The following is a 72,089-nucleotide window of genomic DNA, read 5'->3' as shown; positions in this document are numbered from 1 at the left end:
CTGGATGTGGTGTGTATCCGGATAGGACCGGCCAAGTTGCTCCTGGTCTACCTAGTGGACCGAGCCTGGTTATGTGATTATTATGTTTTAGGGCGCCATTAAACCAGAGCATGTGCTCTTGGTATTTGAGTGGTATTTCCACCTCCTCGAAAGGAGTGTACTCATTAGGAGGTTCCTCTGTTTTGTAATAGTGGAAGTCCTTTGTTACAGCGTTTGCTGCTGGAAAGTTTATCCATGAATAGAATACCTCTGTCTGCCGATATTCGTGTGCCTCGATTACGAATATGACTGTACCACCTCTCGGTGTCAGCCCATTTTCTATAAGTTTTAAAGTTATAGATTTTCTTATGTTGACCGGGATGAATATTGCATCTGGGTCTGTTTGCAGCAGAGTATTGTCAGCTGCTAGGAGTTCAGCTGCTATTCTAACTGTCTCCCTTTCTTCTTCTTCTAGTGACATTTTAATGTCAAGAAGGTTATTTTATTTATTTGCAGATCAGGTTTCTATGGAAACAAAGATTAGATGCACAATATTTTGGAACAGTGTATCCTTCAACGTTGAATAAACCAAGAACCATACATAGGAGTCTCCTCCTACTAAGTTTGGCGGATTTAACCTTTTACCCACTCCAGACGTCTTTGGAGTATTATGGGGAAAAGGGGTCTGTGTGAAAAAGCACGACTGAGTTACTCTAATGTCTTACGTTAGATTTATCGCCCATCCAAACACGTTGGGCGCCATGTAGTGTAGTTCCTATTATCCCAATAGGCTCTGCGCATTGGAATAATATCTTCAATAGTATAGACGTAGGACAGAGGTTAACTAGGTCTTCTACTGACGATATTAGACTTAAAGTTTAGTGTTTGCCAGCTAGCTCAGAGTTCACTAGAAACTTTCTCGAACAGACAAGGAGGAGTTTAACCTCCCTGGATAGACAAGAAGGGATTTAGTTTCTGACAACCATAGAACATGACAACTTTGCTCTCCCCTAATCAAGAGTGTATCTCTAGAGTCGTGTGAAAACAAAAGACAACTTATTTTACTCAGTCAGTTCAGTGCATTCTTAGTTTCACCAGATTGTAGAGAAAAGGAAGAGACGGGCGTGTTCAATAAAAAGATGTTATTTATTGATCAGTCTCTTTTCTCATACAAGAGAAATGAATCGCTATTATTGCAATACTTAGATTTAAGTAAAGTGCATACAGTAATAACAGAATTATAAAATAATACTGTAAAAGCATTGATATGGTTTCTTAGCCATATGATACTTAAAATGGATAAAATAGATACATACATATATACATTGACTAATCGTACTCAACTGGTGCTTCTAACTACGCCTACCCCAATGTACCTGACCTAAGCCTAATACGTGGCGGGAGTAGATAAGTAGCAGTTTAAGTAAAGTTTGTTTTACCAAGAGTCTGCTTCAAGAATTCTCTACAAAGGATGATTTAGTTCAGTACCTGGGAGTTTAGAAGGCTGGAGGGCTGGTATCTCTATCTCAGGTCTTGGTATTCCAGCTGCCTGCGAGGGCTGCTTGGAAGCGCCGGAGCTGGATTTCTCGGCAGGAGAAAAGGCAGCGTCTCTCTCTCTCAGCGCGTCAGAAAGGAGGGGCAGCGTCTGTGGGCTTTGCTGTCAGCTGGGCTCCTCGGCAAGTCTCGCTGCTCCAATCTTGTCACCACCTCGTGTGTTTGCTTAAGGCAATGTCGGTATTATTTATACCTGAAAGGTGCCGGGATTGACGTAAGGATGGACATAAATACGTCAATAAGGATGTCATACGAACTGGTCGTTCGCACATTCTTTACTGAAGTTCTCGGCTAAATCAAAACAATGGCTGTGGGGATTTCCCAGGTCGTGGTAGGTTTGATTTGTTTTGAGAACACCGTATGCCTATTAGGGGGCTGGAGGAATAGTGCTTGCCTAATGAGATGGCATGCGCTATGACCTAATCAGATAACGGGCTTCTGTGCCGTTGTGTGGCTAATCAGATAACGGATTTCTGTGCAGTTGAATGGCTGCTAGTTAATTATTAACCAGACAAGGGTCAGAAACAGGGGGATCGATACAGTACCCATAATAAATACACCACAAGGAGGCGAGGAGGCGTTGGTCCAGGTTTCCTGCAAAGAAGGCGACATTGGGTGAGAGGGTGTCCAGAGGGTTCCAGATCTCTACGTTGTGTCTGTTCATGGAATGCACATTGAGGAGGATGCATCTTAGGGCGTTGGTAGTGTTGTCTGCTGTAGCGGCAGGAGAACTGGCAGTGGGTTGTGTCTGGCGTGGACTGCTGGCAGCTGATGTTTATCCCAGGGTTGAGTGTGAGGAGGGTGGCTGAGTCAGAGTGTTGGATGGTTGGAGATACAGGGTCCCTGGCACTGGTCGCAGTCGGGTCGTGGACGGTTGCAGATGGGCTTGCCTTTGGCACACCTTCTGCGCACCAGTGGTGCGAGCTGCACAGCAGCCACCATGAAATAGGGGAGGGGGAGAGAGGTGCAACTGGGAGGCGGGAGCGGGAACCGGCAGGGGAGAGAGGCCACAGGGGAAGGAGCGGCAGGCTGAAACAGGCTAAAGTGCAAAAGAAACAAAAAAAGCAAAATACAGTAGGCAGTAAGTTGAGAATAACACAAGAAACAACCACAAAAAAAATCAGGAGAAAAGCAGAACAGGTACAGCAGGAGGAGCAGACGTGGCATGGAGTGGGCAGAAGCCGGACCTGGGCAGCCTCGAACACCTCCCAGGAGGAGGTGAGCGGGGTTGGCGGTGAACATGCAGACAGTGGAGGCGCAGGGAGAAGAGCAGTTCTAAGACCAGGAGGTCAGAGGAAACATTATATCAATCAAGCAATCAATCCATCAGGGTACTGAAAAGTGCGCTAGTCACCTGTGAGGGTCTCAAGGTGCTGGGGGAGTAAATGGGGGAGTTCCGCTGGACTGTTTAGCTGAAGAGCCAGGTCTTGAGGGTCTTCTTGAAGGTGCTCGGGGTGGGGGCGCGTCTGATGCCTGCCTGTAGCTCTTTCCAGGTCTTGGCTGCATTGTGAGAGAAGGATCTTCCACCTGCTCTGGCTCTGTGAATGTGGAGGGTCAATCAAGCAATCAATCCATCAGGGTACTGAAAAGTGCGCTACTCACCTGTGAGGGTCTCAAGGTGCTGGGGTAGTGGATGGGGGGAGTTCTCCTGGACTGTTTAGCTGAAGAGCCAGGTCTTGAGGGTCTTCTTGAAGGTGCTCGGGGTGGGGGCGCGTCTGATGTCTGCCTGTAGCTTGTTCCAGATCTTGGCTGCAATGTGAGAGAAGGATCGTCCACCTGTTCTGGCTCTGTGAATGTGGGGGGTTTCAGCCAGTGGGAGGTTGGCAGATCAGACGTTTCTTCTGGGTGCGTGGAAGTTGATTCTGTCATTGAGGTATTTGGGTCCACTGTTGTGTAGGCATTTGTAGGTGTGAGTGAGGATTTTGAAGGTGACTCTTTCCTCCATGGGGAGCCAGTGGAGACTTTGCAGGTAGTGGCTGATGTGCTCATGCCGGGGGATGCCTAGGATGAGTCTGGCGATGGTGTTCTTTATTGTCTGGAGTTTGCAGAGTAGGGACTTGTTGATGCCGGCGTAAAGTGTGTTTCTGTTGTCCAGTTTGCTGGTGATGAGTGCTTGGGTGACTGTCTTTCTTGACTCTGGGGGGATCCATTTGAAGGTCTTGCTGAAGATGCGGAGGGTGTTGAAGCAGCTGGAGGTGACGGCATTGACCTGACTGTTCATGGTAAGTGCTGAGTCGAGTATGATGCTGAGGTTTTTGGAGTGGTCTGCGGGTGTGGGTGGGCTTCCGAGGGTGGTTGGCCACCGGGTGTTGTCCCATGCTGAAATGGTGATTCCGAGGATGAGGATTTCTGTTTTCTCTGCATTGAGCTTCAGGCAGCTGTTGGTCATCCAGACGGTGATGTCTTGCATACCTTTCTGGAAGCTGAGTTTGGTATTGGTGGGTTCTTTGGTTAGGGAGAGGATGAGCTGGGTGTCGTCAGTGTTGTATATGATGTTGAGGCCGTGTTGTCGGACGATGGCTGTGAGGGAGGTCATGTAGATATTGAAGAGGGTTGGGCTCAGTGATGACCTTATAGTAGTCTTGTTCCAAATATTTTAGTCTAGACTCACAATGCAATTCAGACATATCAGCTTTGCAAACGCTTATTTTCACACTCTGTCCACCACACTATATTCTTTTTCCTGCAAACTTTCCTTCAGGTAACGAAAGGCATATCTACTAAGTGACAACTACCAAAAACTCCCAAACAGCCAACACCGCTCCCTGAATTGAGTTTGCCAGTAACTCACTTTCAAAGAAATAATTCCTACACCATTTTATAAATAGTACCTCACACACATTTCAGCGACGACAGTGCTGCATAATACAGGAAGACAATAGTTGTCATCAAACTGACTTTAGATCACAACCACTCCTCCGGTCAAGAACGTCTGTCTCCATTGCCCGTGAAGGATACAGCCCATATTTTTGACTTTCGATAGCCCTGCTGCCAAGGAGACAGTTTACATTGTATTTACTTTAAATGCCTTAGCATAACAGGGCTTGAACATACATACTGACGTCAAGTAGGATAGATGCACTCCTCCAAGGAACATCACTGAGGATCAGAGAGAAGTCTCCCACTCACTCGTGGCTGTCAGATAAACAGGTTCTAAAGTGCAGAGTGATGCTTGTGGGTAGAAGCAGAGATATAATCATTAATATCCAAATAGATCGTCTATATATTTATTTGATGTATTAGTGTAGTCGAAGGGTATTCTTTCATTTTTGGTGAATAGCATTTCTACTTTTTCTTTCAATTTGAACGCGTTCTTTTCTTGTGTTGGCCAATGGCCGACACAGCCACTGTGTCAAACGCCCTCACTGCGTCGGAATGTCCGCCGTGGTAAATGGGTTAATAATTGATAAAAATGACAACATATAACATACACACTTCTGATCTATATGCACATTGAGTTAGGTTAAGCAAAGTAAACTAATAAAAGTATCAGAAGAAATTAGAAGAAGCTAACCCCCAGATTCATCATGCTTCTCTTTTGCGTGTCCTTAATAGCGATTATTAAGGAATCGCTATTAAAGACTCGCAAAACGGGATGCATGTAGAAATCGCAAAATTAATAGCGATTTCTACATCTTCCTTATTTGCGATTCGCTAATTGCGAATCGCAAATAAGGAATGACTCCCCATTCATTCCTATGGGCCAAAGGCCCATAAAAATGAATGGGGAGTCAATCCTTATTTGCGATTCGCAATTAGCGAATTGCAAATAAGGAAGCGATTTCAAGGGTGCCAGGGTGTCCAAAGGACACCCTGTAGCACCCCTGAAATGGTGATTTACACTGGTGTTGCGCACACACATGTCCAAAGGACATGTGTGTGTGTAACATCCAACATAGAAAAAGTTTTCGTTATTTACCACGAAGTCAGACTTCGCGGTAAATAGCGGCCAAAAATTGCGATTTCGCAATTCTAAAATGGTTCATGAATTGCATTTAAGGAATCTAAAATAGATTGCAATTCCTCGCAATTTAGCGATTTCAAAATCTCCGATTTTTGCATTTGGGATGATGAATCCCAAATGCAAAAAAAGCGCTCGCAAAGGGCCAGATTCGTAAAATCTGGCCCTTTGCGAGCCGATTTTCCGTTGATGAATCTGGCTGCTAGAGCCTAAGCCATGCACATAAATTGTACCCATGTGCATGGAAATATTTAAAAAATATAAAAATAAGCTCATTCAATAGATAATCATCTCGGCAAACCTTTAATAATAACATTCTAAACATTTGGTGCAAATCTTACTCAAAACGTTTCTGCGAGAGCAAGTGCCAATGTGCCATTATTTCTAATGAGGCTAATTTTGATAACTAAATCGTTGTTCCTGTTGTTTTGCTTTTTTTTTTGCTTTCTTCTTTTTTACGTTAATTTGCTTTTTTATACGTTATAGTTCTTTTTTTAAGCTTGGTGTGTCACGTCTATCAGGTGCTGAGCAGTTTGAAAGGCAATTAAATACGACGGTGCTTGGCTGGAATTCAGTTTCCCTGACAAATTATTTCATGTGAGTGATCTTGTCCCACCTCTCTGAAAAACGATTTTACAATAGAGGAATGTGTAAATACGAGTTGTTTGCTTTCATGCATTCCTAATGAGGATTGAGCTCTTAAATGCTGCCTTTAGGCATGGCTTCTTATAATTTCACCCATTGTTACGCATACCACTGCAAGAAGCCACAAATAGGGACATAAAAAAGATATCAACTTCAGACTATCGAATGCCACAATATTTCCAAGATAAGTATATATAGGCAAACATAGGTGCTCTATACTTAACTCCATTTCTACATACCTAGAAAAAAATATATATTTATATTGACACAATAGAAGGCAACATTGCTGAAATAGGTTAGTCGTCTGTACGCTACCTTAATATGATGGAATAAAACCTTCTTGATTTTTATTTTTCAATGTAGTGCAAACTCATTCTTCATTAAGCAATATATATTATATATACATGTATATTTATATATTTTTATATATATAGATACATATATATATATACACACGTTTATTTATTTTTTTCATTACAAAAAAACAAAGGTTACAGGTACGTTAAGTAGACTTATAAATTCACTGTAAATACCAAAGGTTACATGGATGTTGTAGATAGGCTCAGGTTTCACTTATACAGAACCAGTGAAATTCAGCAGTTATAGTTACCTGAGCTAACTATAACTTAAGCCACCGCAGTGCACTGCTTATGACCTTGCATATTACATCACTGATAACATCATCAAGTGACTGTAAATGTTTTTTAGAGTTTATGGGTGTTAAACATATATACTAACCTACTACAAAAGTTTAATTAGTATATTACGTGCACAACTACTGAGTGATAGTACTTCTAACATATTATGTGAGTGGCTGTGTGACTGTATGTATCGCTGGGTGTATGGGTATGTGAGTTGCTGTATGGGTGTATAACTGAGTCTGTGAAAAGCTGTCTGGGTTAATGAGATGCTATGTTTGTGGCTGTATTGGTGAGTCAGTGGCTGTGTCAGCGGCTGTATGGGTGAGTAAGTGGCACTGTGAGTAGCTCTAAGGGTGGGTAACTAGGTGTGTAATGACTGCATGGTTGACTTAGTGGGTGTCTGAATGGCTGTATGAGTGAGTGACTGAGTGTGTGAGTAGCTGCATGGGTGAGTGAGTGGCAGTTTGAGTGGGTGTTTGGTTAAGTGAGTCAGTGTGTGAGTAGCTGTATAGAAGAGAGAGTAGCTGTGACTGGCTGTATGAGTGAGTGAGTGGACGTGTGAGTGCTTGTATTGATTTGTGAATGGGTATGTAAGTGATTGTGTAGTTGGGTGAGTGAGTGCCTGTACGGGTGAGTAAGAGGCTGTGTTGAGAGGCCTTATGGGTGAGTGAGTGGGTGTGTTTGTGGCTGTGTAGGTGAATAAGTGGATGTGTAAGTAGCTGTATGCGTGAGTTTGTGGCTCTGAGAGTCACTGTATGGGTGAGTGATTGGTTGTTATTTGAACCTTTATGGCTGAGTAAATAGTTGTGTGATTGACTGTATAAGTGAGTGAGTGGGTGTGTGAGTGGCTCTATGGAGAAGTGAGTGAGTACTGAGTACTGGTATGGCCCGTAAATTGTTATGTGAGTGGTTGTGTGGCTGTGTGAATGGGCATACGAGAGGCTCTATGGGATATGAGTGTTTCTGTGGCTAATGGCATCAGTGATATCAGCTGTGATGTCATTTGGGATGTCATCAGTGATAACACTGACCATGTCATGAGAGATGTAATGTGTGAGGTCATAGACAGTCCATTGCAGTGGCTTAAGCTATTGTTAGCTGAGGTAATTGTAGCTGCTGAATTTCACTGGTTTTGTAAGAGTGAAATCTGTGCCTAACTATAATATCCATGTAAACTTTGTTTGTTTACTGAATTTTTAAAGGTTTTTTTAAATTCTATTTCCTAACTATAACGTGCCTGTAAACTTATGTTTTTCAAGTGCATTTCTATTGTTTTTTAACTGGCAGTTGCGTTAGCAGAGTGGTGAAGTAAGGAGGCGGGTCCTCCAACCAGCTTTTAGGAATACTGATTTTTTGGACATTCTGGAGGTAACAGGAGGATTTATGGGCCCCAAGAACCCTCAGCATCCACAAGGACTTTATCCCCAACCAGCAGTGAACCATGAGGCGCATTTTCAGAGTGATGGAGAAAATGGGCATGTCCTCTGAAGATCTCTCAGTAATTCCAATGTGTAGGATTTACTGGAGGTTACAGGAGTGCTAGTTTGCCCCCAAAGTCACTCTAGAGCCAAGGGGACTTCATCCCCCAACCATTACTGTGCCAGGAGGTGCGTTTGCAGAGTGGAGGAGAAAGGGGTCATGGCCTCCAAAGTCCTCTCAGCAATTGCGCTCTGTGGGACTTACTGTAGGTAACCGGAGGGCTTGTTGACCCCCAAGGACCCTCTATACCCAAGGGGACTTCATCCCCAACCAGCACTGTATCAGAAGGCTCGCTTGCAGAGCGATGGAGAAAGGAGGTATGGCCTTCAAAGTCCTCTCAGCAGTCACACTGTATAGGACTTACATGAGGTAACAGGAGGGCTTATTGGCACCCAGTACCCTCAGCATATGGTGATTTCATGCCCCAACCAGCAGTGCACCAGGAGATGGTTTTGCAGAGTGATGGAGAAAGGAGGCATGGCCTTCGACGTCCTTTCAGCAATCCCGCTCTGTGGGACTTACTGGAGGCAACAGGAGGGCTCTCTATAGCCAATGGGACTTCATCCCCAACCAGCAGTACACTAGGAGGCATGTTTGCAGAGTGGTGGAGAAAGGGAGCATAGCCTCCGAAGTCCTCTCCGAAATTCCGCTGTTTGGGATTTACTAGAGGTAACAGGAGGGCTAGTTTTCCCTACAGCCAAGGAGACTTTGTCCACCAACCAGTTGTGTGCCAGGAGGAGCATTTGTAGAGTGGTTGAGAAAGGGGTGGGCATCCGGTGACTTGCTGGTCTTTTTTAAACTTTTTTTATTTGTTCCGGTGCGTAGTCGCGTGGCCCCCCTTCTCTGGGCTAATTTCCTCCCAGGGACTAATCCACCTGGCCAGTCCTATTTTGATTTGGGAGTGGGGAGTGCTTCCCCACTCCCTTGGCCGATTTCAGCCCCGGGACCTCATCCGCGACCTACTTGTAAATATTTATTTCACAAATTTATTGGATGGGGGTCCCGGGGCCAGGCCTTTTCTTTTTTTTTTAATTAATAAATAATGGGAGGGGGCCTGTGGGGAACCCCTCCTGGGCTAATTTCGGCTCAAGGGAATCCATCCCCAGGGTCCTGCCTCTAGTGTGGGTGCCCTGGCCCCAACCAGTGCACCCACTGAGCAATGATTAAGACCGCAGTCCCTGCCAGGTCCCTATCTCCTGTGGGAGCCTCCAACATGCAGCTCCCTCTGTGTCAAAGCAATTGTGTTCCGCTTTGAGCAAGCAAGAGCAAAATGCTCTTGTTTCCTCAAAGTGGAGCACAGTTTGCCATGGCTCGGCAGGAGCTGTAAATCTCCTGCTGAGCCATAGTAAATAGCTATCTCCCGGGGCATCCCGGGAGATAGCACGAGCCGGCCCTGGGGGACTGTCTAGGGGGCCCCCTCCTTTCATATAATTGGGCCCAGGAAGGTGGCAGTCTCCAGGGCTCTGGGAGGGTAAAGACCACCCCCCCACATTTAATTTGACTTAAACCCCGAGAAGATGGTGGTCCCCGGGGTTTAGGGAGTCTAAGACACCCACCCATTATTCAAGAAATAAGACCCCGCGAGGTGGTGGGCCCAGGGACAGTGGGGAGGGCCATAAAGGCCTCCCCTGCATTTTTTTGTAAAAGAAGACGTGGGAGATGTGTGTCCCCCTCCTATTTTATAATGCCCCGGGACCATGCCCACATGGGGGCCAATTAGAAAAGAAGCGTGGGAATCACCTGTTCTGAAGTTAAAAACGAAAAGAGACAAAAAGGGGCAGTGTATTGATACTTAGAAACACATAGTGGAGAGGGGCCCAAGGGGAATATGGTTTATAGACCTCAGGGTATCTTGTCCCCCAACTGAACACTAAAACACACGATAGATACCGAAGGTCTGTCGTTAATCCAAACTCCATGCAGAGCCTGTTAAGTGTTCTACACAGGTAACTGGAACCAGAAGATTCTTATACTACAGGAACACACAGAGAAAAAGTGAATATAGAAATATAGTTCAAAGTAAGAACTCAGTCCAGAAAGAGATTATGAACCCATAGAAAAGTACCCATCAGCCCACTCAATAGTGGAACTTCGTCATCTGGGATTTTTGTTTGAAAAATTGGTGTCCAATATGCCCTTCCTCAGATGCAACTTGAGGCTAGCTTAGGACCCAATGGTTGAACCCTCAACCAAAGAAGATGACAGAGTGTGTAGGCTGATAAGGCTTAGTTGCAGTGCTTAGAAAAAGTGTAAGAGAAGAAAATAGTACTCAACGTGATTAAAAATACCTATCTTCATGTCAATAAGAAAACTTTATTGTGTGTGCCCATCAAGATGGTATAGTTAAAAGCAGAGTGAAAATAGCAGTGAAAATATTTGCTATTTACCATAGATGTTTAATTGGTCAACATGTTTCAGCCTCTCCAGGCTTTCGTCAGGACCTATAATTCACTACTGCAACACTTACTTTTGTGCTGTGAAGGACAGACTATATATATTCTTTTAAATTGTGTATCATCTCCTGTAGAACAACATAAACACAGAAAAACGAAAAAACCATACAGCAATCAGTTATGGTGATTTCAACGATAATCGTTAATTAGTGTTTTACATACATGTACATTCTATTGTATGATTTATAACTTACCCCATATTATGGGATGAAAGACCCCACCTCACCTGGCAACGGCTCAGGATAAGGAGGCCACGCACTGTAGAGGATTGAAAAAATAGTATATTTTAGTTCATCTCATTATTTCTTTGAGTTCATCTCATAGTTTGGATAGGTGTATCCAAATTACGTTCTAGTGAAGGCACAAAGTGGCAAGAAAGACGGCCAAAGCTTAGATGACTTTTATAGTATGGTATTTCTATCCAAAACTCACTCCTGATCATTCCTGATCATCAGAAGTGTCAGACATGTGACTTTCTACCCCGAGTGTTATGGGCAGGTTTGTATCTTAATACGTTTCATTCCCGCTAAGACTAAGGAAAAAGCCAGTAAATCAAGCACTATTACAGCTCCAAACCGGTGCATTGCAAGTCCTCTTTCTCGATTTTCAATAATAGCATGTATTCAGCCGGTATTCTGGGCAGAGACTACAACGCATGACCCACCGCCGCCTGGAGCACACTCACCTCTCCGTCGTTACCTCGTGCTTCACCGAGCCGAGGGGGAGGTGATGGCCCAGTGCGGTGCGCTCAATTAATAGCGCGGCCTGCGGACCTTGGAGAGAGCTGCCTGTCTTTGCAATCCGATAGGCTCATACATTGAGCCAATCGGAATGTGCATATCGACAGCCCTGAATGCTCGTCATTGGTCATGGTTGCCTTCCTGTTCAGCCAGTCAAAATGTTACTTATGCGGACCGCTCTGGGGACTCAGATGGCAGAAGCTGATTGGCTCCGCGGCTTTAAACAGGAAACAAACTAAAGGGCCAATGACAATCAACTTCTACATGTGTTTTTCACTTTAAGTCTCAGCGCTCGTTTCATGAAAAGCGCGAATTGGCATGAAAGTCTATTCGGTGGCTGAATTTTGAGATTTATTAGGACGAGACCATAATTTTATAAAAACTGGGATAAGAGTTAAAATCCAGTTATGAAGAGGCAGTCCACTTCATACAGAGCTGCTGCATTTGACCGCTATGTTAACAGGGTATGCATTCTTATTGTGTTGCATTGGGTCATTCATTATTTGTTTATTTATTTCGTTTTTGTAATGCAACACACCCTAGTTATATGAAGAGCCAAAGTACAAACGAAGTGAAAAAAGCATTACCCCTTAGATGACTTTTACTGATCGCTGGGGACAGTACGTTTACAGTTGTTTCCACACACGTGTTTTGATAAGGAAGTGAGATCCCCCGCATGACTCATAAACAGAAACTGAGAGGAACAAATCCATTTCATGGCATAGTTCTGCCGGCATGTGTCTTACTTATAAGCCAGGCCATGTTGTTACTGGAGGTGTCATGGATTATGTTCTGTATACAGGGCACAATTACAACTGTATCCAAGGGATATCATCGTTCAACCCCTCTGTGTCACATTTTAATTTGTGAACCCATCTCTGTTCCTTTCGTAGTAGAAAATGGGATATATTAGTGACATGTTGAGGTATATAGGGTTGTTCCAGAACCACCCATCGTATCTCATCTGCTTGATGTTTGGCGGTGAGGAAATGGGAAGTCAGGCGAGTCGCCTGTTTGTTACGCCTGATTGTGCTCTTGTGTTCCTGTATACGTAACTTAATTTTCCTGGTCGTCATTCCTATGTATCTCAAACTACATGGACAGGTAATTAAGTAAATAACTCTCTCGCTGTTGCAATTAGTGTGACGTTTTAGCAACCATGGTCGCGTAGTGCCAATGTCTACATTCAAAGTTCTTTGCGTTTGGGGACAGACCGAACAATTCCCACAAGGGTGATGTCCCTGAACAGGAGGGAGATTCCATAAAGTGGGGATGGGTTCCTCTGTAGTGTGTCGTGGTCTTGTGTGGACCAGTTCGTCCCTTAGATTGTTTCCTCTCTTGAAAGAAAAAAGTGGTAGAGGAATAGTCTCTCCAGCACTGTTCAAAATCCTCCATCTTTGTCTTATGATTTTCTGGATCTTAGAAGATGAGGTATTGAAAGTGGTGACACATGCCAGTCTGTCCAGAGGTGGTTAGTTGACTGGGGGTGCCAAGAGCGCCTCACGGTGGTTGTTTTCTGCCCGTTTGAGAGATTTTTTGACCAGCGTTCCTGGATATCTCCTTGTTCTCAATTTCATCGAGAGATCTCGTGCTTGCGAGTGGAAGTCCACTTTATCCGAGCAGTTCCTACGGACCCTCAGGAACTGACCGAATGGCAGGTTTTCCCGAAGGGAACGAGGGTGATGGCTGTCGAATCTCAGCAAGGAGTTGCGCGCCATAGGTTTTCGGTACAGAGTGCTCGCTAAATGTCCATCTTGTGGAAAAATTAGGAGATCTAGAAACGGGAGTGCAGTCTTACTGTGATCCAAGGTAAATCTAAGATATTCATTTTGGCTATTGAGCCAACCTTGAAAAGACAGTAAAGATTGTTCATCTCCTCGCCAGACTAGGAGAATATCATCAATATACCTTCTCCACATCATCAATTGATGATGGTGAGGGTTGTTGGTATTAAGGACATGATGGGTCTCGAACTGATGAACATAAAGATTCGCCAGACTGGGAGCAAATTTACTACCCATAGAGGTACCTGATACCTGTAGGTACAGGTCATCTTCAAAGGCGAAGAAGTTTTCTGTCATGGCAATTCTTGCTAATTCCATTATAAAATGGATAGGTGTTATGCTGTCCGGGGCAGAATTCTCCAGAAGTTCTCGAACTGTTTCCAGGGTATCTGTTTGGGGTATACATGTATACAAAGATTCGACATCAAGACTAGCCAGTATGTCTGAGTCTGTGTCGAACTGTACCTCTGGAAGTAAACGGAGGACATCCTTCGTGTCTTGTAGATACGATGGCATCGTCTTAACCAATGGACTCAAAAAGACCTCCACAAATGAAGATAAGGGTTCTAATAGAGACCCTATGCCCGAGATGATAGGGCGGCCTGGCGGTGGTCTGGTTGCTTTGTGAATCTTTGGCAACGTGTAGAAGTAAGGAGTTATAGGAAATTTTGTTACTAGAAAAGTTGCCTCCTTTGTCGTAATCCAGCCTTCTGTGCTGGCCTCTTCTATTAGGTGTTTGATCTCATTGGTAAGCCTCATTGTTGGATTCTCAACCAGACGTGTATAAAACTGGGTGTTCCCTAGTTGCCTTAGACATTCAGTCCGGTATGCGGTGGTGTCCTGGACAACTATGGCACTACCCTTGTCCGCTGGTTTGATCGCGATGTTGGTGTCTTTGGACAAGGTATCAAGTGCATTTCTCTCTGATTTTGACATATTCTGATAGTCATCTTGTTTGGAGAAATCCAAGGATTTCAAATCATTCAGTACAGCTGCTTCAAACGCACCTACTTTAGGCGGTACTTGATGGAGCAGCGGCATGAAAGTGGACTTCACCCTCAAACCTGTATTCCTATCTACGGTTTGTTCCTCTGAATCTTTGTCTTTGAAAAGGTAGTGCAATCTCACGGTTCTGAAGAATTTCTCAATCTCCCCTCGAATTTGAAAAGAGTCTCCGCTGTTGGTAGGCACGAACCCGAGACCTTTATTCAGTACCTTTTGTTCATTGATGGTCAGTATCCGAGTGCTAAGATTCACTACGAGATCTTCTTCCACTTCAGGGACAGTATTTATTGGCCTCATTTGCTGCGGGCTGTGGGGAGATCTTGATCGTCCGCCCATTGGACTTGACCTTGTCCCCTCCGTCTGCCTCGATTCCAGCCTCGGCCCTGTCCTAATAAAGCTTGACTGTCAAAATATTGAGGTTGCATTGGATAGTGCGACATTGGAGGAGGGAATTGGGGATATCCCCATGGGGCTGGCGGCCACCATGGTCCTGCTTGGTACATATTGCCTCGCCCATTGTATCTGCGATTTCCTCGATTCTGGCGACCTTTCCCTCTCCATTGGTTAGTACTGTTCTTATCAGTGTCTGAAGAATCAGAGTCTGAGGAGGTAGCATAGGAAGAACCATGTGTTTGTTTCTGTTTACTAGAGTCATTAGGGTTATAATTCTCACTTGTATATGGGTATATTTTTTCATGTGAGAATTTCTCTAAATCTTTTTTGAATTTCTCTATTTTTGCAAAGAATATTGGGTCCCTATATTCTTTGTTCGCTTTGTTGGAGTCTTCCTGTTGTTTTTCAAATTTTTTTGTTGTTAACGTGGTTTTAATTTGCCCTTCAAGGACTTGGATTTCAACCAGGATGGCATCTGCAATTCTTTTAGCTGTTGTGATAATAAGAATGAGCCAATCTCTAGTGCAGCGCCAGGCTATTAGTGACCAGTCTTTGATGAAGGCTTTATCCATCAGGAAAGGTCTTGGCGCATTCGTTACTATAAGCCCTGTGGGTGCACATTTCCCATGTAGATATTCAGCCATTATTTGGCCATGTACTGTTGTACGAGAGAGACTCTTTTTCAGATTTAGTACTGTTTCCCAATCCCCTACCACTGCTGTGGTTGTGGGGGGGAGAGAGTCTAGCATGCTAGGGTTCTCGCTCAAGAAGGAAGAAAGAAATTCGTCATCAAAACCTAGGCCACCAAAGTCTGCCATTGTGTCACTAGAAAAAGAGAGATGAACTAAAAAGACAGAAAGACAAATCCGTGCACCATTGGATGGAGGAGTTGTCTTGTAGAGAAGGAAAAGAGGGGGGCCCGCAGCCGTAGCTGCTCAAAATTACTTAGAAACACATAGTGGAGAGGGGCCCAAGGGGAATATGGTTTATAGACCTCAGGGTATCTTGTCCCCCAACTGAACAATAAAACACACGGAAGATACCGAAGGTCTGTCGTTAATCCAAACTCCATGCAGAGCCTGTTAAGTGTTCTACACAGGTAACTGGAACCAGAAGATTCTTATACTACAGGAGACACACAGAGAAAAAGTGAATATAGAAATATTGTTCAAAGTAAGAACTCAGTCCAGAAAGAGATTATGAACCCATAGAAAAGTACCCATCAGCCCACTCAATAGTGGAACTTCGTCATCTGGGATTTTTGTTTGAAAAATTGGTGTCCAATATGCCCTTCCTCAGATGAAACTTGAGGCTAGCTTAGGACCCAATGGTTGAACCCTCAACCAAAGAAGATGACAGAGTGTGTAGGCTGATAAGGCTTAGTTGCAGTGCTTAGAAAAAGTGTAAGAGAAGAAAATAGTACTCAACGTGATTAAAAATACCTATCTTCATGTCAATAAGAAAACTTTATTGTGTGTGCCCATCAAGATGGTATAGTTAAAAGCAGAGTGAAAATAGCAGTGAAAATATTTGCTATTTACCATAGATGTTTAATTGGTCAACATGTTTCAGCCTCTCCAGGCTTTCGTCAGGACCTATAATTCACTACTGCAACACTTACTTTTGTGCTGTGAAGGACAGACTATATATATTCTTTTAAATTGTGTATCATCTCCTGTAGAACAACATAAACACAGAAAAAAGAAAAAACCATACAGCAATCAGTTATGGTGATTTCAACGATAATCGTTAATTAGTGTTTTACATACATGTACATTCTATTGTATGATTTATAACTTACCCCATATTATGGGATGAAAGACCCCACCTCACCTGGCAACGGCTCAGGATAAGGAGGCCACGCACTGTAGAGGATTGAAAAAATAGTATATTTTAGTTCATCTCATTATTTCTTTGAGTTCATCTCATAGTTTGGACAGGTGTATCCAAATTACGTTCTAGTGAAGGCACAAAGTGGCAAGAAAGACGGCCAAAGCTTAGATGACTTTTATAGTATGGTATTTCTATCCAAAACTCACTCCTGATCATTCCTGATCATCAGAAGTGGCAGACATGTGACTTTCTACCCCGAGTGTTATGGGCAGGTTTGTATCTTAATACGTTTCATTCCCGCTAAGACTAAGGAAAAAGCCAGTAAATCAAGCACTATTACAACTCCAAACCGGTGCATTGCAAGTCCTCTTTCTCGATTTTCAATAATAGCATGTATTCAGCCGGTATTCTGGGCAGAGACTACACCCGCACCCGGAACTTCTGTGTGGGAGCACCATCCCAGCCGTCTGCTAACCTGATTTCTGATCCCGCCGAAAAACGAGCGATTTCTCGCCTGCCACTTCCAGACCTAACACTCGGACACCCCTGCATCCTAATGTGAATGCGTGTCATTATTGTGTGGCACCACGAACTTCCTGCCTTTGGAGCACTGCCTCCGCCGTTGAGCATTTCCCTCAGCGCAGCCGTCCACGGGCTCTGGAGCCACATCCATCTACCCATCAGTAGCCTGGTCCCGAGCGAGGGCCGGGTCGGAAGTATCACCGGCTAAGCGACCTGTGATCCTTCTTCTTCTCGTCACAGCCCTGATGAGTCGTGCAAGCACTGTTACCGCTTGACGACGAAACACGTGTCGGCTGGCCCTTCATGAAATAAAAGAGGATTCACCCAACAACTATTCTCCTCTGCCTCGATCACTGTTACTTGTACCTTTATGTCCATTGAGGCATCTCCTTCTTTACTGAAATTTGGTGTGCAATTGGTATTTGTTCTTACAAAAGTAAGTGTTGCAGTAGTGAATTATAGGTCCTGACGAAAGCCTGGAGAGGCTGAAACATGTTGACCAATTAAACATCTATGGTAAATAGCAAATATTTTCACTGCTATTTTCACTCTGCTTTTAACTATACCATCTTGATGGGCACACACAATAAAGTTTTCTTATTGACATGAAGATAGGTATTTTTAATCACGTTGAGTACTATTTTCTTCTCTTACACTTTTTCTAAGCACTGCAACTAAGCCTTATCAGCCTACACACTCTGTCATCTTCTTTGGTTGAGGGTTCAACCATTGGGTCCTAAGCTAGCCTCAAGTTTCATCTGAGGAAGGGCATATTGGACACCAATTTTTCAAACAAAAATCCCAGATGACGAAGTTCCACTATTGAGTGGGCTGATGGGTACTTTTCTATGGGTTCATAATCTCTTTCTGGACTGAGTTCTTACTTTGAACTATATTTCTATATTCACTTTTTCTCTGTGTGTCTCCTGTAGTATAAGAATCTTCTGGTTCCAGTTACCTGTGTAGAACACTTAACAGGCTCTGCATGGAGTTTGGATTAACGACAGACCTTCGGTATCTTCCGTGTGTGTTATTGTTCAGTTGGGGGACAAGATACCCTGAGGTCTATAAACCATATTCCCCTTGGGCCCCTCTCCACTATGTGTTTCTAAGTAATTTTGAGCAGCTACGGCTGCGGGCCCCCCTCTTTTCCTTCTCTACAAGACAACTGCTCCATCCAATGGTGCACGGATTTGTCTTTCTGTCTTTTTAGTTCATCTCTCTTTTTCTAGTGACACAATGGCAGACTTTGGTGGCCTAGGTTTTGATGACGAATTTCTTTCTTCCATCTTGAGCGAGAACCCTAGCATGCTAGACTCTCTCCCCCCCACAACCACAGCAGTGGTAGGGGATTGGGAAACAGTACTAAATCTGAAAAAGAGTCTCTCTCGTACAACAGTACATGGCCAAATAATGGCTGAATTTCTACATGGGAAATGTGCACCCACAGGGCTTATAGTAACGAATGCGCCAAGACTTTTCCTGACGGATAAAGCCTTCATCAAAGACTGGTCACTAATAGCCTGGCGCTGCACTAGAGATTGGCTCATTCTTATTATCACAACAGCTAAAAGAATTGCAGATGCCATCCTGGTTGAAATCCAAGTCCTTGAAGGGCAAATTAAAACCACGTTAACAACAAAAAAATTTGAAAAACAACAGGAAGACTCCAACAAAGCGAACAAAGAATATAGGGACCCAATATTCTTTGCAAAAATAGAGAAATTCAAAAAAGATTTAGAGAAATTCTCACATGAAAAAATATACCCATATACAAGTGAGAATTATCACCCTAATGACTCTAGTAAACAGAAACAAACACATGGTTCTTCCTATGCTACCTCCTCAGACTCTGATTCTTCAGACACTGATAAGAACAGTACTAACCAATGGAGAGGGAAAGGTCGCCAGAATCGAGGAAATCGCAGATACAATGGGCGAGGCAATATGTACCAAGCAGGACCATGGTGGCCGCCAGCCCCATGGGGATATCCCCAATTCCCTCCTCCAATGTCGCACTATCCAATGCAACCTCAATATTTTGACAGTCAAGCTTTTTTAGGACAGGGCCGAGGCTGGAATCGAGGCAGACGGAGGGGACAAGGTCAAGTCCAATGGGCGGACGATCAAGATCTCCCCACAGCCCGCAGCAAATGAGGCCAACAAATACTGTCCCTGAAGTGGAAGAAGATCTCGTAGTGAATCTTAGCACTCGGATACTGACCATCAATGAACAAAAGGTACTGAATAAAGGTCTCGGGTTCGTGCCTACCAACAGCGGAGACTCTTTTCAAATTCGAGGGGAGATTGAGAAATTCTTCAGAACCGTGAGATTGCACTACATTTTCAAAGACAAAGATTCAGAGGAACAAACCGTAGATAGGAATACAGGTTTGAGGGTGAAGTCCACTTTCATGCCGCTGCTCCATCAAGTACCGCCTAAAGTAGGTGCGTTTGAAGCAGCTGTACTGAATGATTTGAAATCCTTGGATTTCTCCAAACAAGATGACTATCAGAATATGTCAAAATCAGAGAGAAATGCACTTGATACCTTGTCCAAAGACACCAACATCGTGATCAAACCAGCGGACAAGGGTGGTGCCATAGTTGTCCAGGACACCACCGCATACCGGACTGAATGTCTAAGGCAACTAGGGAACACCCAGTTTTATACAAGTCTGGTTGAGAATCCAACAATGAGGCTTACCAATGAGATCAAACACCTAATAGAAGAGGCCAGCACAAAAGGCTGGATTACGACACAGGAGGCAACTTTTCTAGTAACAAAATTTCCTATAACTCCTTACTTCTACACGTTGCCAAAGATTCACAAAGCAACCAGACCACCGCCAGGCCGCCCTATCATCTCGGGCATAGGGTCTCTATTAGAACCCTTATCTTCATTTGTGGAGGTCTTTTTGAGTCCATTGGTTAAGACGATGCCATCGTATCTACAAGACACGAAGGATGTCCTCCGTTTACTTCCAGAGGTACAGTTCGACACAGACTCAGACATACTGGCTAGTCTTGATGTCGAATCTTTGTATACATGTATACCCCAAACAGATACCCTGGAAACAGTTCGAGAACTTCTGGAGAATTCTGCCCCGGACAGCATAACACCTATCCATTTTATAATGGAATTAGCAAGAATTGCCATGACAGAAAACTTCTTCGCCTTTGAAGATGACCTGTACCTACAAGTATCAGGTACCTCTATGGGTAGTAAATTTGCTCCCAGTCTGGCGAATCTTTATGTTCATCAGTTCGAGACCCATCATGTCCTTAATACCAACAACCCTCACCATCATCAATTGATGATGTGGAGAAGGTATATTGATGATATTCTCCTAGTCTGGCGAGGAGATGAACAATCTTTACTGTCTTTTCAAGGTTGGCTCAATAGCCAAAATGAATATCTTAGATTTACCTTGGATCACAGTAAGACTGCACTCCCGTTTCTAGATCTCCTAATTTTTCCACAAGATGGACATTTAGCGAGCACTCTGTACCGAAAACCTATGGCGCGCAACTCCTTGCTGAGATTCGACAGCCATCACCCTCGTTCCCTTCGGGAAAACCTGCCATTCGGTCAGTTCCTGAGGGTCCGTAGGAACTGCTCGGATAAAGTGGACTTCCACTCGCAAGCACGAGATCTCTCGATGAAATTGAGAACAAGGAGATATCCAGGAACGCTGGTCAAAAAATCTCTCAAACGGGCAGAAAACAACCACCGTGAGGCGCTCTTGGCACCCCCAGTCAACAAACCACCTCTGGACAGACTGGCATGTGTCACCACTTTCAATACCTCATCTTCTAAGATCCAGAAAATCATAAGACAAAGATGGAGGATTTTGAACAGTGCTGGAGAGACTATTCCTCTACCACTTTTTTCTTTCAAGAGAGGAAACAATCTAAGGGACGAACTGGTCCACACAAGACCACGACACACTACAGAGGAACCCATCCCCACTTTATGGAATCTCCCTCCTGTTCAGGGACATCACCCTTGTGGGAATTGTTCGGTCTGTCCCCAAACGCAAAGAACTTTGAATGTAGACATTGGCACTACGCGACCATGGTTGCTAAAACGTCACACTAATTGCAACAGCGAGAGAGTTATTTACCTAATTACCTGTCCATGTAGTTTGAGATACATAGGAATGACGACCAGGAAAATTAAGTTACGTATACAGGAACACAAGAGCACAATCAGGCGTAACAAACAGGCGACTCGCCTGACTTCCCATTTCCTCACCGCCAAACATCAAGCAGATGAGATACGATGGGTGGTTCTGGAACAACCCTATATACCTCAACATGTCACTAATATATCCCATTTTCTACTACGAAAGGAACAGAGATGGGTTCACAAATTAAAATGTGACACAGAGGGGTTGAACGATGATATCCCTTGGATACAGTTGTAATTGTGCCCTGTATACAGAACATAATCCATGACACCTCCAGTAACAACATGGCCTGGCTTATAAGTAAAACACATGCCGGCAGAACTATGCCATGAAATGGATTTGTTCCTCTCAGTTTCTGTTTATGAGTCATGCGGGGGATCTCACTTCCTTATCAAAACACGTGTGTGGAAACAACTGTAAACGTACTGTCCCCAGCGATCAGTAAAAGTCATCTAAGGGGTAATGCTTTTTTCACTTCGTTTGTACTTTGGCTCTTCATATAACTAGGGTGTGTTGCATTACAAAAACGAAATAAATAAACAAATAATGAATGACCCAATGCAACACAATAAGAATGCATACCCTGTTAACATAGCGGTCAAATGCAGCAGCTCTGTATGAAGTGGACTGCCTCTTCATAACTGGATTTTAACTCTTATCCCAGTTTTTATAAAATTATGGTCTCGTCCTAATAAATCTCAAAATTCAGCCACCGAATAGACTTTCATGCCAATTCGCGCTTTTCATGAAACGAGCGCTGAGACTTAAAGTGAAAAACACATGTAGAAGTCGATTGTCATTGGCCCTTTAGTTTGTTTCCTGTTTAAAGCCGCGGAGCCAATCAGATTCTGCCATCTGAGTCCCCAGAGCGGTCCGCATAAGTAACATTTTGACTGGCTGAACAGGAAGGCAACCATGACCAATGACGAGCATTCAGGGCTGTCGATATGCACATTCCGATTGGCTCAATGTATGAGCCTATCGGATTGCAAAGACAGGCAGCTCTCTCCAAGGTCCGCAGGCCGCGCTATTAATTGAGCGCACCGCACTGGGCCATCACCTCCCCCTCGGCTCGGTGAAGCACGAGGTAACGACGGAGAGGTGAGTGTGCTCCAGGCGGCGGTGGGTCATGCGTTGTAGTCTCTGCCCAGAATACCGGCTGAATACATGCTATTATTGAAAATCGAGAAAGAGGACTTGCAATGCACCGGTTTGGAGCTGTAATAGTGCTTGATTTACTGGCTTTTTCCTTAGTCTTAGCGGGAATGAAACGTATTAAGATACAAACCTGCCCATAACACTCGGGGTAGAAAGTCACATGTCTGCCACTTCTGATGATCAGGAATGATCAGGAGTGAGTTTTGGATAGAAATACCATACTATAAAAGTCATCTAAGCTTTGGCCGTCTTTCTTGCCACTTTGTGCCTTCACTAGAACGTAATTTGGATACACCTATCCAAACTATGAGATGAACTCAAAGAAATAATGAGATGAACTAAAATATACTATTTTTTCAATCCTCTACAGTGCGTGGCCTCCTTATCCTGAGCCGTTGCCAGGTGAGGTGGGGTCTTTCATCCCATAATATGGGGTAAGTTATAAATTATACAATAGAATGTACATGTATGTAAAACACTAATTAACGATTATCGTTGAAATCACCATAACTGATTGCTGTATGGTTTTTTCGTTTTTCTGTGTTTATGTTGTTCTACACGAGATGATACACAATTTAAAAGAATATATATAGTCTGTCCTTCACAGCACAAAAGTAAGTGTTGCAGTAGTGAATTATAGGTCCTGACGAAAGCCTGGAGAGGCTGAAACATGTTGACCAATTAAACATCTATGGTAAATAGCAAATATTTTCACTGCTATTTTCACTCTGCTTTTAACTATACCATCTTGATGGGCACACACAATAAAGTTTTCTTATTGACATGAAGATAGGTATTTTTAATCACGTTGAGTACTATTTTCTTCTCTTACACTTTTTCTAAGCACTGCAACTAAGCCTTATCAGCCTACACACTCTGTCATCTTCTTTGGTTGAGGGTTCAACCATTGGGTCCTAAGCTAGCCTCAAGTTGCATCTGAGGAAGGGCATATTGGACACCAATTTTTCAAACAAAAATCCCAGATAACGAAGTTCCACTATTGAGTGGGCTGATGGGTACTTTTCTATGGGTTCATAATCTCTTTCTGGACTGAGTTCTTACTTTGAACTATATTTCTATATTCACTTTTTCTCTGTGTGTCTCCTGTAGTATAAGAATCTTCTGGTTCCAGTTACCTGTGTAGAACACTTAACAGGCTCTGCATGGAGTTTGGATTAACGACAGACCTTCGGTATCTTCCGTGTGTTTTATTGTTCAGTTGGGGGACAAGTTACCCTGAGGTCTATAAACCATATTCCCCTTGGGCCCCTCTCCACTATGTGTTTCTAAGTAATTTTGAGCAGCTACGGCTGCGGGCCCCCCTCTTTTCCTTCTCTACAAGACAACTGCTCCATCCAATGGTGCACGGATTTGTCTTTCTGTCTTTTTAGTTCATCTCTCTTTTTCTAGTGACACAATGGCAGACTTTGGTGTCCTAGGTTTTGATGACGAATTTCTTTCTTCCATCTTGAGCGAGAACCCTAGCATGCTAGACTCTCTCCCCCCCACAACCACAGCAGTGGTAGGGGATTGGGAAACAGTACTAAATCTGAAAAAGAGTCTCTCTCGTACAACAGTACATGGCCAAATAATGGCTGAATATCTACATGGGAAATGTGCACCCACAGGGCTTATAGTAACGAATGCGCCAAGACTTTTCCTGACGGATAAAGCCTTCATCAAAGACTGGTCACTAATAGCCTGGCGCTGCACTAGAGATTGGCTCATTCTTATTATCACAACAGCTAAAAGAATTGCAGATGCCATCCTGGTTGAAATCCAAGTCCTTGAAGGGCAAATTAAAACCACGTTAACAACAAAAAAATTTGAAAAACAACAGGAAGACTCCAACAAAGCGAACAAAGAATATAGGGACCCAATATTCTTTGCAAAAATAGAGAAATTCAAAAAAGATTTAGAGAAATTCTCACATGAAAAAATATACCCATATACAAGTGAGAATTATAACCCTAATGACTCTAGTAAACAGAAACAAACACATGGTTCTTCCTATGCTACCTCCTCAGACTCTGATTCTTCAGACACTGATAAGAACAGTACTAACCAATGGAGAGGGAAAGGTCGCCAGAATCGAGGAAATCGCAGATACAATGGGCGAGGCAATATGTACCAAGCAGGACCATGGTGGCCGCCAGCCCCATGGGGATATCCCCAATTCCCTCCTCCAATGTCGCACTATCCAATGCAACCTCAATATTTTGACAGTCAAGCTTTTTTAGGACAGGGCCGAGGCTGGAATCGAGGCAGACGGAGGGGACAAGGTCAAGTCCAATGGGCGGACGATCAAGATCTCCCCACAGCCCGCAGCAAATGAGGCCAACAAATACTGTCCCTGAAGTGGAAGAAGATCTCGTAGTGAATCTTAGCACTCGGATACTGACCATCAATGAACAAAAGGTACTGAATAAAGGTCTCGGGTTCGTGCCTACCAACAGCGGAGACTCTTTTCAAATTCGAGGGGAGATTGAGAAATTCTTCAGAACCGTGAGATTGCACTACCTTTTCAAAGACAAAGATTCAGAGGAACAAACCGTAGATAGGAATACAGGTTTGAGGGTGAAGTCCACTTTCATGCCGCTGCTCCATCAAGTACCGCCTAAAGTAGGTGCGTTTGAAGCAGCTGTACTGAATGATTTGAAATCCTTGGATTTCTCCAAACAAGATGACTATCAGAATATGTCAAAATCAGAGAGAAATGCACTTGATACCTTGTCCAAAGACACCAACATCGTGATCAAACCAGTGGACAAGGGTGGTGCCATAGTTGTCCAGGACACCACCGCATACCGGACTGAATGTCTAAGGCAACTAGGGAACACCCAGTTTTATACACGTCTGGTTGAGAATCCAACAATGAGGCTTACCAATGAGATCAAACACCTAATAGAAGAGGCCAGCACAGAAGGCTGGATTACGACACAGGAGGCAACTTTTCTAGTAACAAAATTTCCTATAACTCCTTACTTCTACACGTTGCCAAAGATTCACAAAGCAACCAGACCACCGCCAGGCTGCCCTATCATCTCGGGCATAGGGTCTCTATTAGAACCCTTATCTTCATTTGTGGAGGTCTTTTTGAGTCCATTGGTTAAGACAATGCCATCGTATCTACAAGACACGAAGGATGTCCTCCGTTTACTTCCAGAGGTACAGTTCGACACAGACTCAGACATACTGGCTAGTCTTGATGTCGAATCTTTGTATACATGTATACCCCAAACAGATACCCTGGAAACAGTTCGAGAACTTCTGGAGAATTCTGCCCCGGACAGCATAACACCTATCCATTTTATAATGGAATTAGCAAGAATTGCCATGACAGAAAACTTCTTCGCCTTTGAAGATGACCTGTACCTACAGGTATCAGGTACCTCTATGGGTAGTAAATTTGCTCCCAGTCTGGCGAATCTTTATGTTCATCAGTTCGAGACCCATCATGTCCTTAATACCAACAACCCTCACCATCATCAATTGATGATGTGGAGAAGGTATATTGATGATATTCTCCTAGTCTGGCGAGGAGATGAACAATCTTTACTGTCTTTTCAAGGTTGGCTCAATAGCCAAAATGAATATCTTAGATTTACCTTGGATCACAGTAAGACTGCACTCCCGTTTCTAGATCTCCTAATTTTTCCACAAGATGGACATTTAGCGAGCACTCTGTACCGAAAACCTATGGCGCGCAACTCCTTGCTGAGATTCGACAGCCATCACCCTCGTTCCCTTCGGGAAAACCTGCCATTCGGTCAGTTCCTGAGGGTCCGTAGGAACTGCTCGGATAAAGTGGACTTCCACTCGCAAGCACGAGATCTCTCGATGAAATTGAGAACAAGGAGATATCCAGGAACGCTGGTCAAAAAATCTCTCAAACGGGCAGAAAACAACCACCGTGAGGCGCTCTTGGCACCCCCAGTCAACAAACCACCTCTGGACAGACTGGCATGTGTCACCACTTTCAATACCTCATCTTCTAAGATCCAGAAAATCATAAGACAAAGATGGAGGATTTTGAACAGTGCTGGAGAGACTATTCCTCTACCACTTTTTTCTTTCAAGAGAGGAAACAATCTAAGGGACGAACTGGTCCACACAAGACCACGACACACTACAGAGGAACCCATCCCCACTTTATGGAATCTCCCTCCTGTTCAGGGACATCACCCTTGTGGGAATTGTTCGGTCTGTCCCCAAACGCAAAGAACTTTGAATGTAGACATTGGCACTACGCGACCATGGTTGCTAAAACGTCACACTAATTGCAACAGCGAGAGAGTTATTTACTTAATTACCTGTCCATGTAGTTTGAGATACATAGGAATGACGACCAGGAAAATTAAGTTACGTATTCAGGAACACAAGAGCACAATCAGGCGTAACAAACAGGCGACTCGCCTGACTTCCCATTTCCTCACCGCCAAACATCAAGCAGATGAGATACGATGGGTGGTTCTGGAACAACCCTATATACCTCAACATGTCACTAATATATCCCATTTTCTACTACGAAAGGAACAGAGATGGGTTCACAAATTAAAATGTGACACAGAGGGGTTGAACGATGATATCCCTTGGATACAGTTGTAATTGTGCCCTGTATACAGAACATAATCCATGACACCTCCAGTAACAACATGGCCTGGCTTATAAGTAAGACACATGCCGGCAGAACTATGCCATGAAATGGATTTGTTCCTCTCAGTTTCTGTTTATGAGTCATGCGGGGGATCTCACTTCCTTATCAAAACACGTGTGTGGAAACAACTGTAAACGTACTGTCCCCAGCGATCAGTAAAAGTCATCTAAGGGGTAATGCTTTTTTCACTTCGTTTGTACTTTGGCTCTTCATATAACTAGGGTGTGTTGCATTACAAAAACGAAATAAATAAACAAATAATGAATGACCCAATGCAACACAATAAGAATGCATACCCTGTTAACATAGCGGTCAAATGCAGCAGCTCTGTATGAAGTGGACTGCCTCTTCATAACTGGATTTTAACTCTTATCCCAGTTTTTATCAAATTATGGTCTTGTCCTAATAAATCTCAAAATTCAGCCACCGAATAGACTTTCATGCCAATTCGCGCTTTTCATGAAACGAGCGCTGAGACTTAAAGTGAAAAACACATGTAGAAGTCGATTGTCATTGGCCCTTTAGTTTGTTTCCTGTTTAAAGCCGCGGAGCCAATCAGATTCTGCCATCTGAGTCCCCAGAGCGGTCCGCATAAGTAACATTTTGACTGGCTGAACAGGAAGGCAACCATGACCAATGACGAGCATTCAGGGCTGTCGATATGCACATTCCGATTGGCTCAATGTATGAGCCTATCGGATTGCAAAGACAGGCAGCTCTCTCCAAGGTCCGCAGGCCGCGCTATTAATTGAGCGCACCGCACTGGGCCATCACCTCCCCCTCGGCTCGGTGAAGCACGAGGTAACGACTGAGAGGTGAGTGTGCTCCAGGCGGCGGTGGGTCATGCGTTGTAGTCTCTGCCCAGAATACCGGCTGAATACATGCTATTATTGAAAATCGAGAAAGAGGACTTGCAATGCACCGGTTTGGAGCTGTAATAGTGCTTGATTTACTGGCTTTTTCCTTAGTCTTAGCGGGAATGAAACGTATTAAGATACAAACCTGCCCATAACACTCGGGGTAGAAAGTCACATGTCTGCCACTTCTGATGATCAGGAATGATCAGGAGTGAGTTTTGGATAGAAATACCATACTATAAAAGTCATCTAAGCTTTGGCCGTCTTTCTTGCCACTTTGTGCCTTCACTAGAACGTAATTTGGATACACCTATCCAAACTATGAGATGAACTCAAAGAAATAATGAGATGAACTAAAATATACTATTTTTTCAATCCTCTACAGTGCGTGGCCTCCTTATCCTGAGCCGTTGCCAGGTGAGGTGGGGTCTTTCATCCCATAATATGGGGTAAGTTATAAATCATACAATAGAATGTACATGTATGTAAAACACTAATTAACGATTATCGTTGAAATCACCATAACTGATTGCTGTATGGTTTTTTCGTTTTTCTGTGTTTATGTTGTTCTACAGGAGATGATACACAATTTAAAAGAATATATATAGTCTGTCCTTCACAGCACAAAAGTAAGTGTTGCAGTAGTGAATTATAGGTCCTGACGAAAGCCTGGAGAGGCTGAAACATGTTGACCAATTAAACATCTATGGTAAATAGCAAATATTTTCACTGCTATTTTCACTCTGCTTTTAACTATACCATCTTGATGGGCACACACAATAAAGTTTTCTTATTGACATGAAGATAGGTATTTTTAATCACGTTGAGTACTATTTTCTTCTCTTACACTTTTTCTAAGCACTGCAACTAAGCCTTATCAGCCTACACACTCTGTCATCTTCTTTGGTTGAGGGTTCAACCATTGGGTCCTAAGCTAGCCTCAAGTTTCATCTGAGGAAGGGCATATTGGACACCAATTTTTCAAACAAAAATCCCAGATGACGAAGTTCCACTATTGAGTGGGCTGATGGGTACTTTTCTATGGGTTCATAATCTCTTTCTGGACTGAGTTCTTACTTTGAACTATATTTCTATATTCACTTTTTCTCTGTGTGTCTCCTGTAGTATAAGAATCTTCTGGTTCCAGTTACCTGTGTAGAACACTTAACAGGCTCTGCATGGAGTTTGGATTAACGACAGACCTTCGGTATCTTCCGTGTGTTTTATTGTTCAGTTGGGGGACAAGATACCCTGAGGTCTATAAACCATATTCCCCTTGGGCCCCTCTCCACTATGTGTTTCTAAGTAATTTTGAGCAGCTACGGCTGCGGGCCCCCCTCTTTTCCTTCTCTACAAGACAACTGCTCCATCCAATGGTACACAGATTTGTCTTTCTGTCTTTTTAGTTCATCTCTCTTTTTCTAGTGACACAATGGCAGACTTTGGTGTCCTAGGTTTTGATGACGAATTTCTTTCTTCCATCTTGAGCGAGAACCCTAGCATGCTAGACTCTCTCCCCCCCACAACCACAGCAGTGGTAGGGGATTGGGAAACAGTACTAAATCTGAAAAAGAGTCTCTCTCGTACAACAGTACATGGCCAAATAATGGCTGAATATCTACATGGGAAATGTGCACCCACAGGGCTTATAGTAACGAATGCGCCAAGACTTTTCCTGACGGATAAAGCCTTCATCAAAGACTGGTCACTAATAGCCTGGCGCTGCACTAGAGATTGGCTCATTCTTATTATCACAACAGCTAAAAGAATTGCAGATGCCATCCTGGTTGAAATCCAAGTCCTTGAAGGGCAAATTAAAACCACGTTAACAACAAAAAAATTTGAAAAACAACAGGAAGACTCCAACAAAGCGAACAAAGAATATAGGGACCCAATATTCTTTGCAAAAATAGAGAAATTCAAAAAAGATTTAGAGAAATTCTCACATGAAAAAATATACCCATATACAAGTGAGAATTATAACCCTAATGACTCTAGTAAACAGAAACAAACACATGGTTCTTCCTATGCTACCTCCTCAGACTCTGATTCTTCAGACACTGATAAGAACAGTACTAACCAATGGAGAGGGAAAGGTCGCCAGAATCGAGGAAATCGCAGATACAATGGGCGAGGCAATATGTACCAAGCAGGACCATGATGGCCGCCAGCCCCATGGGGATATCCCCAATTCCCTCCTCCAATGTCGCACTATCCAATGCAACCTCAATATTTTGACAGTCAAGCTTTTTTAGGACAGGGCCGAGGCTGGAATCGAGGCAGACGGAGGGGACAAGGTCAAGTCCAATGGGCGGACGATCAAGATCTCCCCACAGCCCGCAGCAAATGAGGCCAACAAATACTGTCCCTGAAGTGGAAGAAGATCTCGTAGTGAATCTTAGCACTCGGATACTGACCATCAATGAACAAAAGGTACTGAATAAAGGTCTCGGGTTCGTGCCTACCAACAGCGGAGACTCTTTTCAAATTCGAGGGGAGATTGAGAAATTCTTCAGAACCGTGAGATTGCACTACCTTTTCAAAGACAAAGATTCAGAGGAACAAACCGTAGAGAGGAATACAGGTTTGAGGGTGAAGTCTACTTTCATGCCGCTGCTCCATCAAGTACCGCCTAAAGTAGGTGCGTTTGAAGCAGCTGTACTGAATGATTTGAAATCCTTGGATTTCTCCAAACAAGATGACTATCAGAATATGTCAAAATCAGAGAGAAATGCACTTGATACCTTGTCCAAAGACACCAACATCGTGATCAAACCAGCGGACAAGGGTGGTGCCATAGTTGTCCAGGACACCACCGCATACCGGACTGAATGTCTAAGGCAACTAGGGAACACCCAGTTTTATACACGTCTGGTTGAGAATCCAACAATGAGGCTTACCAATGAGATCAAACACCTAATAGAAGAGGCCAGCACAGAAGGCTGGATTACGACACAGAAGGCAACTTTTCTAGTAACAAAATTTCCTATAACTCCTTACTTCTACACATTGCCAAAGATTCACAAAGCAACCAGACCACCGCCAGGCCGCCCTATCATCTCGGGCATAGGGTCTCTATTAGAACCCTTATCTTCATTTGTGGAGGTCTTTTTGAGTCCATTGGTTAAGACGATGCCATCGTATCTACAAGACACGAAGGATGTCCTCCGTTTACTTCCAGAGGTACAGTTCGACACAGACTCAGACATACTGGCTAGTCTTGATGTCGAATCTTTGTATACATGTATACCCCAAACAGATACCCTGGAAACAGTTCGAGAACTTCTGGAGAATTCTGCCCCGGACAGCATAACACCTATCCATTTTATAATGGAATTAGCAAGAATTGCCATGACAGAAAACTTCTTCGCCTTTGAAGATGACCTGTACCTACAGGTATCAGGTACCTCTATGGGTAGTAAATTTGCTCCCAGTCTGGCGAATCTTTATGTTCATCAGTTCGAGACCCATCATGTCCTTAATACCAACAACCCTCACCATCATCAATTGATGATGTGGAGAAGGTATATTGATGATATTCTCCTAGTCTGGCGAGGAGATGAACAATCTTTACTGTCTTTTCAAGGTTGGCTCAATAGCCAAAATGAATATCTTAGATTTACCTTGGATCACAGTAAGACTGCACTCCCGTTTCTAGATCTCCTAATTTTTCCACAAGATGGACATTTAGCGAGCACTCTGTACCGAAAACCTATGGCGCGCAACTCCTTGCTGAGATTCGACAACCATCACCCTCGTTCCCTTCGGGAAAACCTGCCATTCGGTCAGTTCCTGAGGGTCCGTAGGAACTGCTCGGATAAAGTGGACTTCCACTCGCAAGCACGAGATCTCTCGATGAAATTGAGAACAAGGAGATATCCAGGAACGCTGGTCAAAAAATCTCTCAAACGGGCAGAAAACAACCACCGTGAGGCGCTCTTGGCACCCCCAGTCAACAAACCACCTCTGGACAGACTGGCATGTGTCACCACTTTCAATACCTCATCTTCTAAGATCCAGAAAATCATAAGACAAAGATGGAGGATTTTGAACAGTGCTGGAGAGACTATTCCTCTACCACTTTTTTCTTTCAAGAGAGGAAACAATCTAAGGGACGAACTGGTCCACACAAGACCACGACACACTACAGAGGAACCCATCCCCACTTTATGGAATCTCCCTCCTGTTCAGGGACATCACCCTTGTGGGAATTGTTCGGTCTGTCCCCAAACGCAAAGAACTTTGAATGTAGACATTGGCACTACGCGACCATGGTTGCTAAAACGTCACACTAATTGCAACAGCGAGAGAGTTATTTACTTAATTACCTGTCCATGTAGTTTGAGATACATAGGAATGACGACCAGGAAAATTAAGTTACGTATACAGGAACACAAGAGCACAATCAGGCGTAACAAACAGGCGACTCGCCTGACTTCCCATTTCCTCACCGCCAAACATCAAGCAGATGAGATACGATGGGTGGTTCTGGAACAACCCGATATACCTCAACATGTCACTAATATATCCCATTTTCTACTACGAAAGGAACAGAGATGGGTTCACAAATTAAAATGTGACACAGAGGGGTTGAACGATGATATCCCTTGGATACAGTTGTAATTGTGCCCTGTATACAGAACATAATCCATGACACCTCCAGTAACAACATGGCCTGGTTTATAAGTAAGACACATGCCGGCAGAACTATGCCATGAAATGGATTTGTTCCTCTCAGTTTCTGTTTATGAGTCATGCGGGGGATCTCACTTCCTTATCAAAACACGTGTGTGGAAACAACTGTAAACGTACTGTCCCCAGCGATCAGTAAAAGTCATCTAAGGGGTAATGCTTTTTTCACTTCGTTTGTACTTTGGCTCTTCATATAACTAGGGTGTGTTGCATTACAAAAACGAAATAAATAAACAAATAATGAATGACCCAATGCAACACAATAAGAATGCATACCCTGTTAACATAGCGGTCAAATGCAGCAGCTCTGTATGAAGTGGACTGCCTCTTCATAACTGGATTTTAACTCTTATCCCAGTTTTTATAAAATTATGGTCTCGTCCTAATAAATCTCAAAATTCAGCCACCGAATAGACTTTCATGCCAATTCGCGCTTTTCATGAAACGAGCGCTGAGACTTAAAGTGAAAAACACATGTAGAAGTCGATTGTCATTGGCCCTTTAGTTTGTTTCCTGTTTAAAGCCGCGGAGCCAATCAGATTCTGCCATCTGAGTCCCCAGAGCGGTCCGCATAAGTAACATTTTGACTGGCTGAACAGGAAGGCAACCAGGACCAATGACGAGCATTCAGGGCTGTCGATATGCACATTCCGATTGGCTCAATGTATGAGCCTATCGGATTGCAAAGACAGGCAGCTCTCTCCAAGGTCCGCAGGCCGCGCTATTAATTGAGCGCACCGCACTGGGCCATCACCTCCCCCTCGGCTCGGTGAAGCACTAGGTAACGACGGAGAGGTGAGTGTGCTCCAGGCGGCGGTGGGTCATGCGTTGTAGTCTCTGCCCAGAATACCGGCTGAATACATGCTATTATTGAAAATCGAGAAAGAGGACTTGCAATGCACCGGTTTGGAGCTGTAATAGTGCTTGATTTACTGGCTTTTTCCTTAGTCTTAGCGGGAATGAAACGTATTAAGATACAAACCTGCCCATAACACTCGGGGTAGAAAGTCACATGTCTGCCACTTCTGATGATCAGGAATGATCAGGAGTGAGTTTTGGATAGAAATACCATACTATAAAAGTCATCTAAGCTTTGGCCGTCTTTCTTGCCACTTTGTGCCTTCACTAGAACGTAATTTGGATACACCTATCCAAACTATGAGATGAACTCAAAGAAATAATGAGATGAACTAAAATATACTATTTTTTCAATCCTCTACAGTGCATGGCCTCCTTATCCTGAGCCGTTGCCAGGTGAGGTGGGGTCTTTCATCCCATAATATGGGGTAAGTTATAAATCATACAATAGAATGTACATGTATGTAAAACACTAATTAACGATTATCGTTGAAATCACCATAACTGATTGCTGTATGGTTTTTTCGTTTTTCTGTGTTTATGTTGTTCTACAGGAGATGATACACAATTTAAAAGAATATATATAGTCTGTCCTTCACAGCACAAAAGTAAGTGTTGCAGTAGTGAATTATAGGTCCTGACGAAAGCCTGGAGAGGCTGAAACATGTTGACCAATTAAACATCTATGGTAAATAGCAAATATTTTCACTGCTATTTTCACTCTGCTTTTAACTATACCATCTTGATGGGCACACACAATAAAGTTTTCTTATTGACATGAAGATAGGTATTTTTAATCACGTTGAGTACTATTTTCTTCTCTTACACTTTTTCTAAGCACTGCAACTAAGCCTTATCAGCCTACACACTCTGTCATCTTCTTTGGTTGAGGGTTCAACCATTGGGTCCTAAGCTAGCCTCAAGTTTCATCTGAGGAAGGGCATATTGGACACCAATTTTTCAAACAAAAATCCCAGATGACGAAGTTCCACTATTGAGTGGGCTGATGGGTACTTTTCTATGGGTTCATAATCTCTTTCTGGACTGAGTTCTTACTTTGAACTATATTTCTATATTCACTTTTTCTCTGTGTGTCTCCTGTAGTATAAGAATCTTCTGGTTCCAGTTACCTGTGTAGAACACTTAACAGGCTCTGCATGGAGTTTGGATTAACGACAGACCTTCGGTATCTTCCGTGTGTTTTATTGTTGCAGTGTATGGATACCCTGCACCTCTAGGTACCCATGAGGGGGACACAATGGAGCCCCCCTTGGACTCAGCAGTTTCCCTGCTTGGACCGGCTTGGGCAGGGAAACTTGTTTTTGCTCCCATCTGGCTGGAGCATTCTCGAAACTTCATCCAAACGGGAGCAAACACAAAGTCTGCTCCCAGCTGGCAGGAGCTTTAAAAATGGTCACTCCAGCTGGGAGCAGACTTGAGGTCTTTCTATTTCCCTGCCTGCACTGATGCAGGCAGTGAAACAGATAAGAAAATTGCTCCCACATGAAGGGAGCAGCATAAATAGCTGCACCCTATAGGAGGGAGCAATGCCGGTTCCCATAGCATGTAAGGAGCTGGCTGGGGCTGCAGGGGCCCTGGAGCTCCCGCTGTGGCCCAAATTAGTGTGTGGTGGGTGCCCTGGATGGACATCAGGGCACCCACCTTTACTAAATGATTACCCCCAGGGCATGGTGTCCCCGGGCCGAATGCATCTCGGGGAGGGAAGCCATGTGGCCCCCTCTCCATGACAATAAAACACAGCCTGGGGATTGAATACCCATGGCCTTTTTAAGGCTCTAAGAAGGGGGATGTGCGGTCCCTTCTCTTTAGTTAATACATTGGGCCACTGGGGATGGGGTCTATGAAGCTTATGGAGGGAGGCAAAGCCCAACTACGAACACAAACCTGTCCTGGCAAATCTGCCGGACCGGCCATGTGGGGGGGTTGCTAGTGAGAAGCAACACCCGTTCCGCTTTAGCACTGCTGCCGGTTTTGTAACAGGGGGCTGATATTGCAGCACTGCTGCAGACCCGGCCCCCAGTAACAAAACCGACCCCCCACCAGTTGACAAAACAGCCCTCGCCCTTCCGGCCCAACAGGAAAAGGCTCAGTGCCCGCTACTGCCAGTCCAACCCCGCAGGGAGTGGGTCTTATGCCCCATCCCCATAAATATCATACATGGCCCTGAGGGATGGGGTCCTCAGGGCCAAAATATGCTCAGAGAGGAGGACCACATGGCCCCACTCCCCTTCAAATACTAATATGTGGCCCTGGAAGATGGGTTCCCCAGGGTCTAATGAGGATTAAGGCCGCTGCCACAGCCCCCTATCATTTAAAAAAAAAACATTCCTGGGGGATGCCATGTCATAAGTGATGTCATTTGAGATGTCATTAGTGATGTTAGAAATTATGTCATAGAACATGTCATGCATAATGTAATATGTGGAGTCATAGGCAGTGCATTGTGTTGTGGGAATGCAAGTTATAGTTAGCTCTGCTAACTATAGCTGGTAAATGTTTGTGTTTTTTTTTTGTTCAAAACGTTAATGCTGTAGCTGACAAATATACCTAACTAAAACGTTACTTTAACCTTTGTTTTTTTCCAGTGAAGATACAAAGATAGATAGATAGATAGATAGATAGATGTAAGGCGATATTTTGGAGTTGATATTTCTGTAGATTGGTGTGAAACACTCAATATTTCAGTAGTACTCCCCACTGGGTAGCCTGCACCTTTGTTTTATTTGCAACTAAGTTGTTCTTCATTTTTATTTGAATGGTTTTGCAACGATCATTATTCCCTTGCTAGGGATTTCTACACATCTGTGCACTGTTGATAGCTGTTGGGTATTATTTTATTGTTTATTGTTCATTTAGTTAAAACCATTACAATTAAGAAAAGCAATGATTTCCGAAACAATATATGAGCAGTGACACAGTAAATAATTAAAATAGCAATGAAGGACACAAACAAGGAACCGGTTCTGTGAAAAATTGAAACCATAATCAATCATCTGATGGGTTTTTAAAATATCAACTCTATTGTATAATAAGAAGAAGCAATACTGCATGATAACTGTTCTCCTTTTTAAATTATTTGCATAATTCTCTTCAATATTTCCATAGAGGACAGTATTATTTTTTGCTGTTCATTGCAGTCGCGGCTTGTGCAGGTAAGCACGGTGGGGCAAGTGGAAATGACATACTACGGAATAGGGAAAATAAATAAATAAATAAAACCGCTTACCCTGCACTTGTCGAGTCAGCAATGAGGAGAGCGTAAGGTAAGTGGTTTTATTTATTTATTTATTTTCCCTATTCTGTCATTTGTCACTTCCAAACCCCATTCATTACCCCCCCCCCCCCCGTTCACCGCCTGCCAAACTCTGCTTACCTGCACGAACCGCCACTGGTTGATTGCCCAGTTCCCCATGGAATGCACGTTCACCCTGACTCTTCTTGCCCGTTTGTGAAGAAGGCATGTATGTCCACTGCTGAATTTAGAAAAAAATAAGTGACAGGACCTAAAGTTTTGCTCAGAAGGCCGTGGCTGCCGCTTCCAAATGCTGTGGATAATAAATACTAAACCTGTCCAGCCTTCCATCTCATGCCTCGTTCATCCACCTTCCTATATGTCCTGCTCTTTTAACTAACTCGTGAATTTTTTTTTTTTTATCCCTTGTTGTCTCTTTGTAACTCTTTTTCCATCTTTCCCCCTTTTCTGCCTTACTCTGTCTGGTTCTGGATCAAAGCCTGTTCATGGAAAATAACAGCCCAGGTCCCCAAAAATGAATGCCTGAGTGCCCCACCAGCAAATACTAGCTCCAAATACACGTCTGGTCATGGCTGTGACTGCTCGCTCCTGTTGGGGGTTTGCGAGTTGTTTGTATAGCGCCAGGGCTGTTGGTCTGTTTGTGGAAATGTGGCTGGAAGGTGATGGCAATCTAGGTGATGGTGGGTAGTATATGTGCGCAAGTTGCTTCCTGCTTGTCACTAATGTGATGTGGGGGAGATGAGGATGGAAAGATGTACACGCGTTGTGTACTGGACAAAGCTGGTATGCGATCTGTCGGCCATTCCTTTTTATTTACCTTTTGGTGAGCAGTGCACTACATTGGACATTGCTCAGTCCTTCGTTAGTTTCTTTTCCCAAGTCATGACAGCCTCCATGCCCAGCTTTAGAAATGGCTCCGCTATAGCTAGTATGATAGGAAGGCACGGTCAAGACAAGAATAACACACACAAAATAAGAAGAAAATGTCCGCATTTAAACGCTTTGGAGACCACATATGCGACTTTTTGGGTGACTTAAAGTGCGCATTTAAAGGATGAAACAGGGTTTATTTTGAAAATTAATTAATACGCAGTTTGACAGGAAAGGACCTTGTTTGAGCCATGCAGGCGTCTTCTGTTACTTTTGCCTTTACGCTCTTCAAGACCAGCAGGCCATTTTGTAGACAGCCCTCGTTTTGTAAAAGCTCTAGGTCGAAATAAGGCCACGCTGTGTGACGCAGAAGCAGCATGTGTGAGCCCCGTGCCCTGCACCCAGCCGCGTCCATTTATTTTCTCATTCGCCGTCCCATCCCCTTGACAGGCTGGATCGATAAAGGGTCAATAACGCAGCACATCCCTCTTCATCCAATCTCACTCTCGCCCGTTCTGACACGCCCTCCGCCTCGAGTGCCCTTTGCCTGTCTCACGCCTAGGACCTTTTTTTGTCAATAAATTATCACTGCTCAATTAAGTCGCACATCACAACATCCCCCCAGCTCCGTGGACACCTTTGCTCCGTTGAAATAGGCATCAAAGTCCGAACACAGCAAAAAAATACGCAGAGAGCAACCTCGGGGAAATCAGCTGTTTGTAAATTTGTCAAGAACTGTCAAATCTTTGGTAATTTTACTAAACATCAGACACATGTAAATGCATATTTGAACATAAGTGCTGTGCCTGGATGTCAAAAAGAGCTAGCCTTGGGCAGCAACTAATACCCCTTGTTTGTCCTTTGGTAGCTCTGAAACTGGCATTGCTTCCGGTATCTCAGGGTTCATGAAAGTTGCAGCTGGAAAAAAGAGAGAAAGTGGGGCTCTAGGAGCTCCGGTGACTGTTCTTATTTTCAACACCCCACCTTTCTAACCCCTAGGATGATGCTAAAGTGCTAAGGGTTCGACAAAGGGTGAGTGAGCTCTGTAATCTTATAAGGGGTCAAAGGGTGAGTAATGTCATCAGGGGTCAAAGAGGGTGTGATATCACTTCCACTTCCCCAGATGTTCTGGTGACTCGATGTCCATTATCCAGTGTCATGAATTGTGTCTTAAATTTGAATTTGAACTCCAGAGAGAACAGTGTCTCTTAACCCTCCCCACTCTATTGTGAACAAAAAGAGAAATCCTATACAACACATAACACAGGAACTGATGGGGAGTAATGCCGAAAAAATGTAAAATTAAGGATTTGCTTAGGGCACTGGCCCATTGAAATATACACTAGAGCATGGGTCCTAGTTGAATGCGCCACAAATTAATTCCGCACTGAATTTCCAGCATTTACTCAACCATGTGTCTTCACCCCTCATTGCAGTGAATGGTTATATGTCTGAAAATAGGGTGTGTGTCCATTTTAACTTTATGATTCTCTACATTGTGGGTTTTTCCTACTGCGCATCTGCCCTCCCACCTCTATCCTGTCTGCTCCATTAAGGAATGAGCAGCAGGCTTGGATGCTTTGGAAGTTATTGCCAGGCATTCCTCATCCTGGTTAACCCTTAGTTCCGTGACCCTTATCCTGCCATTGTGCGGTGTATTCAACATTATTCATTCATAGTGGTGTAGTGTTCCTCAAAGTGGCGCATGTGATAACGCAAAAACATACACCCAGGTTCATTTTTTACACTTTTACATTTTTAGTACGTACATACATTTTCCCAGATCAGCACTTTCAGAAATGCTGTTTGTGTGAAGGATCCGCAAGGACATGGTGCATCCAAGACGATCACAATTTCCAGGCCCCTAATAAAATACATATGCCAACTAAAAGAAAGCTCAACTTGAAGGCTAGAAGGGATCTTCCGTAGTTGAGCTCTTCTGGCAATAATAGCTAGAACAACATTTTTCTAACTCTTCCAGAACCCATCAGCTCTTAAATTAACCAACAATAATGCCTAGGCTCCACTATCGGAAAAATCTATTGTCTTTGTTTGACCATAAGGTAGTCATATTTGGTTACAGCATTGGCTCTTCACCACAGAATCAACAATTGTCCTTCTCTGGGGAAGTCAGGACTCATGATCAACAGATGGATATACAAAGAACAGTCAATTCAGATCAGGTTGTCAATAGGACCTATGTTGCATTCAATAGTTGAAATTGATGCTGCTCACTTAAGACCTCTCTCTGCCCTAAGTGACTGTTAAGCTTTTTTTCTGAGCCTTTACATTTAATATACTCACATTACCAGTGGTTAAAACCTGTATTAGACCCCAAAAGTCTGGCTGTAACAAGCTAGTTTATGCCAACAGCTTGCATAGTCCTGTGTGATGTAGTGAAGACTTTGGGCTGATCATAGATCATGTATGTATGTATATGTTATTTCTATAGCGGAAACCTAATCAAAAGACTGCAGACCACGTACAAATGACCTTCTGAGCCATTTGAACAGATGAAGCATTTCTACCCATGTAGCAATCCTTTATGTCCTTAGATAAGAAAGAGTTGACAGCGATGTCACAGCCCTGTTGCTGGACCTGCCAATATCATTTAACACCTTCAGCCAAGCTGTACTGATAAGGTGTGAGGAGGTGATGGGACTGACAGGCAAAAAATTACCGACTCGATCCAGTCTCAGATGTCTCTCTGTTCTCAATCAATTGTTCTTCCTCTCTTTCATCTTAGGTGGAGTCAGTCCATTGAAGGGGGCTCCAGGGATGTTCACATTTACTCAACCATGTGCCTTCACACCTCATTGCAGTGAATGGTTATCTGTCTGAAAATAGGGTGTGTCCATTTTAACTTCATGATTCTCTACATTGTGGGGTTTTCTACTGCGAATCTGCCCTCCCACCCCTATCCTGTCTGCTCCACTAAGGAATGAGCAGCAGGCTTGGATGCTTTGGAAGTTTTTGCCAGGCATGCCTCATCCTGGTTAACCCTTAGTTCTGTGACCCTTATCCTGCCATTGTGCGGTGTATTCAACATTATTCATTCATAAAGGTGTAGTGTTCCTCAAAGTGGCGCATGTGATAATGCAAGAACATACACCCAGGTTTATTTTTTACACTTTTACATTTTTTAAAACCAACATACATTTTTCCGATTAGCACTTTCACACTGCTTGTGTGGCGAAGACCCAAGGACATGGTGCTTCCAACACAATCCCAAATTCGAAGCCCCTAATAAAATACACGTGCCATCTATAAGAAATCTCTCCTTGGAGTCAGGAAGGGATCTTCCGTAGTTGAGCTTTTCTGACAATAATAGCTAGAACAACATTTTTCTAACTCTTCCGGAACTCATTAGCTCTTAAATTAACCAACAATAATGCCTAGGCTTCATTATCTGAGAAATGTATAGTCTTTGTTTGACCATAAAGTAGTCATATTTGATTACAGCATTGGTTCCTCACCACAGAATCAACAATTGTCCTTCTCTGGGGAAGCCAGGACTCATGATCAACAGATGGATACACAAAGAACAGTCAATTCAAATCAGGTTGTCAATAGGACCTATGTTGTATTCAATATTTGAAATTGATGCTGCTCACTCAAGAACCCTCTCTGCCCTAAGTGACTGTTAAACTTTTTTTTCTGAGCCTTTATATTTAATATCCTCACATTACCAGTGGTTAAAACCTGTATTAGACCCAAAAAGTCTGGCTGTAACAAGCTAGTTTATGCCAACAGCTTGCGTAGTCCTGTGTGATGCAGTGAAGACTTTGGGCTGATCATAGACCATGTATGTATGTATATGTTATTTCTATAGCGGAAACCTAATCAAAAGACTGCAGACCACGTACAAATGACCTTCTGAGCCATTTGAACAGTTAAAGCATTTCTACCCATGTAGCAATCCTTTATGTCCTTAGATAAGAAAGAGTTGACAGCGGTGTCACAGCCCTGTTGCTGGACCTGCCAATATCATTTAACACTTTCAGCCAAGCTGTATTGATTAGGAGTGATGAGGTGATGGGACTGACAGGCAAAAAATTACCGTCTCGAGCCAGTCTCAGATGTCTCTCTGTTCTCAATCAATTGTTCTTCCTTCTCTTTCATCTAAGGTGGAGTCAGTCGATTGAAGGGTGCTCCAGGGATGTTCGCTGTGTTCTATCTTTGGATTTGCATACATATTTTAATTGGTGTTCACAAACACAGTAAAAGGTCAAAATCCAAGCTAATGAACTACAGTCAAGCTGTGAAAAAGTAGAAACACACATATTATTGATCCTAGCCTCCTCACTCTAACCCTAGTCCTTTTTGTAGGGTTTCTATTCCACTGGTTTCCCTGATCCATTGCAATGAAATGTTATATATATATATATATATATATATATATATATATATATATATATATATATATATATATATATATATACACACACACACACACACACATATATATATATTCACAGAAAAAACCATAGGTTATAGACCATATATAGTTAGGAATTAGCATTTACAAAACCTTGAAAATTCACTGAAAAAACCATAGGTTATAGACCATATATAGTTAGGAATTAGCATTTAGAAAACCTTATTTTACTCACACAAAACCATTGAAATTCCATATATAGTTAGTTGCACTAACTATATATCGCGCACCCGCAATCCACTGCTGATGATGTCACATATTACATCATTCATGACATGGTCAGTGACATCACTGATGACATCACTGATGACATCTCAAATGACATCACTGATGACATCACTGATAACAACATCCAGTGATTTTTTGTTTCTATAAAGTTTAAATATGTCTTACATATTGAAGAATGAGTGGATGTGTAAGTGTCTGGACGAAGGATTTAGTAGGTGCATGACTGACTGTATGAGTGAGTGATTAAATGTGTCTCACTTACTGCATGGGTTAGTGACTAAACTGTCTTAATTTGTGCATCATTATGTCTGTTGTTCTGTAAACTGCTGCATGTGTTGATCAGTAGCTATATGAGTAACTATATGGGTTATTGATTGATTGCCCAAGTATTTGTATGGGAGACTGAGTGTGTGTGTGGCTAGCTGGGAGGTGTGTGACTCTGTGCAGATCAATCTGTACTTGTATCAATGATTGTATAAGAAGGTAAGTATGTGTTAGTATATGTTTGAAAATGTAAGGTGCTCTATGTTTAACTGTATAGACAAGAAAATGGAAGTGTCATTGATTCTTTACAGGACTGACTAGGTGTGTGAGTAACTCCATGGATGAGTGGCAGACTGTGAGTGTCTGTATAGGTGTATGAGTGCATATGATAGTGTTGTAAAGATGAGTGATTGTATGTATGAATGATTGTATGGGTGAATGAGTGAAGGTGTGTGTAGACGTAGCAATCAGTGAGTGCGTATGTAGTAACTAGTATTGGTGTGTCAATGGTTTCAAAAATTATACTCTCTTTTTAACACTGAGTGAAACAGAGGTTATATTAAAATGTGAGGAGATGCATTGTATTGTCACATGAATGATATCATCAGTGATGTGGTCATTGATGTCAAATGAGATGTCATCAGTGATGTCATCAGTGATGTCATTTGAGATGTCATCAGTGATGTCATCAGTGATGTCACTGACCATGTCATGAATGATGTAATATGTGACATCATCAGCAGTGGATTGCGGGTGCGCGATATATAGTTAGTGCAACTAACTATACATGGAATTTCAATGGTTTTGTGTGAGTAAAATAAGGTTTTGTAAATGCTAATTCCTAACTATATATGGTCTATAACCTATGGTTTTTTCTGTGAATTTCATTGGTTTTTTAACAGCTAATATCTGTAGCTGTAAAATGTATTCTTCTTTAAATCCAAAAATATATTTTATATGTTTATGAATAATTTTTTTTTTAAATATTTTTTTTTCTTCGTTCCCGCTTCGCGAATCGGGAAGCTTCCCGTTAGCTGACCTTGATGCCGCGAAATAGACCGCGAGCCGGTAAACGTTTCTTTACCGCAAGTGCCGCGTTAGAAAACAACATCGTGACGCCTCCCGTCCGCATGACGTTTCACGTTGTCGCGTGATACGTCATATGACGTGCTACGTTAGCGAACTGGTACGCGAAGCGAGTCGCAAAGCGCAGGTTTCTGGAAGCAAACCGGGAGGCCCTGCAAAGCGCTTAACGTAAACACAGCAAGTCATGTGACTTGGTAATAACACTTTTCATTGGTTCATTTCACTTTTGGTTTCCTAATGATGTAAGACTAGGTCATATAATCTAAAATGAACACTTTTGATTGGTTGAGAACTCTTGTTTTTCCCAAATGATGAAAATCCCTCCTTCTTTCCTCACTCTGACTTTCATCATTGTGAGAGAAAGACCCTTTGTGATCACTGAGCAATGGCTTCTTTAGTAGCTTCAGCTGGTGCTTCCCCACCACCTCCACCACATACAAGGAAGAGTGGACCACCTGCTCAAGTTATAATTCAACAAGAAGAAGAAGAAGAGGAACAGGACGACGAGCACGAAGAGAGGCAGTTTTTGCCTGAGCAGCCCAGGACGTCTCACCGGAAAGAAAACTTCATTTGGCAATTTTTTAAAATTCCCAAAGGTCAGAAAAAAGTAAATGCAAGATACGTAACTTGCCTTATATGTCAAGATAGACTGTCCAGAGGAACCGAGAAAAAATACAGTTTCGGAAACTACACAATGCATCGCCATATGACTAGGTGGCATCCTAACAACTACAGTGCTGCACAGTTTCGGAACGACCTAGATAATCTCCCTATTATGGCCAGAAGATCTGTTGTACCGGAAGTAACGGGACCAGAGGGCAGGGAGATGGTGCCAAATATACAAATGAAATTTGGTGAAGTAAAACACATCTGCGTATTTTGCGATGGATTCATTTCCTACGGAGAAAAAAGCATCACTCTGATCAACAGAGCTATTGACTATCATATGCAAGTTTGTACGAAACGCCCAAAATAATAAATACTTCTTTTTTTGTTTTGTTGCTCCTGTTGAGCCCTTTACAATGAATCGTTTTCATTGCCCCCTCCAAGAAAAACCAAAAAAAATATAAAACTGTTCAGAAAAATTAAAAAAAAGTAAAAAAATGTTCCGAAAAATAATAAAAAAAATATAAAACAACAAAAACAATTAAAAAAAAAGTTATTTTCAGAACTACCTCCCCGTTATTAAAAAATTGGTACAATATTTGGAACTGTGCCAACCTCTATTTCTCTTAGTTCGCTTCCCAGTTCGCTCGCCGGTACGCGAACCAGAAGCGAACCAAAAACAGTAAGTATAAGGGAAGGAAACAGACACTTATGTTAAAAGAAAGACAGCTATAGGGGAGTAAACTAGAGATACTATTACCCGTAATCCACTGCTGATGATGTCACATATTACATCATTCATGACATGCTCAGTGACATCATCAGCAGAGGATTGCGGGTTTTTTGGCAACGTGCCTTATCCACGGTTTAATAACGCTGCCTTTTGCTTTATATAAGTTTTCAAATTGTATGAAATATATACCAATAGGTCGTTATGAACCTTTAGGTAGTGCTTTTCTTCATGAGGTCTGGTCGCTTCCATACACATACAGATGTTTCAAAGATGATCAAGAAGTTTATCTGAATGGAGAGGAATGCACTGAGACGCCAGATCATTCACTAATGTGTAGGCACATACAGTTACACGGTTCATGCAACAAACACCGACCAAATATGGCTTGCGTGTTGCAAGGCACGCCAGTTCCTGCTATCATCCCCACGTTCAAGTTGTTGGAAAATGGTAGTTATTGGATGCTCAATAATGAAGATTGTTCTGAGTTAATTAAAAGTATTCCTTTTATCGTAACAGTAAGTGAACGGGTTATTTGCTGCAGAAATGTTCTATTTCCTCCCACACATGAACATAGGGAGTTTTCAATCTGGCCACAAATACCAACCTTGGGACAGATTTCAACGGCATGGCAAGAATAAGAGCTCTTTTGTCTCAGAGAGAGGTGGCCTTGAGTTCGGCCCGTGAAACTTTCGTGCTTCACATAGCGAACACCCGTACAGAGGTGCAGACCCTTTTCAATTCAGATTTGCCTTTCAATTTCAGCAAGATGGTTCCGACTATCTTTAACGCATCCTCCACAAAGACCCTGGCGCACTTTTTTAAAGTTGTTACCAGTGGTCTCGTGACTTCATTTGAGAAAATCTTTGGAGTCATCCCTGCTTCCTTTCATTCTATTTTCTCCACTCTGGTTCGTGGATTGGCATTTTTACTTGCATTACCAGCGGACGCTCTTGTGCTTTTTTACATTTTTAAATATGGATGTCCCTCCTATGCAACCTCCCACCCTGCAGCTGCTGACACTGTTCCGCAATCGCATGCTAGAATATTATGGCACAATGCCGTTGGCGATATTAAGCACGGCATATGGATTATCTTTTCGATTCTCCTACTTCACCTGTGTCCAGCCTGTATTTCACTGCCTGACCTGTGATTTCGATTGGGCCATTGATTTGTGTCTCTGCGGACCGGTTTCTCCTGACGTCGACTTTAATCAGCTGATGACTCCTATCATTACTCACGAGTTGGTTTGTCCTGGCGAAAGGATTATGGCTGTGGCATTGATGCATGGACTACTTGGTCCCTGGAATTTACTGGCGGCAGCACAGTCTTTCTTGGAACAGAGCTTTCTTGAAAACCCACCGAGCTGTCCTCTGATGGTGATAGAGGATCCGGTGCTGGGAGAGCACGTATGTTCTTTTCCGCTTTTAAATTGGATGGCTGAACTGTTTTCGGATGAAGACGGTGACTTCCTATTGGAGGCTGTTGCAGCTTATTTTGCATACACAGTTATGTCATAGACCTTTTTCATGTTTGATATGCTGAGTACTAGCATTTCATTGACAATTCATTGACTTATTTGTCAAGTTTTTATTATTTACCTTGCCTATTGGCTTAAGACTCGATAAAGTACTTGGCTGTTTTATTTTTCTTTAGCATTAAATTTTCCTAGTTTTTAATGCTTTACCTTGCGGACCGTCCACATATAAACTTGCAATCTGCTCTCATGAGATGGCACTTCTATTATCTTATTCAGTTCGTTTCCGGATCATGGGGAGGTGTCATCTAGGTCCTGGATATCTTTACACCGTGTTAAGTTAGCATGGGCTCATTACCGGTTTAAACGCCATTTTTCCTTTTTTGCAACTTCTGCACATGACACTTAGTTGTTGCTTTAGCTTTCCACCTAGTAGTTCATCGTGGTTTACATGAGAATAATATGTTATTGCTCTACTATCTGCTTTGCTTGTTAAACTATATCTGTACAGCGAGTGCTAAAGTTTCAAGAACAACACGATACAGAATTGTTATGAGGTCTGATCTCCACGACTTCATACTCATAACATAAGTGCAACTTCTGCCAATTCTGGGCATGAGGCGGGTTTTATATTGCTTTGCCGAACACACATACACAACAGTTGATGCGGTTCACATGAAGAGAGAGCTGGTGTATGCTGATGTGATTCCTTCAAATCTAAGACACTAAAGTATGGGCACGCCCTAAACCAACACAAAGAGACCTTCTTAGCAAATAATATAATATGTGTATTAGGGAGGGTGAGATATAAGCAGCCGCGGGCCGTGGAGGGAGTTAAGGTGAGGCAGGGAGGCGGGGAGGGGGAGAAGCAGGGTGGAGCCCTCTCTACCTTGCCCCTCCCCCTCCCCGCCTCCCTGCCCCACCGTAACTCCCTCCACGGCCCGCGGCTGCTTATAAGTGTTGCTAACTCTTATTCATTTACAGCATGTTAACATACTGTCACCATTCGCTTTTTATGTACTAGTAACTATGCTGGTAATTTTGCTACTGATAATATGTGTACTTGTATTCTCCACCCTGCTTCTCCCCCTCCCCGCCTCCCTGCCTCACCGTAACTCCCTCCACGGCCCGCGGCTGCTTATAAGTGTTGCTAACTCTTATTCATTTACAGCATGTTAACATACTATCACCATTCGCTTTTTATGTACTAGTAACTATGCTGGTAATTTTGCTACTGATAATATGTGTACTTGTATTATCTAAGATACTACGCCTGAGAAGACGGCATTAGTAAATAAACATTTCAAATACACATGTGTTCTTCTTAACTCCATGTTCTGGTTTCTAAGAAATATATAACGACCGACTGTTCATGAGTTCCACGTATCCTGAGGTACTATAAGTTCATATTCTGGATTGTCTAAACATTGAGAGTTTGTTATATCCAATGTGACACTGTACCTAGCTTGCTAAGGAGTTTTTGATTACTAACGTGAGTTTTTCGACACCCTAATTCGCCGAGGTTCCAATCCTCTGTCCACAGTTCTGTGTGAGAACAGAAACCCTGCGACAGGGGCACCCCCGACCCTTGCTGGAGCTTCATCACACTTGCGATACAACTCCAGCAATGCGCCACCTTTACGGCACAGATACATCACGCATCTGTGCTGTTTTTGCCCCATGATGCGCCGCATTGTAAATGCAGCACACCATAGGTGACGGAACAGCGGCACAGAATGACTAACACATCCCTGGTGATGCGCCAGTCATCATAAATGTATCCCTATGCTTCTTATCTTGTTAGAGATGAACCGCCTTATGTATCATCAAAGTTTTTTGCATTTCCTAAATAGCGAACTTTAAGGAATAAATAGCGATTCTTTACCATTCCTAGTTTGCGATTAGCTATTTGCTAATTACAAATTACCCATTCATTTCCTTCATTTCCATAGGGCGGTTGGACTCACTTTTAGCTCGAACGGCTGAATGGATTTCCACGAAACTTGGCAAAATTGTAGGGACTGGTAGCCCGATGTGCCTTTGCTATGTCTCAAGATATATGCTCCAGTGGTTTTTACGAAAATTAACGTTGAAAAATATATATTGGGCTACATTGGCCTATATATATGTTGGAGCCCAAATGTAGCCCAATGTAGCCCAATGAAGCCCAATGTAGCCCAATGTAGCCCAAAGATGGCCGCCAGACACACATAAAAACAAATGTAGCCCAAATATCAGCCAGATGTAGCCCAACTATAGCCCAGTGACAGAATGACCAATCAGCTTCGCAAACCTCCGTTACGCGAAGCGGAGCGCTGTTACAGATATATATCTTTTTTTGAACGTTAATTTCTCAAAATCCACTGGAGCACATATATTGAGACCTAGCAAAGGCACATCGGGCTACCAGTCCCTAATATTTTGCCAAGTTTCGTGCAAATCCATTCAGCCGTTCGATTATTATTATTATTATTTTTTTTTGCCCCGCGGGGCCCTTTTAAAACCTCCACATCAAACCTAGGGGGTCAGCGAGGATCTACTATGCCCCCTTATAGTTATTTCCCCCTTTGTTTTGACCTCCTCTTGTCTCTCGATCCTACCGAGAGACAAGATGGCGGCCGCTACGGACTTTTTGGAATGTTGACAGACGCCGGAGAACCAATCAGCTTCGCTTCACAAAGCTCCGTTGCGCGTAAAGTACGCGTCCTGGGACGCTGTCAGGTCCGCTGTTACAGATATATATCTTTTTTTAAACGTTAATTTCTCAAAATCCACTGGAGCACATATATTGAGACCTACAAAAGGCACATCGGGCTACCAGTCCCTACAATTTTGCCAAGTTTCGTGCAAATCCATTCAGCCGTTCGGGCTAAAAGTGAGGCCAACCGCCCTATGGAAAACTCAATGTTAAAAACACGTTTTGGGACCCCCCTTTTTTCTCGGCCCCCCCTTGACGAACCCCCCCCCAAATTTTCAAGGGCTGCTCAGAAACAAAATGTGCCATTTTCCTGAAAATTTCAGCCAATTCCGTCCACAAACGCCAAAGTTATTAGACATAGAATTTTCAAAAATCCCATAGAGAAAAAATCCTAACTATATATACCTACTGGCGACTGCCAGTAGGTAATATATATATATATATATATATAAACATATATATATATATATATATATATATATATATATATATATATATATATATATATATATATATATATATACATATATATAAGTACAATCTCAGCATTCTCTCACCAGGAGCCCATATTCCGGAAACCAACGGCGCAGAAAAAGAGAGGAAGACCCAGGGTGCAGGTGAGCAGTGATTTTTTTAGTAGCGTGGAAGGCCCACCTCAGCATAACGTTTCGCCCTGCACAGAGGCCTTGGTCACATATATATATATATATATAGGCCAATAACGCACAAGTGCTTCTAGGGGACCACCAAATACCCGGTCATTACAGACACTTTCTGCGGTCCTAATCCCTGTCTCTTCCCCCAACCCTGCCAGCTGTTCTCTGCCTTTCTCCTTTCTCATTGTCTCTTTTGCTTCATCTCACTCGGCTCCTCGTTCCTGTGCCTCTTGCTCTTCGCCATCTGCCTCCACTTCTCTCCCTCCCTTTTACCATTTTCTTTTTTTTTATAATTCTTGTTATTTCAGAAACAACAAAGCCGTTACAATCACCACAATTGCAAAATAATATCTTTTCACTTCTCTTGGTTACATTTTGACTTTTTTAGCGACCAGGAAGTTCGCCTTTCCAAGATAATTCAAGCATTTTTCCCCATCTTTAATCAATTTCCTCCTGTCTTTCCTCTCACCCCATCTGTGGCATTGGGGCAGTACACGAGTTACCCCTGAAATCGTTCCATTTCTTCCACACCATCCCCCATTTTTGCGGGCATCTTCTATTGGTATAGACCACCTTCTCCACCACCATACACCAGTCCATAGCCCCTTTTACCATTTTCCTCTCCCCCTTTCTGCCTCCTTATCCCTCCTCCCACTTAACCTCTCCCAACTCATTCTGGGTCGGACTGGGGCAGAAAATAGGCCAGGGCACCAAAATAAAAGTTGCACCAGTTGGAGAATCTTATAGCTAATAAAATTGCCCCACATTTGGAAATCGGAACAGTTTTGATTTAGTAGACACTCTGTTCAGCCGTTTTGTAAGGTATGGGAGGGCATAAGTGTGTGCTTGCTGCAGGCAATGTTTGTTTTAATACCAGGGCGATCAACAGTAAAAACCAGCCCACCAGAGCCTAAAACAAGCCCACAAACAGCAAAAAAAAAGGCTCACACGCTAACCTTTCAGACTGGCCAGTCGGACACTGACTGATTGCCTTACAGGCCATCAGTCTCACTCTCTCCAAGGAGCGTTCAGGTTCACCATTTGTGGGTGTACGAAGCTAATGCGTTCCTGTTTTTTTCTTTGCATTGTACAGGCTTACATGTGTACTTGAAAATGTAAAACTAAAAGAGTAGAAAGCAGTGGCAGATGGTGACATTTGAAAGTGGTAAGGCATAAAACAATTAATGTTCTGCACTGTGGCGAGCGAGCGTAGCGAGTGACCCCGAACCTCCTACAGGGAGTTCAGGGGAGAAGAAAATTTTGAAAAAAGAGTGGGCAAATTGTGCATTTTCAAGCAAATTTGAGAAAGCAGGAAGGTGTCAACCACTCTGAAGTCTGATGACCCCGTTCAGTTCCCGGCTCGTCCCCTCCACACCCCGCAGGTCCTACTCTACTGTGATCTCTATTGCATTACACAAATCAAACGTATTGTGGATTTTGTTCGTGCTTTGTATAGCGCTAAGATGCTGCACTTTACTTGCCCCGCTGCGCTTTCAGGCCCATTGGTAAGGTGAGAAGGGAGGAACCGTGGAAGCAATGAGAGGGGGCTGTTTGGCGAGAGTATGCCGAGAAACACGCTGAGTTCTGTATCTCTGAGAGGAAAGGATTCCTGGTGCTCAAATGAGCAACTAAAAACAAAAACAAAAAACACACAAAGTGCCTACACCACCCTTGTTTATACACAATCTTATTTATACAGGTAAAACAACAGCTTCTTTAATTTGACCAGGTATTTTTATTTATACCATCTATTTCTATTTTATTTTTAAAGACTTTATGAAAGCTCAATAGCACGAAAAGTGAAACAACTGTACATTCATATATTTACACTACTATACAATGCAATTTACAAACATAGAAAGAACAATACATTAACCGCTATATGTATCAACAAACCATTTTGCATTTCCTAAATAGCGAATTTTAAGGAATCGCTATTTAGGAAATGCAAAACGGTATGTATGTACAAAATCGCTTTCCAATAGCGATTCCTTAGCATTCCTTAATTTGAGATTAGCAAATTGTCAATCGCAAATTACCCCTTCATTTCCATGGGCCAGGAGGCCCATAGGAATGAAAGTGCAATTTGCAATTAGCAATTTGCTGATCGCAAATTAGGGATGTTTCCAAGGGTGCAGGGGTGTCTCAAGAACACCCTGCTGCACCCCTGAAAAAGACATTTGGGGGCATATGGCGCACATACATGCCCTAAGGGCATGTATGGGCGTCATATGGCACCTTTGGTTTTTATCAAAAAAGATTTTTGATAAGAATTCGCAAATTACCACCAACTAGAAGTTGGTGGTAATTTGCTAATCCTTAATGGCATTTTTTGCATTTTATTTGTTTGATACATTGCATTTAAGGAATCGCAAAATTTGCAATTCCTTAAGTGCAATCGCAAAATAAGGATTAGCAAATTTTGCTATTCCTTATTTTGCATCAAACTAGTTTGATACATTCCATTTGTCTAATTAGCATTCGCAAAGGCCGAAATTCGCAGAATTTCGGCCTTTGCGAATGCTAAATAGCTTGATACATATAGCGGATAGACACTTAATCAAGTGAATTTTAACATCATACATCCCAAAAAGAAACTTTTAGACAAAACACAACATTAAATATTCATGTATGTTTGATTCCGAAAAATAAAGGACAAAGTGAAAGTTCAAGGAGTACAGTCAATAAATGAAATATTCTTAAAACCAGCTGTTGCTAGTTTATGCTATAGATAAACCCTGTTGACTCCTTCAAATATGCCGACGCGTCTCGATGCCAGGAAACCAGTTCCTGGAATCTCATCAGGGCTTTGTCATTTATCTACATGAGATGCAAAGAAAACAATAAAGTTTTATTTACAACATTGTGGACTCTTCTCCATTTTAGTTACACTAATTTACGTTAAAATCTATCTGATTCTGTACAAATCAACCTACCATGTTGTTGCGAGGATGAGGGGCTGTGGGAAATCGTTCCTAGATTTCAAAAAACGATGATTCATGGGAACCATATATGTAATTGTGCTTTTCAGATAATGCACAAACTCTCCAGTTTCTATTTACCACACCAATCTATCGAGGAAAATGACTAATATTAGTTATTTGGAAGTCATGAAGTAGACTTCTCAGAATGGCTTGAAAAAAAACTTTAAAAAACGACAAGGAATATAACATATCTTTTATATCAAAGCTTGTGACAAATGTGAGTTGTTTTCATTTGTACCTCTCAACTATGTAGCTCACCCAGCGGTCTGCATCGCAACACTGTTTCAAAGAAAAACCAAGGGTAACATTTGTGGCTTTTCTATTCAAGCGCAAGTTGTGCTTATACTCAGCTACTCGTTTAAACAACAAAAGGCGTACCTGTGTCGTTTTATGAGTTGTTGTAGCTTCATGTGGTTCGAAATCAGGAGCGTACCCTATTCAAACAACAACAATTTTTCAAGCCTTTCTGAGAAGTCTACTCCATGACTTCCAAATTTGAAAAAGCGGCAATGTCTTTGACATACTCACTCACTCACTGTCAAATTTTCGGCGCGGCAAGTTACACACATCTCTATTTGCAAGCAGGGTCCATCTCCCATGACAGTGTTCTTAAGCAATGGCTTAGAGGAGCTCTCTCTGTGGAGAAATAAAAGGCAGGATGGACCACTCAAAACAAACCCGTGCACCCACATGGAGGCAGTAAAATCCGTACACGCGGCCGTACTGCAAACACACCAGACACACATCAAACAAAATCAGACACGTTTATATCGATGAAGTATGAAATAGGCACATACACTAATTCATCGGTACACGTTAGTGAGAAGATATAACAGAGCCCAGGGTGTTATGGTGGCTGCTACTCACATTTTTTGCGCTGCATACAGTTTACAGCTACGAGGCATGGCTGGCAGTCTGACTCTTTCACACAGAAATGGGGGGTTGTGCAGTGGTTACCGCGGGGAGAGGAAGTTAAAATGAAAACTTACCTGACCGGGTGAGGTCCCCGGCTGCCACCTGCCTCTGCTCCTGGGCTGGTCCAGTGCCACCTCTGCTGCTCCTGAACAGGAACAGACATGCTCCCTCCCCTCCTGTTAGCCAATCACAATGCTGCAATGGCACGGCGCACAGCCGGGCAACAGTAGGGACGCCATTTTCTCTATGTAAGCTGTATGTAGCCTACATAGAGAAAACTTAGAGTGTGCATGACTACTTTGGTCGGCCCCAGGGCCGACCAAACAGTCATGGCACTCAGAGTGGTGCAAGCCACTCCTCCCCGACCCGACCACCCACCCGCTCCAACCAGGCATACCCTCCCGCCCACCCCAACCATTATACCCTTGCCTTCTGCTTCTCGCACTGCGAGAAAGCAGTAGAGCGGCACTCCTACAACCTAATGGAGCGACCGCTCCTGGTAGAAAGCAAATGAATCCAGGACTGGAAGAGGCACTTACACTGCGAATGGTGCTTTTCGCTGCTAAAATACCTTGGCATACATACATTTTGAGCTACATCTAGAGTTGATTAAATCAGGAAAATAATAACCTTGCCATAACAAACGGGAATGGTTTGTGTAATTACAAACGATTTAGGCCAAGGGATATGATGAGAGTAATGTACAGTATAAGGCAACGATTTATATTAAAAAGGTAAAGTAAAATGTAAAGGGTAAGGGGTGTGTCTGCGACAGGTCGACAACCCATTTATAAAAAATATGACAAACAAAGATTGTTGGCAAATTTTACGATAAAAGGGATTACGGGGAAAATAATCGGAAATTAACATTAGAATTCACTAGAAAATGTGCACCATGTGGACATGCGTGGCCCTGGTGCCATGGATGTCAAACACTAGCTCTGCCTGGAGTCCAGCCTGGGACATTGGCGGTTCAGACACAGAGAGGGCTACTAACCACAACAATCCAGGAGTTTGTAGGTATCTGTGATTGCAACAATCAGTCCGCCATTTGATGATTTTTTCACAGCAACTCCTATGCAAAACTGCTGAAAACATCACTAGGATGTGGCAACTCTTATAAACTCATAGAACATGTTGAAAAGACTGCACTGCATTGAAATGCTGGGATGCTTCAGGATGGGCACTTAAAATACCAAAACGGGGGTTCTGGGAGAAATGGGACTGATCCATCAAACAAAACAACAAAAAGATGTAACGTTCCACAGTATTAGCTCCAACCTAATAGTTAGGCAAGCTAATAGTATGGGGTACCCTGCATTCCATCTACTAGTGTTTACGTAGATTCATCCCAAAGTTAGGATTTTAAAACTCTCCCTCTCCATGCTTCATCATCAGGTTCAGCTAATGCTAGGTGGGCGCTGTAAATCTTAGCGGGCCCAATAACCCCCTGGAAGGGCAAGGGCACTTTTAGTGGGAGTTCTTTTCACTGTCCATTACAATGATCTATGCATAAGTGATATGGTGAGTGAATGCGAACCATGAGTGCAATAAACGTGAAAATTAAAATTGGCCTTGGAATCTCTCATGCTCTCGCTTTATTCCATGGGGGTTTGTGCCAAGAATAAGAGCAAGCAAGAGGACCAATGGAAGATTATTTGTCCAGTGGTCCCTCAACATGTTTCACACCTGAATCTGCACAAACAGGTCATTAGGCGTGTCATCAGGACCTAAACTAACTAGCAGCACATCCCGACCTTGTCCGGGAGCAATCAGGCTTCCCCGACCCTCGCCGGCCCGCCCCGACATTATCCAGCACCCCGGCCCCCGCCCGGCCCGTCCCCCGCCTGCCCCGACCCCGCCTGCCCCGACCCCCGCCTGCCCCAACATGGCTCCCCTTAGCAACGACACGGAAGCGGAACTCAAAAACATGGCTTCCATAGGATCACCTCACCATTCCTTATGTATGGCTCACAAACTGTTGCATGGTGTATTGAGTGGCTCCATAGTGTGTACCCTTTGTCACTAGAAGTTACACAATCTTGACTGTTCACACTATTAGTGGAGCGCATTAAGTAAAGTAAGCTACGGCCCGTCCCCCGCCTGCCCCGACCCCCGCCTGCCCCTCCAGCAGCCCGGCCCCGCCCGGCCCATCCCCCGCCTGCCCCGAACCCCACCCCAACCCCCGCCTGCCCCGACATGGGTCCCCTTACCTCAGCCGCCGCTCCTCAGTTTACCGCTCACCGCTGCTGCTTGTCACCTCACCACTGCTGGCCTGTCCGCTCCTCAGTTTACCGCTCCTCGCCGCTGCTCGTCACCTCACCGCCGCTGGCCTGTCCGCTGCTCCTCACATCACCGCTCATCCCCCATCCCACGTCCGCCGCTCCTCACCTGGCTCCTGGACGCCGCTCCTCCCCGCACTCCTGACGTGAGCACGCACGCCGCGGCCGGCGCTACTTCGGAGGGACTACTTTTTTTTTTTTTTTTCAAATCATTTTTATTTTCAAATCAGAAATAAAAAGTACAAGACAATACAATAAGGATCAAAGAAGCATAAAAGATGTTACAAATGATTCATCATGTACAAAGAACTGATTATGCAAGAAAAAAGAAAATGGTGAGTGAATCATTGACTCATTAGTGTAGCGGACAAACCTAAATAAACAAAAAGAGACATCAACATACTGCAGTGGTCATGCAATTACATATATGGGAATACATTCGTAGTTGCAAAGCCATCAATTAACGTGCATAGGATCAAATCTTGACATGAAGGTTTGCTGGTTAGAGCAGGTTGACTTGAGATTAGTTCAGTGGCCTAAGGGGGGTCAAACGAGAAGGAGGAGGCGTCCATGGCCTTCCAAAGCTTTTTGTGGGAGATGCGACCTGAGGAAGAGTGTAGTGTAGGGTTATCGGCACCTCTTAGAAAGGACAACCAGTCTTGCCACATTTTGAATGATACCTCAGAAGCATTCTTCCACTTACACAGTACAACCTTGCATGCCAAGGTTAAAAGGAGATCAAGCAGTTGTCGGTCAACCGGATTTGCCAGACGTGGTTCTTGTATCCCCAGTAGAACATACACAAACTCTCTAGGTGGGTTGATACCAAAGATGTGCTTAATACAGTCAAATATTCTGTTCCAGTATCCCTTCAGTAAAGGGCAATTAAATAACATGTGTGCCAAGTCTCCCACTTCTGCCTCACAATTCCAGCAAGTTGGGGTGTCTCTTAGCTTAGTTTTATATAGTCTTTCAGGTGTCCAATACGTTCTGTTAATTAACATGTATTTAGTCTGTGACAGAATAGGTGAAACCTTATTTCTAAATGCAGTAGTGTGTATTATATCCCAGTCAAAGTTCATACCCGTCGTGTTTGACTTTGTTTCCCATCTCTTCTCATTCTTCCTGCTTGCTTTCTGAGGGAGGGGAAGGAGCATTTTATAGATCTTTGAAACGAAATGCCCAGATTTATAGATGTGTGGTACAGAGTTCCATAGCCAAGGCACAGATAGGGTCAAGGAGCATGTAGAGAGGAGTGTTTTTAACTTCAGAAAATCATAAAAGTCTAATGGCGTGAGGGCATGTGTGGCTTGTAGGGACGAGAATGGTAGGGGGTCAGTCCCCTCGAAAAGATCACTTGCTAAGTTAATACCTTTCGTGGACCAGTGATCCCACTGGAGCGGTGTTCCGTTGAGTTTCAGTAAGGGGTTGTACCAGAGAGCAATGGAAGTGGACTTTTTGATCTTTAGGCCTTTATGATTTGCTTGATCAAGCTTCAGGAGAGCCCTTCTTGTGTTCAGAAAAATATATTTAGAGTGGGGTATATGTGTAAGCTCCATGGTGAGTAGGGGCTTGAGTGGGATATTGCCCAATATCGCTTTTTCGACGACTATCCATAGTGGGGTATAGTCTGGTTCTTTGAATAGCCACAGAGCTCCTTGTTTACATAAGAACGCTGTTTGGTAGTGTCTGAAGTTCGGGAGGCCCAGGCCGCCTTTATCTTTAGCTAGTTGTAGCTTTTTCATTGATATCCTTGGTTTCCTCCCTTGCCACAGAAACGTACCAAACAGCTTCTCTACTCTGTGGATGAAATCATCGGAGAAAGTCATTGGGAGCATACTTGCTATGTAGTTAACTAAAGGTGTTACCATCATCTTGGGACTACTTTTTTTTTATGTAAATTTTGAAATAACGTTTTTATTTTTTAATTTATATAGCCTATAACCATCTACACACCCTGACGATTCCAATGGTGTATCGGGTGTGTGGATTGGCGCTGTGGTTCCCGAGTTTACCCGCATCAAAGGCTGAAAATTCTTCCTTTAATATAGTAGTATAGATATTCACCTTACCCTGTATAGATTCCCCACATGTGAACAGAAATAGTAAATAGTTCATTGGCACCCAGTGCTGCACACATTCTGAGAGGGAGTAACGATGTAAATGTGAGAGGGACAGCAATTTATATATATATATATATATATATATATATATATATATATATATATATATATATATATATATATATATATATATATATATATATATATATATATATTTAAATCTGCAATTCACCTATGAAATAAGTGCCAGTCGTATTTGTTTTTGTTTTTTGGATGTGGAGACTTATATTCAAGATAACTTTATACAGACACGTCTCCACCGCAGGCCTACAGCAGGTAACACCATACTATATTCTAGTAATTTTCATTCAAAACACACTATAGGCAGTATCCCCTATGGAGAACTCCTAAGAATACGTAGGATCTGCAGTACCAATAGCAATTTATATGTAGCACAACAAAGCTGTAAACAACGATTCTTGACTAGAGGCTATTCGGAACTCAGCTTGGATCAAGCCATAGAACGCACAAAGGGCAAGTCACGAGAGGATCTCCTATTCAAACCATCCAAGAGTAAAATGAAACAAGCAGCAAGGGCGGAAAGTACAACTAACTGTCCCAGACTTATTTTAACATTTAGCAAGCAAAGAGAAAATATCAGACAAATAGTCAAAAAGAACTGGCATATGATTCAAAGTGACCCCGTAATAGGTGATAAAATGCCATCATCACCTGTAGTTACTTTCAGAAGAGCTTGTAGTACAAGTGACTATTTAGTAAATTGTAGTCTGGAGCTGTCTAAAAATACCAATTGGCTTAGTAAATGCAAAGGATTTGTCAGATGCACTACGTGCAAAGCCTGTAAATATGCTGAGAATCGAACATTGTATAATACAAGCTTTAAAGACAGTCCTACTGCTATTAATACGTTTCTAAACTGCAAATCTGAGTATGCAGTATACGTGTTAGAATGTACTTGTGAGTTAAAGTATGTGGGAAGTACCCATCTCCCAGTACATAAAAGGATCTTGCAACATCTAAGGGCCATTACTAATAATGACAGTTCATATCCGGTGGCCAGTCATTTCAATGAGATCCATGACAGAAAACTGACAGATTTGAAATATTATGTAATTGATAATGTTCCTCCTCTGCGAAGAGGTGGGAACAGGGATGCAGTACTCAGGTGTTTGGAAACCAAATTAATTTGAGAAATATACAGCAAAAATCCACATGGCTTAAACACGACGGAACATCTACATACATGGTTGTAAGTCAAGTTGAATCAGACTCTATATTTAGAGATATTAACTGAAATGAGCGCTCTTAAAATGGTTATATATAGTTATTTTAAAAAATATATACATATTTTACATATTTTTATATATTTTTTTAACTATATATTCCTTCTCCCAGCCCCTTACGGTTTTGTCTGACATTTACGTTCATGGGCTCATGACAGAATGTTCAGGTTTTTATGCACAGTGATATTTTTACACAATATTTATTATGCTGGCTAACATAATGGGCATATTGTTGCACTATTTTTTGCACTCTTTTTTTTGCACTTTACACATTGTACAGTATAAATGATTGCAGTATTCCAAATGATACATATGTGACCATTATAATTGTGGCTTGGCAGTAGAATTAGTCTGCAGCACAGTTACATGTAATAACCGAAGTCTTGCAAACCGAAATACATAACAAACAGTTTTTTTAACTTATTTTTAATAAAAAAGACTAGTCTTAGTATTTATAATGATTATTATGCTTTTAACATGTATTTATACAGTTATTTATATTGCATATTTTGCACAGATCCTAGGTACATGCCATGGATTTAGGAAGCATTAGTAAGTAGGAAATGGTTCTTCCATCGGTACATTATGAGTAAGGAAGAGACTAATTGGAAAAACTGTTGGAGTTCATATATTTGGATTGTTAACTCTGTTTTTTTATCATGACATTGTTTTTATGATGGTGACTGTGTCCAGAAATCATGATAACATGTATTTAACAGGTATAAGAACAAGCCCATTATATTGTTATGACATTTTGAATCAAGTGTATATTTATATACAATGAAATGTCGTATAGCAAATTGGTCAACAGAAATGCAACAACATAAGATGCAAATGTTTGTACAAGTGTATAATGCAATACAGCATAAACGAAAGTCTTTTGTTTATGTTCACTGTTGATTTTAGCACACTAGCACTTTAAAAATAAGAGAAATTCTGTGGCAGGTCATGTGATCAGGGGCTCTGTGAATCCTGAAACGCGTCATGGTGGCTGAAAAAAGCACGAAATAAACAACTCTGCACTAAATAAGTGGAGTCTGATCCATTATTTCTTCAACGGAATAAGAAGAAAGGAAGTATCGAATATAAATATATATATAATATATATATATTTATATTCGATACGTTCTTTCTTCTTACTTGGTTGAAGAAATAATGGATTGGACTCCATTTAGTAGTGCAGCATTGTTTATTTTGTGCTTTTTTCGGCCGCCATGACGCGTCGTTTCTGGCTTCACAGAGCCCTTGATCACATATATATATCTATCTCTCTCTCTCTATATATATATATATATATATATATATATATATATATATATACTAGCAGCCCGCTCCGACGTTGTCCGGGGCAGAACTGTTTGCAAAGGGTTTTAAGGGGGCAGCACCGCTGCAGGAGACGCGCAGCAGATCGGCCAGCCCCGGGAGCAGCAGAGCCAGGGAAGGAGCAGACTGAAGGGGCGGAGGAGGTAGCGCAACTGAGAGCCGGGGGCAGCGGCACGTACCCGGGGCTGGTGCTGCTCTGGGCTTCTTCGGCGGGAGCAGCAGAGCCGGGGAAGGAGCGGAGTGAAGGGGCAGAGTAGGTATTGCGGCTGAGAGCCGGGGGCAGCGGCACATACCTGGGCTGGTGCTGCTCTGGCTTACACATCCCTGTGTTTATGCATGTTCTTTCATGATGTTTTACATTTTTGGCAGCATCTCAGGGTTAATGCGTGTCTTTTCATATTCTGGTTTACAGATCTCGGTGTTTGTACATGTCCTTTGATGTTGCTTTTGAAGGATATCCTTATGTTTATATGTTCTTGCATGTTATGGCTTATATACCTCAATGTTTATTCATGGTCTTTTGTGCATAATAAATTAGTAGCAGTATCTCAGTGGTTATTCATGTCCTTGCTTGTTGTGTTTTACTTATCACAGTGGTTCTACATGCCCATGCATGTTGTGCCTTACATTGGTGGTTGTATGTAATGTGAATACACGTTCTTTCATATTGTCAAGTGTGGAAGGGTATGCTCAGATGTGAGTCCCTTGCTCACTGCACCATCAGGATTCAAGCAAGCCGGGCCGAAGACGGCTGTAATGCCAGAAACCGGTCCCCGGAAGCTTGTTTCCTTTCCAGTAAAGAATTGGCTTGGTAGTTTGGTCTGCCCTGTTCCCATGATGCACTGGGCCAGGGTCAGACTAATTTGCATGTAGCCAGGTTCTGAACTGGGATGGTGCAGTGAGCTAAAAAACGGTGATGGATCAAGCCCTGATCTTTTGACTGGGTAGGAGTGTTCTGCTTAATTCAGATACTCTGTCCATCACCACCCCCTTTTGAATCTTCAGCAGGAGCAGCAGAGCCGGAGAAGGAGCGGAGTGAAGGGGCGGAGGGGGTAGCGCGGCTGAGACGTTTCTGACAGTATTTCAGTGTTTATACTCATCCTTGCATGTTGTGTCTTACATTACTGGTTGTAGTTGAATGTTTATACACGTCCTTGTAAGTTCTGCCTCACCTTAGGGGCTGTACCTCAATGCTCACCACACGTTCTTGCTTGCTGGTGCTGCTCTCTGCTTCTTCGGCAGGAGCAGCAGAGCCGGGGAAGGAGCGGAGTGAAGGGGCAGAGGAGGTAGCGCGGCTGAGAGGCAGGGGCAGCTGCACGTACCTGGGGCTGGTGGTGCTCTGGGCTTCCATGTCCCCCAAGGTGACGGAGGAGTCAGGGGCCCCTGTGGCTGTAGCGCACATTGAGCTCCGGTTTACTTTACCAAAATGGCCGACCCCGTCACTGTTATGTGATGTCAGCACGCCTACTGCATTGAACGTCGTTAACGCACACGCCCACCTAAGACATGGCGCTACTTCCAAGGGAATACTTTAGCAAAGAACGTACTTTGCCCTTGTCACGTTTATTTTTAGATGCTATATAGCCTATGTCCATCAGCTTACCCTGACATTTCCAACGCTGTATTGGGTGTTTTGATTGGCGCTGTGGTTCCTGAGTTTACCCGCCTCAAAGGTTCACAGTTCTCTCTTTATAATAGTATTATAGAAATATATATATATATCCAGACAACAAATAGCCCCAAGGAGAACGCACTTTGCATAGCGGGTGCTGGTGCCGAGAGAGGGCTTTATATACAATGTTTTTAAAAATTAACCATGTGACACACCTCCGTGTTAACAGTGAAGACAGACTTCATCACGGTATACATTTTATGATCATAACAGTCGACACAAATGTATTTTGCAAGTATTATTTTCCCAACATAACCTTATCTTAGATGATACATTTAAGTATAGGTTTACAAGCTTATTACAAGTGTGACAGTACGGACCCATGCATTCCTGTTTCAATTGCCTGATGCAGGCTGTTCAATAAAGTTTTGAGTATTGAAAAACTTGGGGACTCAGTAATTCGCAAGACACTTCAACCATGTGCTAATCACACCGCCCCTGTAGGCTAGTATTCACACTCACGTGTTCTTGCAATTTATAACCCAAGTGGGTAAATAATCAAACAACTCCCCACACGGACTAATCTTGCCCTTGTCCCAAATCCAGTCAAAGTATTTGGCGTCTCACCAATAACACTAATAATACGCAATCTGCATCCCCTTGGGCATTAGTTCACCTATTTGCAGAGGAGCCCTTCACACTATGTGTAACTAATCAGTTCCTGCCCCAGTGCTGCTATATGTATATATAACAAAGGGCACTCATGCATCCACTGCTTCATCAATACACCTTGGTATATATATATATATGTATATATATTTAGAACAAACTTTTTTTAAACACTCACAGTCAATGGATGATGTCATCCATGATGTCATCAGTGATGTCATTTGAGATGTCATCAGTGGTGTCATCAGTGAATATATATATATTCATGGAAAAACCAAAGGTTACAGGGACATTATTTGTAGGAAATAGAATTAAAAAAACAATTGAAATTCACTGAAAAAAACCAAAGGTTACAGGGAAGTTATAGTTAGGCTCAGATTTCACCCATAAAAATCATTGAAATTCAGTAATTATAGTTACCTGAGATAACTATAACTTACACCTCCGCAATGCAATGCTTATGACCTCACATATTACATCACTCATGACACATGGTCAGTGACATCACTGATGAAATCTCAAATGACATCACTCAGCTAGTGAGTGAGTGTAAGTATTGTCTAAGAGTTTATGAGTGTTAAACATATATACTAACCTACTAAAAAAGTTAAATTAGTATACTAAGTGCACTACGACTGAGTGATACTACTTCTAACATATATTATGTGAGTGACTGTGTGACTTTATCTATCCTGAAGTGTAAGGGTCTGTGAGTGGCTGTATGGGTGTATAAGTGGGCATGTGAGTAGCTGTGTGAGTGTCTGTATTGTTAAGTGAGTGGGTGTGTCAGTGACTGTCTTGGTCAGTGAGTGGCGGTGTGAGTGGTTCTATGGGTGGGTTAGTGGGTGAGTAATGACTGCTTGGGTGAGTGATTGGATATCTGAATGGTTGAATGAGTAAGTGACTGGGTGTGTAAGTGGCTGAAGCGGTGAGTGAGTGGATGTTTGAATTGGTATTTGGGTAAGTGATTTGGTGAATGAGTGGTTGTATTGCAGAGTAAGTGTCTATGTTAATGGTTGTATGGATGAGTGAGTAGGTGTGTGAGTGCTTGTATGAATGTGTGAATGGTTATGTAAGAGGTTTTGCATGTATGTGAGTGAGTGTGTGAGTGTTTGTATGGGTGATTGAGTGGCTGTGTTGAGAGGCTGTTAATGTTAATGTTATTGGTATTTCAATAGCGCAAACTGTTACCCGTAGGTGTCCTGGCACTGAGCATGATGTCCTACGGAGGTTATGGCACGGGGTTCGTGAGGGGAAGGTGTTAGACAGCAAAAAGCCATGTCTTAAGAGACTTCCTGAAGTCCTGGTGGTTTACCAAAGACCTAAGATGCAACGGAATGTCATTCCATGCCTTGGCAGCACCAACCACGAAACTTCTGCCTCCCCAGTTGGACTTCTTTACAAAGGGCACTGACACCATTTTAGCTTCAGAAGAGCGCAGCGGTCTTCGAGGAACATACCGCTGGAATTGCCATTTTAAATGAAGGGGTCCATTACCTTGAAGGGATTTGTGGACCATACAGAGAGCTTTAAACATAACACGTTTTTTGACAGCCGGTGGAGCTTTTTAATCTCAGCCGAGATTGAGACATGTTTTGGTATGCTGGTGAGTAGTCTGGCAGCTGCATTCTGCAGGAGTTGAAGTTTTTTCATAAGACCATCCTGGATATTGAGATATAGGGCCAGATGCATCAAGCTAAAAACCGGTCGCAAAGGGGCAGATTCTGAGAATCTGCCCCTTTCCGACCGGTATTTTTGCATTTGGGATGCATCATCCCAAATGCAAATTGCCTCTGGGCCCATAGGAATGAATGGGGAGGTATTCATTAATTGCGACTCGCAATTTGTGAGTCGCAATTAAGGAATTCTAAGGAATCGCTATTTTTGTAGTGATTGCTTGATGCATTCCATTTTGCTATTCCTTATTAGCGATTCCTTATTTTTTGCTAATAAGGAATCGCAAAATGGATGCTTGATGCATCTGGCCCATAGACTATTGCTATAGTCCAATCTGGACATAGCTAAGGCAGTAATGATTGTCCGTTGGCTGTCTTTGAGTAGGAGGGGCGTCATTTTCTTGCAGGATCTTAAAGTGTAGGTTATAGCAGCAATCACCGTGTTCACTTGGTCCTTAAAACTAAGATTGTTGTCTATACAGACTCCGAGATTCTTTACTTTCCCAATAGGGGTTGGCAGAAGACCCAATGTATCCGGCCACCAAGCCGGGGCCAGAAGTTTGGGTCATTGTCGAACAGAACCACCTCGGTCTTACTGGAGTTTAGTTTAAGGCAGTTTTGGGCTATCCAGTTACCCACAGCTGTCAAACAGTCATGGAAACAGGACACCATTTCCTGCGTCCTATCTGGTAGAGGAGACACTACAATTTGTGTATCATCCGCATACAAGGTTAAATTGAAGCAATAAGAATCAATCAGGGGAGCCAGCTTTGAAACATAAATGTTAAAAAGTGTTGGGTTTATGGAAGACCCTTGAGGGACTCCACAGGGCAGCGAAAAAGATTTTGCTGTGAACTCACCGAGGGACACAGTCTGTACTCTGTTGGATAGGAAGGTATTAAGTAGCTTCCAGGCGGTGCCTTTGATACCAATCTCTTGCAACCGGTCCATCAATAAAACATGATGTACCGTATCAAAGGCCGCAGAGAAGTCCAACATAATCATAGCAGCTTTTCCTCCCTGATCTAATATAGACCTAACTTCTTCAGTGGATTTCAACAGTGCAGACTCAGTACTGTGACACCCCCGAAAAGTATACTGAGTGGGGTCTGATATCTGGGCTTCTTCCAGGACTGAGTTGTGTATTCATAATTTTTCCTGTGATTTTCTTAGGTAGTGGGAGTCTGGAAATAGGCCTAAAATTATTTGAGTCTTTGGGATCCAGGCTTTGCATTTTCAAAAGGGGTACTATGGATGTGGTTTTCCATATTTTGGGAAAATACCCTTCCTTAAACATAGCTTTAATGATGGACATCAGAGTTAGTGTAACTGGCTCAGGTGCTAGTTTAACTATAGAGAGAGGGCAGGGATCAGATGGTGAGCCTGATTTTGCTGTCATCAGCAGCTTGAGGGTGTCTGTGACAGTGACTGGTGAAAATTTGTCCAGCTTGGAGCTTTGCAGCGGCTTAGGATTTATTGTGTCGGTCGGTCAAGAATGTCTTGGTATTTGAGCCTATGAGAGTGGAAAAAATAACTTCAACTTTATAAAAATAAATCTTGCTATCTTGTCACACAGTTCTTGGCTAGCCGAAATAGGAGGAGGAGCTGGGTGTACTAAAGTGGTGACCGTTTTGAAAAGTTCCTTCGCTGAGTTTTTTGCAGAATTAATCTTATTAGCGAAACATTCTCGTTTTGTGTTTTGAAGCAGCTGCTTGTACTGAGCTAAACTTTGTTTGTAGTTGTTTTTATCTATCTCATTGTATTCCCTCCTCCAAGTTCTTTCAGAATGCTTGCATGCTATTTTTTTCTCTCTAAACTCTTGGGTATACCAAGGGGAGGAGTGGTGTGCCCTATTATGGCGGAGAATTCTTTTGGGAGCTAGTTTATTGCCTGCTACATCCAGCCAGCTATTATAGGCGGTGTGGGTGAGTGAGTGGGGGTGTAAGTGGCTGTGTAGGTAAATAAGTGGCTGTATGAGTAGCTGTTTGGGTGAGTATATGCCTATATGAGCGGCTGTCAATGTGAGTGCCTGGTGGTGTGAGTGGTTGTATGGATGAGTGAATGATTGTGTGAGTGGTCGTACGAGTGAGTGAGTGGGTATGTGAGTGCCTCCCTGGAGGAGGGAGTGGGTGTGTGAGTACTGGCATGGGTCTTTGAATGGGTCTGTGAGTGCTTGTGTGGGAGTGGGATTGGGTGTGCAAGAGATTGTATGGGGTGTGAGTAGGTACATGAGTGGTTCTGTGAATGATGTCATCAGCAATGTCATTGGAGATGTCATGAGTGATGTCACTGACCATGTCATGAGTGATGTAATATGTGAGGTCATAAGCAGTGCATTGCAGGGCATAAGTTACAGGTAAATATAACTGACAAATTTCTATGGTTTTGTACAAGTGAAATCTGAACTACCTATAACGTCCCTGTAACCTTCTGTTTTTTAGTGAATTTCTAAGGTTTTATTTATTCTCTTTATTTATAACCGCTCACATACCTACTCACACCCTCATTGAATTTCTCACAAACCCACTGCCACGCTCACACAACTCCTCACATACCAATTCACAGACCCATAGCAGCACTCATACAATCACTCAACTACAGAGCCACTCACACAATCACTCACTCAAACATCCACTAACACACCCTTACAATCCCCAATGCATCCACTCACTCACCAATTCAGCCACTCACACAACCATTCATACAGATATACAGGCACTTACACACCCACTCATATACCCTTACAGCCACTTGCACACACACTAAATCACCCATACAAAAACTCACACAGCCACTCACTCACCCATACAGGTAGTCACTCACCCACACACCCATACAGCCACTCATACTGCCACTTTTTCATTCACACACCCAGAGAGCCACTTACATATCCATTCACACATCCATACATTCACTCACTGATACTTACAGCCATTCAAAGAGACATTCACTCTCTCAAACAGCCACTCACACCCAGTCACCAAAACACAGACCCAAACAGATGCTCACTCACCCATACAACCACCTAAACACCCACTTCTTCACCTGTACAGCCACTCACACAGCTACTCAGTCATCCATACAGCCACCCCCACACCCACTCAAATACCTATGCAGCCACTCACTCACCCATACAGCCACTCACACACCATTACAGCTACTCACATACCCACTAAAACATCTATGCAGCCACTCAAACACCCGCTCACACACCCATACAGCCAATCAGACATCCGCTCACACAGACTGATACAGACAGTCAGAAAGCCACTCAGATGAGATATGTTAGAAACAGTATGACTAATTACTAGTATAGAAAGAATAGTAGTTTAACTTATGCTGTTGCATAGTATATATGTTAAAATCCCAGAATCATTTAGGAAACACTTACACACAAGGAATGATGTCATCATTTGAGATTTCATCAGTTATGTCACTGATCATGAGTGATGTGATATCTGAGGTCATAAGCAGTGCATTGCGGGGTTGTAAGTCATAGTTGGATCAGCACTTTTTGTGAGTGAAATCTTAGCCTAACTATAATGTCCCTGTAACCTTTAGTTTTCCAGTAAATTTCTAAGATTTTTCTAATTATTTTTCCTAACTATTACGTCCCTGTGACTAGGCCTGGGCGGTAAATTCCCTTCCGCTCGCAGAATTTGCGGAATTTGGGCAATTTCGTGTTCTGCAGAGTATGCAAAATTGCCCAAAATTCAGCATTCTGCGATTTCGTGAAATTTTTTGCTTGTTCGAGTTCTCAAATGCGTGTTTGCGAAAAAATTTCCCCTGAGCACGCAAACAGCGATTGCGAACAGTAGAAAAGCATCGCAAACAAGCAATACCACGTGTTCGCGGAATTTCTGCGTGTTCGCGGAGATTTTTTACCATTTTGCGGAGATTTGGGTAATGCGATTATGCAAATTCCGTCCACCCCTACCTGTGACCTTTAGCTTTTTCAGTGAACTTCTCAGGTTTTTGTAGTGTTGTTTCCTAACTATATCATCCCTGTAGCTCTGTTTTGTAAGTGAATTTCTAAGGTTTTTTAACTTTATTCCCTAACTTTAACCTGTAAACTTTGAGAATGGGTGAGTAAGTGGCTGTATAGGTTAGTTAGTGGGTTTATGAGTAGCTGTATGGGTCAGTGAGTGGGTGTGTGAGTGGGTGTCTAGGTTTGTATTCAAGAAAGTAAGTTAGCATATGACAGCCATTCTTACTGTCTTTATGGGTCTATAAATGTGTATGGACAGAGCTGCAGAGATTGGTTACTGGGTAGATTACAGAGCATTGTGGTATGTAAGGCTGCCTCCATTAAGCCTAATTAAATAAGAGTTCCCTATGTCTAGGAGTGAATATTGTAGTGCTTCCGCAAATGTCTGTTTTGCTCTGTAAGTGCCTGTATCCTTTTACAGATAGGTATGTGAATTGCAGAATACATGTGAGGCTGCATGTAATTCTGGGCATATGAGCCTGCAAGTGTAAAAGAAAGACACTGAAACTTGAAAGCATATGTCTTATGGTTTTAGAATATATCTTATTGTCTATGGCCTACCATAAGGTGACTTGACTTATATGTGGTATAAGAGAGCTTTTAAGACTTCAAAACATGTTGCAAATGTAAATTATTCCTAGCACCAATACTGCACACACAAGCTGTCCAGTAGCAGGCCCTAGATATGTTGAAAGGGTAAGTGATCTGTGTGCCTGACGTATTCGTGTCAGTTCCTAAGCACATGTTTGAATGAGTGTATCAGTGTGGGTGTGTCTTGTCATGTTTAAGGCAGTATGTTGGTATATGAGTGCCTCTCTTACTCACTCTATGGATCTCTATTGATGCAGTTGAATGCATTAGTTACTGTGTGTGCTAGAGAGGATTGGTCATGTAGCTATGTGGGCAACTGCCTCCATTAAGCCTCATCACAAAAGATCTGTGTGTGTTTGGTAGTGGATACTCAACAGACTCTGTCCAAATCTGACTGAGTGTATAAGAGGCATTATCCTTTTCTAGATAGCTATGTAAATTGCAGTACAGGTGTCAGATTGGATATATATCTAGACCTATGTCTAGATATAAGTGCACATCTGAGTCACTGAAACTTGAAACTTACTTTAGTAATAACATCATTACCTATTTTTAATAATCACATTATTTTCACCACCTAATCAAATACATCCCTTTGCTAAACCAGGTCCACTCCTCCATTTTAACTCCCTTTCATTCTACCAATTGTCAAATTCAGCTACAGCCTTCTCCTGTGTGCTACCATTCCATTCTTCAAAATTGTTAGAGAGTGGATTGTGGGTCACAGTTTTATTCACTGGGCCAGAGAGTCTGCTAGAAAGAGTGGTATTGACAGGGACTCAGATTTGCTTAATGTGGACAGTAAATGTATTGGACAGAGAGGGTTAAAGTGGCAGCATTTGATGCCGATGGTGAGAGTATTGCAGATTGACAACATCCAGACCTTTTAATTGTGCACTGTGTTTGCAATGACCTAGGCACACTTACTGGGGTTGGTTTAGAAATTGTAATGAAAGAGACCTTTGGCCAATTAATGACACTTTTCCCTGACACTCTCTTGGTGTGGTCAAATCAATTCTGTCCACAGGTTGACAAAGCCAGGAAACACTTAATAAAGCTATTTCTGCATTCCTCAGAGACCATAACATCGGGTCTATCTACAACAGCAATCTGCATTTTGACATGCATGAATTTGTAGAAGTGATAGAGTTCACTTTACAGATGAAGGCAACAAGGTGTTTCTCTTCAACCTGAAACTCTGCATCCGGTCTTATATGTAGCTGTCACATACTCACAATGAACACTAGGGCTCCCCACAGAGCCACCCTGTTGCCCAACACTAAATAATATTAATTTTAAATCTTTTAAAAAATATATATATTTCCCAGAGTTGCGATGCCGTCTCGGAGCCACAAAGCTAAAGCACAAATTCATCGCACAACAACACATTTAAGATTTATAACTCTTATTTTCTCTCAATGCATGTTGGAATGACTTTGTAAGTAGTTTTGACTCTGTCGAAATGTGTGTCTAAGTGGCAGAATAAGTCTGAGTGGGTCTGTGAGTACATATTTCAGTTCCTGAGTGAATGTGTGAGTCGGGGCAAGAGTGTCTAACTGGGTCTGAGAGTGGTTTCATCAGTGCGTGACTGAGTCTCTCAGTACATGCTTAAGCATCTGAGTGCTGCATCAGCGCCTGACTAGATATGTGAGTGGGTGGGTGCATGAGTGTCTGAGTGGTGTCTATGAGTGGGTGAATGAGTATCTGAGTGGGTCTGTGAGTGGCAGCATGACTCTGAGTGGGCAGTCACTGGGTGCATGAGTCAATGAATTGGACTGTGAATGGATGCATGAGTTTCTCAGTGGCTTTGTGTGTGGCTGTGTTAGTGGGTCTTTCAGTTGGTGTGCAAGTGTATGAGTGGGTTTTGAGTAGGTATGTTAGTGTCTCAGAGGGTATGTGAGTGGGTTTGTGAATCTCTGTGTGGGTCTGAGAGTGGGTGTGTGAGTGTCTGACTGGGTACATGAGTGGTTGTGTGACTGTCTGAGTGGGTCTGTAAGTGGGTATGTAAGTCTTTGAGGGGGTCTGTGAGTGGGTGCTTGAGTCTCTCAATGGGTCTGTGAGTAGTGGAGGAGTGTGGCTCACTGATTAGAGTGGCAGACCGTGATGCAGAGGTCTGGCCCGGGACCAATTCCCGACGCGGCAGGGTCCTGAGCCCAAAATGTCCACGGACTCGATAATTCTCGCCTCGGTGCCTATTCTAATCATGGGGTCCCACGCTGCAACTCTGGGCAATAGTTGCTTAATCTCCACTATGGCGGCCCACCCGCTGCGGGATGCCTGGCTTTCACCCTGGGGATACCCAGTAGGGGTTATCTCACAGGGAAAAGCCAGGATGGGTTCCCAAGGCAAGCGCCTTGATGCCTTTGGGTGATACGTGCGCTATATAAGTCGCAATACATTTACATTTACAGTAGGTGCATATGTTTCTGAGCAGCTCACTGAGTGGGTGGATTTCTGTCAGTGGGTCTGTGAGTGAGTATGTGACTCTCCGAGTGCATCTGTGAGTAGATGCATGACTCTGTATGGGTGAGTGAGTGAGTGGGTGGGTGCTTAAGTGTCTGAGTAGGTCTGTCAGTCAGGGCATAGATCTCTGACTGGGTCTCTGACTGGCTGTGTATATCTGTGTGAGTCTCAGAGTACATACAGTACTCTGTGACAGAGTGTCTATAAATATTGTTTTTCAGCAAGGTTCACAATGCCACTAGGACCAATCAAGGGGGCGCTGCTGAGTGTTGCAACAGGTCTGCGACCCGACCATGTGGGGAAAAACCAGGATGTGGCATTTTAAACTCATAAGGGGTCCCTCTGACACCCCTACAATGCACCCATGTGGTTAGGGTGCCCCTACCCTGACCCATTATATTCTATCTAATTTTGTTTTCATCCCTGGGACCAGTCCGACTTCATAAAATGGTGGTGCAACTTTGCGGTCAGCCAATGACAGTACTGCT

Source organism: Lissotriton helveticus, chromosome 9, assembly GCF_964261635.1.
Source record: "Lissotriton helveticus chromosome 9, aLisHel1.1, whole genome shotgun sequence".
Taxonomy (NCBI): Eukaryota; Metazoa; Chordata; class Amphibia; order Caudata; family Salamandridae; genus Lissotriton; species Lissotriton helveticus.
The sequence above is the reverse complement of the archived record's forward strand: the minus strand, read 5'-3'. Positions refer to the sequence as shown.